At 49.8% G+C, this 72089-nt stretch overlaps 1 pseudogene; it reads right to left on the reverse strand.

Moving 5' to 3' along the window:
- Nucleotides 1–1511: 1511 nt before the first annotated feature.
- LOC138806172 (t-SNARE domain-containing protein 1-like) lies at nt 1512–53708 on the reverse strand (annotated as a pseudogene).
- Nucleotides 53709–72089: the final 18381 nt, after the last annotated feature.

Raw genomic sequence — 72089 nt, forward strand, 5'->3', positions numbered from 1 at the left:
CTGCAGGGGCCCTGGCCTAGAGAGGAGAGGGCACAAAGGGACTGAGGGCAGGCAGAGCCAGGCTGGTTGTTGTCTGCAAGCAGAGAGCTCTGCTCCCCAGCCAGAGCAGACACAGTAGCCTGTCCTCCCCAGCCCTTCCTCTCTTTCCCTGCTCAGGACTCCAGTAGCGCTTCCCTCACCCGACTGCAAGCTCCAGACTGCAGCTAGCACCTCTGCCACAATCTCTTCAGGAGTTGTCCACTATCCTCATGCCTGCAACCTCCATGTGGGCCCCAGCTCTGCTGATTCCTGGTCACTGAAGTATGGGCATCTGATTTAACTCAACTGAACTGAGTAGACATGACCTTCCTCATTTTCTTCCTGGCCTCTTGTGACCTGGTATGTAGGTGTGATGATGATAGTCCTATAGCCACCCTGGACCACAAGACCACAGAGCAGAGATGTGAGCCTACAGCCACACTGGACAAGAACCACAGAGAAGAGAGCGGAAGCCACGTGACTCTCAGCCTGCATGTTTCCTTCACATAAGAGCTAGAACTCAGCCTATCTTCTCCTAGACAAACTAGGCTGTTCTTTCAAATGCAGCTATGTGGAGTTTGGACTGTTTTTTTTTTTTTTCTGCGTATGTGGTGCTGAGGAATCGAACCCAGGGCCTCATACATGCAAGGCAAGCGCTCTACCACTGAGCCACCTTCCCAGCCCAGCTATGTGGAGTTTGAAGAGTAACCTTTGCCAGCATGCTTAGCATGTCCTGTAACACTGAGCTCTGGGGGGCCTCTTGTCTGCTGTTGTCACGTCTGTATCCTACACGCCAGTACAGGGCTTAGCCCAGAGGAGGCGCCCAACATACCACAGGATCAACCAGGACCAGGGCTTAGTGTGTGATTAGGATCAGGGCTAAGTCTGTGACCATGATTAAGGCTCAGTCTGTAGTTAGGACCAGGGCTGGATGTGTGACCAGGGTTGAAGTTCAGTGTGGGACCACAGTTGGGTTTTACTAGTAAGTATCAGGCTTAAGTTTGTAACCAGGATCAAGACTAAGTATATATCTGAGATGAGGGCTCAGTGTGGGACCATGGATGGAGCTTAGTGGGGAGCCAGGGTTGGGAATCCATGACCAGGATCACGGCTCTGTGTGGGGCCAGGCTTGGGGTTCAGCCTGGAACTGGAGTAAGGCTAGGTCCAGACAGTTCCCATAATATAGAAAGTGCTCCCTGCCAGAGACAAACACCAACCACAAGGGGCATCTGTAGTGGACAAGAGCTCCAACTGGAGATTCACTAGGTCTTCCTGGAGGTGGTGGTGTTAAGCCGGTCCTGAGTTGTTCAGGACAGAGGCTGGTCTTCCCAAGGGTAGCAGGGAAGCACAAATCAGGGGCTGTGGGCCATCTGTTCCAGGGTGATGAGGCTAGAAGGCAAGCCCTCTGCAGAGGGCAGATGCAGCCTGACTATTAACATACCCAGGGTCTTTCCCAACCCAGACCTCTGGTGCTGCTTGTCCCAGGTGAAAAGGTCAAATAAGGAAAGCCCCTCTGACTTGCCTATGGGACTGTGGCCCTGGTCCCCACTGAGCTGGAGCCCTGCAGCTGCAGGAACTGGCATGCTACCCACTCAGGCCAGCACTTCAAACCCAGGGCTAGCCAAGGCCTCCAGCAGCCAGGCCTGGGCTCCCAAAGGAGGCACTCTTGTGTGGCTCCAGACTGTGCTGCCCAACAGGGGCAGGAGATGCGAGGGGCAGCCAGACCTGGCAGAGTCAAAGCAGGCGGCAGAAGGAAGAATCTGAAGCCAGGGAAGCCGATGACTCCCTGCTGGAGGTGAAGGCAGAGGCGGCCCACCGGAACAGGGAACATCCAGCTCATTTACTGTCATCGTCCTGAGCAGCACGGCTGCTTTCCTGTCACTTTGTGCTCATGTAAGAAAATGTCATTTGCAAGAAAAATCAATAGGTACAAAACAACATCCCACCCCCATACAGTGCTGAGTAATATATATACATAAATATATATGCATCTATTTACAACAGATATGAAATAGGAAAGAGATGGCTCCAGGCCCACAGACAGTTCCTTTGGGTCATAGTGAAGCACGTAGCCCAGGTCCTCTGGGTCTGTACACCCACACAGAGGACAGGGCTTTCAAGATAGCTATTCCATACTCTTCTTGGCAGCTGGCCAAGCAGTCGCTTCCAGGATCCAAGGCCAGGGGGGCCCCAGTGTCTCCCCCTCCCCCAGCCAGCCTGCCTGTAGGGCTCTGGCCCCAGCGCCCAGCGGGCTGTGGCAGCTGCGGTGGGCTCCCTGTGACTGCCCCTCAGCCCCTTCACGTCCCTGGGTAAGCCAGGGCCCCACGGGCTGGTGCTCCAAGGCACCCACCTGCAGGGTGCCATAGCCACACACAGGCCAGAGAGGGAGGAGCTCCCCACCACTAGGTGTGCCATCCTCAGCCTCCCGGCTCCTGGAGGCCCAGACTCCCCTCTTCTCCCCCAAGAGGGGTTGGAGCTCTTATCGCCATCCTCTGCTCTACCCCATCAGTACCCCAAGGTCAGCCCTACACCTCTTCTTCTACCTTCAGGATCATTCCTGAGAAGACTTCCAGGCCTGGGGGGAGATGCCGCAGAGCCTCTGGTGGATCTGTGGGCCACACAGACAGCAGAGGTGCTGTCTGGGGCTGAGCATGAAGCTTCCTGAGCTGAGGGCCCTGTCACCAGCCGCCCCAGGGTTTGGTTGAGAGCCTCGAGGCCACCGGCCAGCCTCTGGCTCTGCCCAGCCAGCTGCTGCAGCAGCTGGTTCTGCTTGGCCATCAGCGTGCTCTGCTGTGACCAGGAAGCCAACAGGGTACCCCACTGCCCATGCGCGTCCAGCAGCCATTGCTCGAAAGCCGATGCCTCCGGTGGTGTCACAGGGGTCCTCCCAGAGGGTGAGGGCCCGAAGGTCCCCAAGAGCGTGGCCACAGGGGCTGCCGTGGCTGGAGAGGAGGCAGGCGGGGAGGGTGAGGAGGCAGGCACATGGGTGACTCCGTGGAAGTCCAGGCTATCAGGTTCGGGTGGGCGGGGCCCATCCAGGGTTCGCAGAGGTAGCCACAAGCAGGTGGGGGCCTCATCCTCCTGGTCAGCTGGCAGGAAGACAGGAAGCTGTCAGACCGAGCAGGCCAGGGACAGGGACTGGGGGGGGTCTCAGCACTGAAGCTGGTCAGGGCACGGTCTGCAGTGAGAGTGGTGCACACCTGGCAGGTGAGGCAGCTACATTCCATAATGCAAAGCAGTGCTCTCCAGCAATGCCAGAACAGCAGCGTCCCAGACTCACCTACCCATCTTCTAGGGGCCTGTGCAGCCCTCCTCTTGTCCACTCATCTTCCTGTGTCCACCCATCCACTTCTGTGTTCCCCCTCTTTGTGTCTCCCTTCTCCCCATGTGTCTCCCCACCTGTTCACCAATGGTCCAGATCACTTTGATGTACCCATCTTCCTTCTGTCCAGCCATCTACCCACTGTCCATCTATTTAGCCATTTATGCATGCCCATGGTCCACCACCTGAATCTGTTCTTCTGTCCCCTTCTAGTCACTTATGCATTCATCCACCCACCCATCCCACTGCCCGTCATCTGTCCGTGTGTCCCAAGAGACGGCTCAGGAGGAGCAGGGGCCAGCTTCTTTAGGGAAGCAGGAAAAGTCCCACTGAAGAAACCCTGAGAACACAGGCTCTCTGATCAGCTCTTGGTCTCCACAGCTATGTGGCCCCAGGTAAAGCCCTTTTCTCCTCAACCCTCTAATTCCTAATCTACAAACAAAAGGCTGGGCCACAGCTTCCTAAGTGTGGGGTTTCTCTGGGTGTGACAAGTCCTGACCGACCCAGGAAAGGTCAGACTGGGGGGAACACGACACAGGGGTGACCTTTGGAGGTTTGCTCTTGCTCTGGCTAGTGTATGGCTTGAGGACCCAACACATTAGTCTCACTGGTAGCCTCCATTTTCCACTCCAGAGGCATAGGCCAATTTTGGGGAAAGGCCTGGCTGCCACCCCCATAATCAGAAGGAGCCCTGTGTGGGTTTCAGCTTGCCTCTGCCCCACCCCGTCAATGAGTCCTTGGACTGGTCTGGAATCCACCAGCTGTCATGACAGGCTATTGATGGCAACCCTGACCTTGAGTCTGTCACTGACAGAAAAGGTACAAACATCAGTGCTCTCAGCCTCCACTGCTCATGCCCTCACACACGTTCTTGGTGAAAGCCAGCCTGGGTCTGTGGCCACCCACCCCAACATGAGATCCACCTTGTCTAGGCCTGAGCTTTTTCCGATTGGTCTACTCTGCTCTCAGGCCAGCTCTTTTCCCTTGCTTCCCAGGGCAACCTAGGGACCCCTCCAAGCACGATGGCTACTCCTGTCTTCTAGGCACAGCTCAACACAGACGTCCACACGCTAGGCCCAGCTGGCTTCTGTATCCTCACCTTGCCCCCAGTAGAGTGCATACTCTTGTGGGCAAGCCCTCCCTGCCCTGGCTGGCCCAGGGCATCTTCTAGCCCCCATTAGCCTCACTCAGCACACTGGATGTTCACTCTGCCTGACTTCTAGGACATACAGACTGAGTCAGGGCCAGGTCAAAGCAAAGGGTCACGATGAATCAGACCTCTTCACACCAGGCCAATGTCCTAAACTGGCACAGGCAAAGTCAAGCCTTTCATGGCGGCCACAGGTCAACAGGAGGTTAGCAGATGACTCTCAAGACTACTGAGTCCAATACAGCCTAAAAGCCAACCTCCTACCCCAACTGCACTCCAAGTGCAGTTCCTGCACAGCCTCCGGCCCAGGTGAACACACTAGCCCCTGCAAGCAGCAGGTGAAACGGGAGAGACTGGCATACCCAGCAGACCTCCAGAGACACAGACACAGGACACCCCAGGGGTATCCTGGGGTGGCACAGCCAGTGAGGGCCACATGCTCAAGTCTCAGGAAGCCCAGCCATGCAGGGAGACCGATCCCCAGACTCTGCTAGTCCACCTCCACCGTGCAACTGCTTCACGGGCCCAGAAGTTAGGAACCAAAGGGAGGGGACAGCCAAGTACAGATAGAGAGCACCTGGCACCAGCCACATGGGCACCCCAGATCATGTTGCAGGCTCCTCTCCAACCACCTGCAGGGCTTGAGGGACAAAGGGACATGAGGTAGCTGGCAGAGCATGCACATACTATCTTGCTTGGTGCTGGCAGTCCATTCAGGGAGCAGCCTTGGTGCTGTCGAAGATCCCAGCCCACAGAAGATGGCCACATAGTAGACCAGCTATTCTGGCCCTAATGATATCACCAAAGTTGGTCCCAATGCATCTGGTGGGTTTTGTATTTATATCAATGGGGTCCCTGAAGACTCTCCTAAGCCTCAGCCCAGGGTCCACACAGCGGTCTCCTGGGACTCTAATACTTCCAGAGTCCCACTTGGGGAGCAGGCACTGGCAGTGGCCAGCACAGTCCACCTAGGGATGGGCTGGGGGGGGAGCCCACTTACTTTGCAGGGTTTCTACAGCCTGGCCCTCGCCTTGGGGTGCTGGTGCTGAAAAGGTCTCGGCCACTGTGTGTGAGGACGAGGTCAGGGGCTGGGCTCTTGACAGCTTCCTGCACACAGCCCCTCGCAGGTCTCGCACTTGTGCTTGAGGTCACTCAGATCCCGGTGACAGTAGCCCAGCGCGTTCACGGCCTGCGGGATCCTGCTCCACACTCGGTGCATGTCCTGCAGCGCCCCACACAGCAGCGGACAGTGACAGGCCACCCTCTGCACCAGCACCTCGGTCTCCTTGCGCGTCTTGGTGCGGGAGTGGGAACCTGGCAGCAGGCCTGCCTCAGCCATCGCAGAGCTGGAGCTTGGCCTGCTTGGGGCCTTCTTGCTGTTGGACCCTGGAAAGGCACCAGAAGCAGAGCAGTGGGCAAAGCTGTGGGAACACGCCAAGACCCTCACAACAGCCCATGCTGACTGGAGCCACACCATTCTCCAAGCTCTGCCTGCCTGGTCTCCAGCGGCTTGCCTGAGTATTCCTGTGGCAGGTCAGCCCTAATTAGTCCCTCTTCCCACTGGGAGGCAGTCCGTCACGGGGACATCTGGGGTGGACAAGCCATTGTGCATGCTGCACATTCCATCTGTCAGGCAGTCTCAAGTGGCAAAGGCATCAGCCGCTACCTTGAGAATCAACAGCAAGTGAGGGGCAGGATGAGGACAAGGTAAGTTTTAGGGAGGGAGGGCTGTCACATGGAACCGGCCTTGGTGGAAGCCTGTTTCTGGAGGGGAAGTGGGGACGGGCTAGCCTTGGGCTATTTGGAAGCACCCCCTCAGGAGCCTGGCTCAAGCCCCACCACCTAGGGGAGCAGCGAAATGGGGGAGAATGCTCAGGATACTCAGCTCCCAGCTAGAGGCAGAGGCTGGTCCCACACATAGGCACAGATAAGGCACAGGCGTGGCTGGGCAGCTGAGACCAGGATCCCAGTCGGAAAGTGGCCAGCTCAGGCTTGTACCCTGGGCAATGGCAGCAAGGAACAAGCCAGGCTGAGTAGGCTGGCACCTTTGGGACAAGGGGATGTGCCTGTGCGCCTAGGCTCCTCCAAGGCCCACTGCCACAGGAGGGGGGCAGTGGCACGGCAGGAGAGAGGACACCACTAGTATCATTGCAGTGCCTGGCTAAGTAAGAAGATACGACACGTGATGTCCAAGCCAGACTTGCCCTCAAAGGAAATAGTCAGCGTTCGGAGACCCTCACTTTGTTTGCCTATTACCCTACACCTAACTTGCTAGGTGGGTTATCAAGACTGGGTTAAAACCATCCTATCTCCTCATTGTACCAATACTGGTGGTCAGCTCATGGCCAACCCTACGTGGTGAAGTAGGGGAGGTCGCAGGAGATACACAGAGAGGTAGAGGCAGGCTGGATCCACCTCTTCTCCCCAAAGCCAGCCGTGGGTACCAAGGTAAGCCAAGTAGGCAGGCCAAGGAAGGGGCAGGTCTGAGCAGTGACACCTGGCTGCTCTGGCCTGTGTTCCCTCTTCCAGGAAAGGCCTATCTCTGCAGTGAGTGAGGATGGTGTCACTTGGGCCTTCAGTCTCTCCTGCTTCCTACTATCCAAGGCAAGGCAACCCAGCGCCCTAGCGGAACCAAGTAGGTTTCCTTGAGCTACAAACCTGCGGCCCCTGTTCTACTCACACCAGGGCCACAAGGGCTCTTCATGTCACAGGGCCCACCCTGGGGAAGGGACTGATCCTGCCTCCCACGTCCCCAGGACTTTCAAGGCTGTTCAGGGAGGGGAAGGAGTTTTCAAGACACCCTTCCTTGGACAGGCTTTGGCTCCCCAACCACCATCCCCACTTACCTGCCTACATGGGCACACGCATTCCCTAGGGCCAAAGAGACCCAGAACCACCATGACAGCACCAGACTCCCAGCGGCCCAGGCTCTATCAGCTTACATCCCCAGGGCGATAGCTGCAGTCACACCCCTTCCCTAACTAGGGCAGCAGGCCCTCACTGTGGAGTGGGGTCTCTGGGCATAGCAAGGCCCAGAGTGGACCATGTGGTGACTGCAGGACTGGAAGGTGGAGAGTGGGCACGAGGCCCCACCCTGCCCATGTCCAGGTGGCTCCACCAGGCACCTCCCAATGGCCGGTGGCCAGAGTCAAGCAGGTACTCACCAATGGCATCTCCTTGCTCTGGCACCATGGAGCCCAAGTCCCCAATGACTTGCTTCACGTCCAGCAAGCCACTCTGCAGAAACAGGACAAGCCATGTTAGGAGCAGGGGCATGTGCAAAGGGAAGCCCAGAGCCTGATGTCCCTTAGAGTCTACCTGGTCTGCCCCTTCCTGTCATAGGAGCAAGCTGGGCCCAGAACAGGAAGGCAGGCAAGGAAGAAGATCTCATCAAAGGCAGAGCAAGATCTTAGTGCTCGGCACCTCCCCCAGGCCAAGCCCAAGACACTCAGCATGCAGGGACCACAGGCCCTTCCATGAGTGCAGAGGCGGCGGGAAGGGCAGCCCCATCTAGGACACGACGTCCTCGACACTGGTGGGCCCAGCAGGGAAGCCAGAGCTCATCCAGAGAGGAACAGTCTGCCCGCACCATCTGCATGCCGCCACGATGGCGCGTCATGCTGCTCTCTCACCTCTTCCAACCCCACCTGTCCAACTTTATTCTAACTCCTTTTTCCAGCAAAGTGGCCAAGATGGTCGTGAAAACCACGTGCTAGGGCTGTGCCAAGGGCCAGGCACATACTGTCACCTTCACACCTGAGGAGAGGTTGAGGCACCCATGGGACAGAAGAGGACAAAGGAGGGATCAGGCCTTAGAGGTCCTGTGACCTCCCTGGCCTCTGGACACCTGGATCCTCCTGAGCACCACCGCAGATGTGCGCTCTTCTTCCTGCCTGCCATGAGATGCTGGGTGAGGCAGTGTCCTGAAGCCAGGTCTGCTCACTTAACCATCCACAGGTACCAACCTTGCCAAGTCTTACTGAGTTCAAGCCCAGGCTGGGGTAGCTCTTCATGTCTGCTGAGTCGGGCCGCTGCCCCAGCACACCCGCCCTCTTGGAGCTCATCATGGAGCTGAGATTGATTTCCGCAAGGGTCATTTCACCCCACTGCAAAATATTACAGGGAAATTCATTTTCATTTTAGGAGTGTTCTGGGAAATGAAGCAATTAGCATGATCTTAAACCGACATGTTCTATCAATTGCAATTCAATTACTGGGCTTAAATATGGTGAGTCGTGATGGCTCAGGGAGTAGCTGTGGCCAGGAAGGAGGTGTGTGGGGCTGGGGGCTCAGCTCAGCTCCAGTCTACCTAGCATAGCACAATGGGGCAACAGAGAGAATGACTGGCACTAGCCTGGGCAGTTTCTAGGCTCCTGTTTCCTCCACCTGTGCTAAGAGTGAGGTCCCTGGCTCATGATCCACCCAAAGATGGACATATCAAGGTCACAAGCCAAAAGCTTCTGGCTCAGTTCAGTCTCAGACCCATTGGCCCCAACTCCACAGACTTCCAGGTTACCGATCCGAACCTATCAGAGGAGATATTTCTATCCTCTGGCTTTTTTTTTTCTTCTGGTATTGGGGTTTGAACTCAGAGCCTTTTGGGCAGGCACTCAACCACTTGAGCCATTCTAGCAGCCTTTGTTTTCTTCATTATTTCTCAGATAGTCTGGTACGTTCTTGTCAAGGACAGCTTTGGACCCTGACCTTCCTACCTCTGCCTCCTGAGTACAGGCTCATAGAGGCATGCCATCACATCCAGTTTCTGGCTGAGATGTATCTCACTAAACTTTTTTTCTTGGCTGGCCTCTAACTGATCCTCCCTATCTCCACCTCTCAGGATGATTCTTGGAACTTAACTGCAGCTCTGGCGTGGAGACTTCCGTCCTTCTCGTTGGGATGCCACTCTCATACCACTGACTGTAGCACTGCTCGGGTGAGCCAGCTGTGGGTACTAGCGCAACGCCAGCCCCTGACCTCCAGCTCTCTGTGTGGGCTTCCCACACACAGACCCAGGATCCCCTGGCAAGATCATGGATCGATGCACATAAGCCATCTTGGACAAAGGGGAGTCGCAGTTGGAAAGAAAGAACACCCTGACCTTTTTAGGGGAGTGGAGAGGGGAAGTGGCCTTACTGCAGAGAACTTCCCTCCCCACAGACCCTGAGCAGGGTCAGTCTGGCCCCTCTCCTAGCTCACTGGGGCTGTGGGCAGGGTATGGACAGCCTGAGCTGTAGATGTCTCACGTCCAACTGACGCCCTTGCCTCTCCTATGGTTGTGCGGCCTCCAAGAGAGCTCCCAGCACTGCTGAACCACAGGCACCCCAGCCATACCAGCCATGTCTCAGTAGTGTCACAGCTGGGAGGTCAGAGAGAGCTCCTCCTGGGCTCCCATGACCTTGGGCGGCATGGGACAGGCTGGCCCTACCAACCACCCGGATGCATTCTACTGGAGCCAAGAATGGACCCTTTTTACACCATCACTCATGCTCCAGGGTTTCCTAGGGTTGTCCCATTCACCCTCGCCCCTAGAGCAGAGGGAGGATGAGGAGTGGCATGGGACCCTAAGTAGCATCAGCAGAACATCTGGGCAGGTGTCACAGGCCTGGGTCCTGGCCCTGGGCCTGTCACTGACAGTGGGAGGCAGACCCTGCCACAGCATGGGGATGTGGGGCTGGTCCACATAGTCACTGGACGCCTGGGTAGACCTCAGTTGCTGGTGGGTGCTAAGTCCCAGATACAGCAGATCCCATCTGGAGCCAGGGTGTCAGGTAGAGCAAGGCCAGCTTGCAGGCCCCAAGGCTCCCCTGGAGGAGCCCTCTGGACCAAGCACGCTGGCCACCACCCTTGAGACACAGGTGCTGCAGCTATGTGCCCTGGCGTGGGCAGAGAGGGAGCGAGGGAGACAGAAACATCTGAACTTAGTAAATGTTTAAATCATGCAATTATTTTCTGATTGCTTCTAAAACTAGAACTCATTAAATGCTCTCACAGAATCTTCTTTTCATAGAACTTTCTCCTATAAGACACAATAAAAGCTCAGTGTGAGTGTGTGCATGTGGTGTTCCCTCTTCACTTTAAGGAGGAAGAGAAAATATCACCACTACATTTTTCTCTATCACACAATCTCTTTTTATAATTAAGCTCTTGGCAACCATTACCTACAAAGGAACTGTTCCAGTTAGTGAACAGCTGACTTGTATATTCATTCATTCATTTGTTTGATTCTCCCTTTACCTGTGGTTAGCATGGGCCACATCAACCTCACCCTGAGTGGGGCTGGACACACCCACTGCCAAGTGGTTAGCGCAGCAGGGCCTCCAGGCCAGACCTTCCCAGACTTCCCCTTCCGAGAATCTCTACATCCAGTCCTGGGCCTTCCTGGGCCTGCCACGTAGCCATGGCAACAGAACAGTTAGTGTGTAGAAAGCCTGCACCTGGGTCAGGTGATAGACCTGCTGGGGAGCTCCCGCGAGTAAGATGGGCTTGGCGTGGGAGCCAGGTGCACACGACAGGCTGGCAGAGCAGCAACACAGTTCCAGCTCGGATAGCTGGATGGTACCCTGTGGGCCTGCCACACACAATGGCCGGGGCCCAGGGCCACGCCCACCTCCCCCACTGCCCAGGGGCAGGTGAGGGCTCCACCCACCACCGGAGTGCTATACCTCGTCAAGGCTAAGTGGCTGGATGCCTAGGCTGAGCTGTTTGTGCTATGAGTCTAGGGTAACCTTGGCTACATAAGCCTCACCTGATGTAGGGGCTGACTGAGAAGCAGCTATGAGAATATCACTGTTGGGGCAGCCCAATTCTAACCTCAGGCTGCCTGTGCTCATCCCCACCCGGCACACATGTGCTGTGTGACACTGGGTCTCGTCGCATCTTTGATAAAACCAGAACACGGGAGCACGCACTGGGCATGCCTCCACAAGGGGCTGGGAAAATGTGTATGAATAGCAGCAGCAGAGCCATTATTAAAATGGCCACTCCATGAGCCCACCTCTCCCTCCACCCTCTACCCACCCTGTTGCTCACCCACTCAACAGATACCCACAGCTACAAGAGACACATCACTACCTCCACAGGCTTCCATTCTAGGGGAGGGTTACCAAGCCGTGGGTGTGTAATAAGCCTCCAGTGGAGGAGGATCAAGGCTCCAGGTGAAGGGACAACTGCAGAAGTTGTCATGGCCTCTTGAGGAGGCCAGCAGCGGTAGAGGAAGGAGCACAGCCAGCTGCATCTCCCAGAGAGCCATACCAGTCCACCACATGCTCTTCCTGCAGAGCTATGGGACACACCTGGGACACACCTCCCCACGCACCCTCTCCTGGGCCTAGCCTGGCTTTGCCTCTGAGTAGACTGCAGTTTCCTCAGATACCTGAGCAGCAATCTAAGAAGTCTGAGCACATACAGCAGCCATGCTGTGGGGAAGCCCATGCTACAGGATGTGAACTGGTGGAGACAATCCAATAGACAGACCCTACTGGGTTCTTGTAGACCAGGCATCAGATGCAGAATAAGTAAGTGTCAGGGAGCTTCCAACCTCTAGTTGTCCAAGTCACCCTCAACTCAAGTCTTCCCACCTCAGGCCCCAGAAACTACAAAGTAGACACAAGCCAGCCCATGGAGTTGCCTTACAACTCCTAATCAGCACTCCTGACAAATGGCCCACCCAAGCATAAAGTGTGCAGGTCAGAGCAGGAGAATGCTCCAAGGGATACACCTGCACTCAAGTTGGAAAAAGACCCATGGGAGCCAACAATGTCAAGACCAAGCCCATCATGGAGGCTGGCCCGAGGGTCCTCAGATCAGCTTGGAGCCCCAACCTACAGCTTCTCACTCAGCAATTAATTGGACCTGATCCCGGCAAGCCAAGATCTACCCCACTGTTTCTGGACCACTGACCCCTTACAAGCCAAGATGCCCTCCAAGAGCCTTTTTTCTTTTTTTTTGTCGGTCATGGGGCCTGAACTCTGGGCCTGGGTGCTATCCCTCAGCTCTTCAGCTCAAGGCTAGCGCTCTACCACTTGAGCGTGCCTCTTCTGGATTTTTCTGCTTATGTGGTGCTGATGAATTGAACCCAGGGCCTCATGCATGCAAGGCAAACATTCTACCACTGAGCCACCTTCCCGGCCCCCCTCCAATAGCCTTTTTTTGGGGGGGTCCGGTTGTGGACCTGAACTCTGGGCCTGGGCGCTGTCCCTCAGCTCTTCGGCTCAAGGCTAGCACTCTACCACTTGAGCCACAGCGCCACTTCCAGCTTTTTTCTTTTTGCTTATGTGGTGTTGAGGAATTGAACCCAGGGCCTCATGAATGCAAGGCAAGCACTCTTCCACTGAGCCATCTTCCCAGCCCCCCTCCAATAGCCTTTTGAGGATCCATTACATTGGCTGACTGACACATGAGCTGTCTAGGCTGGTAGGCCTTGAAGAAAGCATCATAGATCAGCCTACTTCACAGATGGAATGACTGAGGCAAGAAGCAATCTATGGGCAGCCTGCTACTTTACACAGAACTAGGATCTAAAGCCAGTCACTGCATCTCAAGCCTAGCCATTTGTCCCACAAAGATTCTGGGGAGGTGGAGACATTTGACTCACTGATTGACCACCCACTCTAAACCCTCCCACATCTGAGAGCTTTGGAATTTACATTCAGGAGCCACCAAGATTAGATCACTTTGTGGTCTGCCTCCAGGAGATACTCAGCTTGCAGAAAGGAAAAATGGCTGAAAGCCATGGGGCACACTTGGTCTATGTCAGTTACAACCCACCGGGGGCCCCTTTCCCTATCTGTCCACCCCACATCCCACATGTCCATCGATGCGTCCTCTCTGTTCTGGCAGGAAATATGAGCAATCTGGACCAACAAGGAACCAACCACATGGATACTCATGGTGGTCACTTCCACTCTCATGGCTGGGCTTGCTGGGCCCTCCCTCCATCTTCCATCTCCAGAGCTGCTGTCACCAAGACCTGCTGCACACTGGGGGAGGGTTCTGAAAGGCTAATAACAATTTGTGCCCTGTTTTTCCCATTTTCAAAGACCAAAGGGAGTGAATGATACAGGGAGAGGAGCATTTGTGGCAAATGCCTTCGCAGGCTCCCACTCCATTGCTTCTTCCAGAGCTGGCTGCACACTGGCATGAGGGAGGATCCATGTCTTCTGCACAGCCCCCACAGCGGAGGAGGAAGCCAAGGCTGTAAAGGCAGGACTGCTCATGTCTACCCAAGGCCCCAGCCAAGCCCAGTACAGATGGGCTAAGAGAGAACTGTGTTGAGACAAGCCCAGGCCTGGATTGAGGATCCTGTGGGCTGTACACAGACTGAGACCCTCAAGTGAATTCGGTATGGCCCTGCATTGGCCTCAGGCTGGCTCCATCCTGCACTGGACAACTGTAACAGCCTTTGCCTGGGCCCCCTTAGCCCTGGGAAAGCCATTGGCTCTGTTCACATTCACCAAGCAGAACCAGAGAGCACTGCCCAGGGCCCCAGGCTGCCATGTAGGAGTCCTACTGAAGAAAGGGGTAGCAGTGGAGACCACCTAGGCCTCTGCTCTGTGGAACTTCATCCTGGGACCACTGCAGTGCAGCTCATGTGCTCACAAGGTGTCTGCCTGACACTATCCATCCTGAGTATTTCAGGAGACTGAAAGTGACCCCGGGTGGTCGGTTCCATCCTGGGAACACTCACAGGCTCAGGATGAGGGACTCCCTTCCCCAAAGAACAGTAGGGAACCCTATGACCAGCCTACTGTCCCTGCTGAGCCATCGTGAGTCCAGAAGTGAACAGTCACAGTGCTGGATTCACCCTGGCCTGCATGCTGCCTCCCCTGGCCACTGGCCCCCATAATCAAGTGTCACAAGAGCGGTCTCTGTGGCGGCACATGCTCCTATTCCCATTACCTTCCTGCAGCCCTGCTGTGAGCCTCTTCCAGCCCCCAGGGACAGGTCAAGCCTGTGCTCTCCAGGACTGTCCTTGGAGGCTGGATTTGAGAGCTCCAGGGGGGTAGACTTGTGGCCTCTCCTGGGTCTCCCAGGGTCCTAGCCACACATTTGCTCCCCTGGGGAGACCCTACTGTGCCAACAGAGGACCTAACACCTGTGTGTGCTGAGCTGTTCTCTGAAACAACCATCCAGCCAGACACAGCTCCCAGCAGTCTCCCACCAGGATGCTGGGACCCACGTGGCATCCCTTTCAGCAGCTTAAGGACAGGACAGCTCCTGGAGGCAGGCAGTACTGGGAAGCAGTCCTGAGAAATAAGCACCCCTCCACCAGACAGAGGTGGGAAGACAGCAATCAGGCTGGGGTGAGGGATAGGGGCTTGATTTCAATTCTCAGTGGTACATACCTCCTTCCAGGCCTGCTGGCTGATCATTTGGGAAGTATGGGATGTCTTCGCTTTCTGTAAGGGTCCACTCTAAGGGCCATTTGCACTAGAAGCCCAGCTTCTGGGTGACTGAGGGCAGGCAGGCCCAGCACCTTTTAAATAAGGAGGCCCAGAGGGAAGGAAAGGCACACTTTTGGTCATATACACTCAGGTCCTACAGCCAGCAGAGCCATGTCCTGCCAACAAACTGTGTTCTGCGCACTGCACGGCACTCACTTTCATATGTGCACCCCTCACCCACATTCTGTAGCTGCACAGCTCTCAGCTAGCAGTATGACAGACCTGCGAGTCTTGAGAAGCCACAAGCAAGGTACATGCAGTCCCCACACCCACGACTGGCTCCAACAGCTCATCCCGACACCTGCTGTAAACAGTACTAAATTGCAGGTTCAGCCATGTGCAGTTTGCTCAACGACCAGAAAACCATCCGCTGGCTCCAAGACTCCAGGCTCTCCCCAAAGACACCTGACAGCCAGACAGGGCAGTTCAGTCAGCCCAGGCCAGGGCTGAGTGCACTACAGCAGGCTGACTCTCCGGGTCCCACAGTCCCCAGCCAGCACCCCCCACTCACTGCGTCCACCCACACAGCCTCATCTCCACCTGAAGGATGGCTTCCAGGTTCTCCTCTGTGATGTCTGGAGGCAGCTCTTACTCCTGGCCCTGCTACCTGCTATGACCTCCACTGGAGGTCTTCTCATTGTTGGCCAGCTCCACAAAAGTAGCCTGGAGGCTCTGCTGAGGATGCAAACAGGACATTACTACCCACACCCTTGGATCATCCTGGACCCCAGGCCTGGTCTGTCTTCTTCCCTAGCCCCAGCAGGCCACCTCTGCCCACAGCTCAGGGTGAGCAGGTGAGGCTCAGGGCACACCTGACCTGGGCACCAGGTGGTAAGGCCTGGGAGCTGGTGTGCCCAAGCTCTCATCCACAGTGCTGCAGGGAAGAGACTGGATCACAAGGCTGCTATTTGCACTGATAGAGATGTGGATGCTGGATCCCTGCCCTAAGGCCCATATCTCCATCCCAGGCCTGGCTAAAGGAAGAACCCAGCAGGCTTCAATGGTCATGCCCTCAAGCCAGGACTGCCATGTCCTGGGCTAACTTGGAGCCCAGGGACACAGCCCCAAGCTCAGGTACACACATCCCACATTCCCAGCCCCTGAGGAGCACAGCTTTTGTGAGCCCCCAGGACCATGTCATAGGCACAGAAGTCCACCTTCATATTTGGAGGCTGTGGACCCACCACAGGCCCGGATAAGGAGCTGGGCACAGACCCAGCTGCAGCTACTGGCAAAGGCTCAGAAGTAAGCCTGGAATCATGTAGCAGGGCAGGTACCACTGGGGAGGGGCTTCAGGGAGTTTTCAACTTGCTTTTATTCTTTCACTGAGCTCTTAAACTCACATTTTTTAATTCAATAAAAGTGTGCACTTTCTCTCCTGAACCCCATTTGCTCTCTAGTGGGACAACCTGGCATAGTTTTGTGACTCTTCAAGGAGTAAGCAGGAAGAACAGCTAAACATCAATCTGGTCCTGTGCACTGGACAAATGCGTAAGGATTCTCTGCCAGCCTCCTAAGTTCATCCCAAGTGTAGAGGCCATGTCTGGGTCTCTGACCTTCCCTTCACTTGGACCCCACCAACCCTAGCTAGGAATTAGCCCTGCCCTGCCAAAGACAGCTCCCTGACATGGGTGCTGGACAGTCAGAGGGGTATAGCTACTAGCCAGCTCATGCACCCCAGGCCCTCAGCTATTACTGGCCCCCAATGTAGGTGACTGGAAATGGAAGCTGAAAGACAAAACTAGAATTCCACCCAGAACTGGCCTCTGACACACCCCCTCTCCTTTTACCTCCCTCTCCCCCAGTCTGCTGATGGCTGGGACCTATCCCAGACACCTGCAAGGGGACTGGAGAAACTGTAGCCTGATTATATTCTGCCTTTTTCTCATTACAGGAAGATTCTGTGTATGCCTAAACAAAGGCCACCTTGCACCCCAGGGCAGCTCATGTTGGCTGTGTGCGAAGTGCTGGCCAATCCTACGCCGGAGGAAGTGTCTACAGGCAACCATGTCTTTTGTGCTGCAATCAAGTCCCACCTGGCCTTCCCATGCCCCTGCACCGAGGACGGTGCATTAACAGTCGGGGCCCAGGAGGCTCAGTTAGGAAGACAAAGTCCGCTTCAGCACTCATAGGAGGCCCTTCTGTCAGCAGAGCAGTGAAGGGCAAGACTCTGGAATGCAAGTGGAAAGACGGAGCTTTAGCGGCCTGCCTCCCTCACCTTCCTTTCTGGCACACTTAGGGGGAACTCAGGGTGCTCTGTGGCGGCAGTGGGAGGCTAGGTGGGAACCCAAGTGCTCCTGGACCCAAGCTGAGCCCTGCTTCTCCTGTCCTGGGGAGAAACCACATTGAGGGGCACATGGGGCTGTGCAGCTGCAGCCTCCTGCGAATGAGTCCCCACGGCCTGCCTGAGGATCTGATGGTGGAGCCGCAGAAAGACTGGCACATCAGCCACTCCACACATTCCCCAGGACCCACAGGTGAGGTGGCCACTCTCACCTAGACAGGAACGGTGGAGCTGCCCTCACCATTTCCTTTCCCACGCACCCGGTGAACATGGGGAAGTCACAGAGGCCTTCACATAAATAAATACGTGGATAGATGAATATAAAAGATCTAAGAAATCTGTTGACAAGCTCTTCTTGTCCAAGTCAGTAATTATCGCCTCCATTCCCTTTCCTGTGGGTGGAGGAAGTGTGCAGGGCCCTGCAGGTGGGGGAGGAAGGCGCTGGCCCTGGGCCAGGCCCCACTCCACAGTGCCTCCTGCATTGCACTCTTCCTGAGCTTTCTGGGCATCTAGAAAGACCTGCCCAGCTGGGGAGGTCAGGAGGAGGCGGGGGGGGGGGGGAAGGGGGGCGGTGGCATGAGAGGGAGGGTGGCACAGGAAGGGAAGGTCCTGCCTCAGCACAGGCTCCTGTTCTGAGATCTGACCTTGATGACATGTGACCTCTTCCTTCACATGGGAAGAGGTTCTCTCTGACACTCGAGGTCTGTGACTGGCAATCACCACACACCACACCACGCACCATGCTGCCTGACCTTTCTTGTCTGCCAAGCTCCACAGGAACCTGATCTTACACGTACCAGCCTCTCATCTAAGATGTGACCTCCTAGCCATGCGATCGAGCTGAGCCACCATACCCACTTCGGCCACACCGAACTGCCACCATCATGTAAGAGAGAGACCTCAATGAAAGGCTGAGATACAGTAGAGAAGGGGGGAGCCCAGTGAAGGCACGAGACCCTGACTGCCACCCCAGCACTGGCGGTGCTCCGCTCTCAGCAGTAGGCCTACCACAGTCCAACTGAAGCCTGTCAACCTCCCAGTCCTGGCCTGGGACACACCTGGGCCAGCTTCTGAAACAGTCCAGGTGAATGCAATCAGACCACCTGGAAGCCTCTTCTCTACTGTTAGGAGGTCAGGAGAGCTGGAAGAATGGGGGTGCATTCCTACCACCACTATGCTAGGTGAAGATGGGTTATAGGATGACCTGTGTGACGTCACCATGAGCTAAACAGAAGGTGCTGGCCACTCATGCTGATTACAAGGGACCAGAGCCATCAGCACCACTGATGAGAAGCTGGGAGGAGAGGAAGGAGAGGCTACAAGTGGATGAAGCCAGTCTTCAGGGCAAGGAAACATGAGCTGGGGTCAGCCTCACTTGCACAGCCCCTCCCTCCCTGCAGCACTCGACGACAGAAAGTTTCACAGTGGAGGATCTCCCAGCCCTCTTGTGAGGCTGACAAAGCCCTCCTTTATTCTGCCCACAAAGGCCCAGTTTGGGTCTTGAGCTCTGAAGCCCGGATTGAGGATTTGCTGGCCAGGTGCTGGGGCAGAGCTTGGGCCTGTGATGGCTTTCCAGCAAGAGCCCGACAAAGGCGGCTTTCTCCTCCAGGGCAGAATCTGGGTCCTGTGTAGTAGGAAGCAATGTGTCCTACAGTGTGACCACTGGGAAGGAGCTGCACACGTCTGGTTTCCCGTGAGAAGACACAAGGCTGGGGTGGGCGTTTGCTTGCATGTAGGGATAATGATGCTCACCCTCTGCCCAGGGGAAGCAGGGAGACACACAGCTAGGGAGCATCTAGGGCTCTGGGAAATGGGGCACTTTCTCATGCACTCTGACCCCGGAGGAGAGAGTAAAGCCAAGGTGCCAGCCACTCCCTTGCTTGGGAACATCAGTTGGCCATCAATTCCTCCAAGTGACACCCGACTGTTTATTAGAGACGGAAGTTTCTGTCAAAGCTATTGCAATCCTTCCCCAAGAACCACAGTAAATAAGAGGGAGCAGGAGGCCTAGGAACAAGGCACAACTCTTTTCTGTCTCCCAGACATGAAGCCATGACAAGGGGCTTCCAGCCAGCCTGTGGTGATGAGCACATGTAACCGCCATGGCCTGGGGACAATGAAGCTCTGGCAGGAATCAGTGCCAAGTTAACCAACAGTGGCACAAAACCAGACCCATGACCTGCTGCTGTGCTTTGTTCCCAACCCAGCCACTGCTCTGCCTGAGACAGTGAGCAGCATCGGCTGCTGCTCACTAGCTAAGGTGGCCAGGGTTTGAGGCTGACCTCATAGGCAGCGTCTCACCATGGCCAAGGTTTCCAACTCTACCCAGCCTGTGCCGCTCATACCCACTCCCAACTCTCAGCTCAGGGAGAGCAGGGGTTGACAGGTGCCCTTCCCTCTATTCTACGGCAAGACTAATCTGGCAGCAAGCCTTTTGTTGAGCAAGGCCAAGTATCAATCACAGTTTCTGAAATTCCTGGAAATAAACTAACCTTTTATAATTTCAGGAGCACCTCTGATGGTCTCCTTCCTGTGAAAATACCCCACACCTATGGGTCAGCAAGTAGCTGCTGAGTGTCAGCCTGTGTTGTACAATAGACATTTCTAGTATATCACCTTAACAATAAAAGTATGTACATATATGTGGGGTTTATATATTAATGCATTACAATGTATCCTATAAATGTAAGCAATTCCTATTTGTCAACTGAAAGTGAAAGCATTTTTTTTAAGATTAAAAACAAAATAAGAAGGTACTTCCAGACCAGCCACAGCAAGCCATACAGAGGTCTCCCTCAGCCCTGATCCTGACCTAGCCCCTGGCTTCCAAGGCTCCCCACCTGGCCTGACCTTGACTTCTACAGAATGGAATCTCAGGTATAGTCAGATTGGTTCCTCCTTTCTTGACTCAGGCACGCTACCCTGGCAAACCCCAACAGCCACAGTTCATTTTTTGGTGGCTGCCATCTCTTACAGTATCAATTCAGCATGAGTGTTTTCTCCACTCTGTGATAGGCTGGCGGTGTACCCAGGTTTGGGTACCACATGTGCTATGAGTACTCTCACATGTGACCTATGGTGGACACACACGTGCTTTTCTTTGGGTATAAATCCAAAAGCAAAGCAAGAAAATGCTAGGCCTGGGCCTCTTGCATTCCAAATCAGGGGTACCTTGTACACACTGACCAGCAGTGCCTGAGAACCTGAACATCTTCGGACACTTCTAGTCAGGCTCATGTAGTTAATTTTGGGTATGAGACTGTGTGGTGATGTCTCATCATGGGCACACTTTCCCTTTTTCTAACAGCTAGGGTGATTGAGAACAAGTTCACATACTCAATAGTCACTTGGGAATCATTCTGGGGAATAGAGATCTTTATGTGTTGTAGACCTAAGTCTTTTTCAGATACATGTTGTCTAGCCATTCTCTTGCTCTGTGGGTTGCCTTTTAGCTCTTAAACTTATGCTGCCCATCTATCTTACTCTCTGAAGTCGGTACTTCCTTGTCTGTACAAGAAAAGCAGATGCCCAGGTGCTTCCTTTGGTGGGCTCCCGGAGAACCTTCCACATGAGGGCTGTGATCCTCAGGAAATGGTTCTGTGCACAGGTGGGTTCCATTTCATTAAGGATCTCTTTCTTCAGTTCAACTATGCAAGTGGCCTAACATCAAGCCCTGGATAAAGTAAGTGGTTTCCACTGCATCCAGACTCCATACCACACCCTGTGACCCCTCCACACCAATTTCACACCTTGTAGTGTCTGAAGGTATGATGTCTCCACTTCTGGTCTTCAAAATCACCGCTGCTATTCTGGGTCTTCTGTATTTCCACACACATGTTAACATTACCTAGGCATGCAGTGACACCGCAAAGCCTCCACCCTGCCCAACAGGATCTGTGCACCAGCAGTTGAGAACTGAGCACTCTTTAAACTTGGTGTCCCCTCCATTCTTTAGTTCTTCCCTGTCTCTCAGAAAGGATTTGTCATTCTCCATGCAGAGGCCTTAAGCAGCCACTCACCAAGTTCTTACTTATGATGCTACTAAAATAGTGTCACTTTAAGAAAATGGAAAACAGTCTCTAGCTGTGTTGCCCAGGACAGTCTCAACTTCTGAGCTCAAGTGATCACCTCTGTCTGCTTCCCAAGTAGCTAGGACTGCACACACTTCACCACAGCTGGCTAGAATGGCAGTACTTCCAAGCAGACACTGTTTTCCTTCCTGTGGGCACTTAGAAGTTCTAACATCCTCACAGATCCACTCGGTGCTAGGGCACAGCTGCCCTGTCCAACACCCATTGCTCCCTGTTGGGTCTTTGCCCTGGGTCTCCTCTTCCTACCTACTGCATTGCAAAACCCTGCATAATGGTAATGGATGAGACAGAACTCCACTTCCACGTTGTCTTTGATCCCAGAAGACTTGCTTTTTCCTCAGCACATGTGCTGTCTGCTGCAGGCTTCTGAAGTCACCTCCGATGAGGTCGGAGCATCCTGTGGAGTCCCATTTTGCTGGATGAGCTATCCTGAGTGGTACTAAATTTTACCATGCTTGTCTCTGAATCTGCTGGGATGACCTGATAGGCTGTTACCCATTCTGTTAATGACTGGATCATACCAGCCTTGCATTCCTGCAGCAAACCCACTTTACAACAATGGGCTATCCTCAGGCATTGCTAGATTTAATTGGTGGACCTTTGCTCATCTTCATTAAAACTTACATGGGGCTTTGCTGCTTGTCACATTCTCATCAGAAGCTGAAGTTCCTGCAATGGGCAACGAGCTCGGGGGCTGCCAGTTCTCCTATCCATTCCAGTATTGTTTCTGTGAGTTATTTACTCCTTGGATATTTGGAGGAATTCACTCAAAGTTATCTAGGCCTGACAGTTATATTACAGCCATACTTTCTTTAGGAACTGTTGAACATTCCAGATTCTCTGCATATCCTGAACAGTTAGTTTCTGTGCACAGGTGGGTTATAAATATAAAATATAAGTATGTACATAAAAGCAAATTTATGTTATATATTTTTTGTTTATAAAGGCTAAGCTGTCAAGTGTGTGGGCATAAAGCTGTTTGTAATACTTCTACAGAACTTGTTTTGAACTTGTACGATATCCCCTGTAAGGACCCACTTTCTTTCCGGATGCCAGGGGCTGGGGTGTTCTGATCTGGACTCATCCTGTGACAGTGCAGAATTTCATTAATCCTCTACAGAACCAGGTCTTCTGACTTTGCTCTGTCTGTCCACTGTGGGTGCCATCTCCTCTGCTGGTTTTTCTTCTAGTAGCAAGCCCATGTCCGCACATATGGAAAGGGCCCATACTACCACCCCCAGCGCTGTCTTCCAAGGTGGTTCCTTCACTTGTGAAATCTGTTTCTCAAAATCAGTTTTCTTCATTTTACCTTCTGGGAGGGAAGGACAGGCATGGGGCCTCCTCCTATAGGCCTGAGAGGCCACCTTTTGTTTCCAGATTCACAGAGCCCCTCGGTTTCCATGTAAAATTCTTATAAATGAGCTGGCTTTGTTTTCCAGACTGGTGAGATGCATGCTACAGAGTGGACACCCTTTGAGGGAGCTGCCTGGCTCTGGCTACCTGGAGAGCCCAGAGTTCTCACACTCTTCTTCTCAGCCAAGAAGGATACAGCACTGTGCTATAAAAGAATGTGCCTGACCTCCAAATCACTCTCTAGCATTCTCTCATCTTACAAGTACTCTGCTACCACCAGAGGCAAATAGATGGGACTGTGTGACCTTGAACTTTCAGCCTCTGAAACGATGAGCTCAGTAAACATTTTTCTTTATAAAGACTCTAGCATTTTGTTATAGTTACAGAATGCTGACTAAGATTGCCTGGATATCAATGAGTCCTTCTCAGCACCCAAAACTCTCAGGGTCATTATTTTGGACCTTCACCCATATTAAGCACTGGGCCAAATCCTAAAGGGCTAACACCAGTTTTTAAAGTTGTTCATCAAAAGCAGCCCCTTGCTCTCCCTTAGATCCCTGCCTGCACCATTCCTGCTCTTCCTCACAGCACAGATGGCAGTAGACTCCACTTCTCTAACACCTTGACCACATTTGGCACCCACCTGCTGGCTGCCCCTCCGAGCCATGGGAAGCAGTGCTCTGGACTTTTCTGCAATTTTATGTTGGGAAGATAAGAACAAAAATGGTAGGGATGAGAAAAGAGGTGGTCAGAAAAACAGCAGGCCCCAGTGATCCAGCACATATTGCTGCCCATTCCCTGAGATAGCAGGCTGCCCTGGGCCTGAGAAAACTCACCCTAAGCCAGCCTCTGCAGGAACTTCGTGGACACATGTGTGCTTGCTGGGCCTCAGTTTCCCCAGCTATCAAAATGGGGTGAGACTTGTTCTTCCTCTCAAGAGGTAAAACTCTACAACACTCACTCATCATCCTGAGGACATGCTACCAGATACTGGCCATCTAAGCAATGTCTCCAAGAAGGGCCCTTTTACCTACTCTGGGAATAGCCAGACCAGGACAACACAGGGTGAGGTAGCGAGCGTGGAATGCTGAGGGATCAAGCCCCTCCCTCAGATGCTACCCAGGTGCCTCACCTTTTGTACCATTCCATAGTGCTGGATGGCTTCTAAGAACTGAGTTTTCAGTCAGTCCAGCTTCAGGTGCTCCTGCTACAAAGAGAGGGCAACTTACAGGGCCTGGTCTCCTAAAGTTCCTTATACTGTAGGGACCTGCCCTGAGCCTTGTCTCCTAGAGCTCCTTGTCCTGTAGGGACTAGCCCTGGCCTCAATTCTCAGAACTCCATGTCCTATAGGGACCAGCTCTGGGCCTCATCTCTCAGAACTCCTAGTCCTGTAAGGACCAGCCCTGGGGCCTCACCTCTTAGAGTCTGCAACCTCTAAGGACCACCTTGTGACTTCCATGCCCAGAGCTAATCATATCCCTCCACTCCAGAAGAGCCACACCCCGATCTTCTCCAGGCATTTTCATGCCCTCCATCCTGAGCACTGGGCTCATTGCCATCCATGGCCTCCCACCATTCCTAGAGACAGGCTCTCTGTCATGTGCTCATGTCCTTGTGCATATTGGCTACCTCCTTTACAGTGGTCCTGAGGAGCTGCTTTAGCACTGGCCGTTGGTCCATGCATGAGCCCAGGACAGAGTGAGGACCCCAGTCCATCACACTGTGTGCAAGGGTGGAGACCTGAATGGCTGCCGAACCGTGGAAGCTGGGCCACTGGGCCATTGCCTCACCACCACCTGTATTGATGACCAACTCCAACCAGGCTCACTAGGGAAGAGAAAGGGGTCTGACCATGGTGCCTGGGTTCAGCCTCCAGAGTGCCGAGGAGAGGGCGCTCTACACTGGCCACGTGATGAAGTGGTGAGTACTGAGCAGAAGCTCAGCCAGGGAAGACTGCACAGTATACTGCATATACCATGCCATTCACATAGGGACATATAAAATCTGAGGATTTCAGTATCCAGACATAGTTCCCTGTGGACACTAAGGGACAACTGTTGAATGCCCCCTTGCTCTGGGGCTCAGGCTCCACGCTATGGTCCTGACAGCAAACATCGAGACAAGGGATGATTCAGAAAGACCAGAGCTCACATCCAGCCATCTAGCTGCACACTGGGATAGGACCGTCTTCCCTGCAGGGGAGGGAGAAGCCAGCCAGTACCATCAGTGAGGAGGACAGTGGCAGCCTCAGCATGGGACTTCCCGGGACCTGGAGTGTGAGAGCATCACAGCATTGGCCTGTTGCTTATCTGACCACAAATGTGGGATGCCCCATGAACCTGAGGATTCAGTAGGTGCTGGTTAAGTGTGGACTCAGGCCAAATGTCCTTGGCCTCACCAGGAAGCAGGTGGCTCAGACTCACAAAGTAGTGCCTTTTGGGACCTAGCACATGCATTACGTAAGAGGCACCCAGGTAGGATTTTTACAAAGGAATAGATGAACCAACAGAGGAAGGCATTCAAAGGCACAGAATACAGAACAGTGCTACACGTGGAAAGGCCAGGCATGGAAGGCAACATGACAAAGCCACAGGAAATGTTGGTCGTCACACTTCTGGTTTCCCCTCTGAGGATGATGTCCTGCCAGACTCGGAACCAGAGGAGCACTGGTCTCTCCTGGGAAGATTGTGGGTGTGACTGTAAGATCACACACAGAACGAAGGCTATATGCTCTGACTCTGTTCATCCTATCATTGGGTAACTGGCCACTGCCAGTTGTCTTTTTTTTTTTGTCGATTGTGGGGCTTGAACTCTGGGCCTGGGCACTGTCCCTGAGCTCTTCAGCTCAAGGCTAGTGCTCTACCACTTGAGCCACAATGCCATTTCTGGTTTTCTGGCGGCTAATTGGAGATAAGAGTCTCATGGACTTTCCTGCCCAGACTGGCTTTGAACCTCAGATCGCAGCCTCCTGAGTAACTAGGATTACAGGTGTGAGCCACTGGCACCCGGCATCGTCTTTTTAGTATAACAAAACTTTGGGGACTAAGCTATTTGTTTTTAGGAAAAGCTTTACAAAGGTCTAACTCAGACACCACAAAATGTACCCATTTTATGTGTCAGTTCAGTACTGTGTAGCTGCACAATCATCCCCAGAGCCCAGTCACCCCAAGACCCACCAGTCCACATCTGTCTGCACAGAGCTGTATACCTCCCTAATGCTGCATACCTCCCTAATGCTGCACACCTCCCTAACACTGTACACCTAACACTGCACACCTCCCTAACACTACACACCTCCTTAACGCTGCACACCTAATGTTGTGCACCTCCCTAACGCTGCACACCTAATGCTGTGCACCTCCCTAACACTGCACACATAATGCTATACACCTCCCTAATACTGTGCACCTCCCTAACGCTGCACACCTAATGCTGTGCACCTCCCTAATACTGCGCATGTAATGCTGTATGCCTTCCTAATGCTGTGCACCTCCCTAACACTGCACACCTCCTTAATGCTGTACACTGTGTGCAGCACACCTGGCTTCTTCCGTTTGCCTGCCATGTGAGCCATACCCACTCTGGCTCCAGAGCCCCTCCCTTTCACTGCGCCAATAGTGTCTCCTGGCAGAGATGAGAACCACACATGGCTCTGACACCAAAGGGTAGCAGACTCTTCTGTCAAAGGCCAGCTGTGTGCTATCTTAGGCTCTGCAGGCAGTCTGTCACGACAACCAAGTCCACTGTGGCAGGAAAGCAGCCATGGACAGAGCACAGGATTAGTGAGGCTGGGCTTCTGCTCTACAGTGTAGGGCTAGTAGCAGTGCTTCCTTTGTGATGAGCTCGCTGCAATCTCCAGGGCATGAATAACATCGAGTGTGCTGGCCCAGTGTGGGGGGTACAGCTGGGCAGCATGGCTGGGATAGTGGCATGGGAGTGCACATGGATGGCAAGAAGCAGGACAATGACATGTAACATGGAAGGTGCACTTGAAGGTAAACCAAGAATATGGGAAAAAGTAGATGGGCAGAGGCAGGAGGAAGGGCAGAAGGGGAACACATGGGTAGCAGAGGGCCAAGAGCAGTGCAGCTGATGTTAGGTCATCATCTTCATTCAGAGGACCAGAGCACCCTTATCTCCATTATAAGGTAGTTTCCAGAAGAGCTGCCCAAGCACTGGGGTCCTGGAAATGTAGCCACATCTGCACAAATTCATCTCCCACACCCCACCCTGCCACATCCCCACCCTGCCACAGGTTCCCAAGGAAACATACCGGGGTAGGGGCCTGTAGGAGCTCCAATAGCTGCTTCGTGGCACTGGCACTGGCCGTAATGGTTTTGTTAGTCTTCTGCTGCACTGAGTGCCTGGTCAAAAAAAGAGTCAAAGATAGAGAAAGGACAGGTAGAGAGTAACGTAAGGGGACAGAAAAGTAGGAACAAGCAGAACCAGGCTAGAATAGACTCGGGCAGACAGCATGCAGAAACATGGAGATGAAGGAAGCAGGAGAGTTGAGAAGGAGTCATACACGCAGGAGCACAGGGAAGTGAAGAGCAATACAGGGAGGTGAGGTTAGCAAAGACCCCAACCAAAGAAGTCAGGGGAGGTGAGAAGGAAAGGAGGGAGGCCAGGACAGGGGCAAGGAAACAAGAGTAGAATGGGGCAGAAAGGCAGAGCGGGCACAGGGCAAGAAGACAGGGAGAGAAATGACAAGATGAGCTTTAAGTGTTGGGGGAAGGCTAATGGCAGGACCAGCCCCGGAGAGCTACCAATCCACTGCCAGGATAACCCCTGCCTCCCCACAGATGTACACAGCTTAGCTCCCCTGGCCACACTGGGGCAGGACCTGCATTGCTAAGGGATCCAACCATAAACTCACCTTGTAGGGGCCCTCAAGGCTGAGCAGAGTGGGGGGGCCTCTGCTGGTCACCAGGTCAGCCCATTCCCACTCCAACCCTGCAATACAAGCAATGGGCCGGGTCCCTCCAATGCCACACACAGCTGCAATTCAAAGACAGCTCCCAAAGATGACTGAAAAGACCAGCCATTTGCTACTTGGGGCAGATGCCCTTAGCCCACTCTGCAGGATGATAACTGGGGCAACCCTTCCTTCAGCCCAGTTCACAGCACACATAACCCAAGGGAAGGAGGGGCACTGGCCTGAAAGCAAGGAGCCCTCCTGACTGAAACGTGACTCAAATGCCTTCCTCACGCAGGGAGTCAGCACTCTAGTCCCCACAGGCCTCTACAGCAACAGCCAAGGTGAGCACCATACACAGGCTATAAACAAGTATGCAAAACACAGCAGACTCCTGAACTGTAGCAACAACTGAGGAAGGAAATTTAAACACTTATGCCCTTTGCAAAGTATAAAATCCAGGAAATCACTAAGACAAATTGGATAGAATGAGTAAAAATGTAACCAGATGTGTACACTGAACACTATCAGGCTGAAAGAAATAAAAAAACAAAAGGTAGGATGACTGTATTTATGGGTCAGACATTCATTATTAAGATGTCTTGCTTTGAGAGTATTGTTCTTTGGGCTTGGGTTTGTTTATTGTGGTACAGGAAATACTCAGAACCTCCCATGAGCCATGCCCCCACCCTTTCACTTTGAATCTATTCTTCAGATTAAGTCTTTGCACTCACAACAAGCCTCAGAGCCATCTTTCTTCCTCTCTCGCCCAAGTGCAGAATCCACGAGGATGCACCATCACATGCGGCCTACAAGATATCAATTTTTTTTTTGCCAATCCTGTGCCTTGAACTTTGGGCCTGGGAACTGTCCCTAGGCATCTCTTGCTCCTACAACTTGGGCTATTTAGTACCACTTCCGGCTTTTTCTGTGATTAATTGGAGGTAAGAGTCTCACAGACTTTCCCGGCTGGGTAAGCTTCTAATTGTGATCTCAGATCTCAGCCTCTTAATTAGGTAGGATTACAGGCCACCCACACCCAACTGAGATGTCAATTCTTAAAAGTCTATAGATTCCACACCACTGTAGTCAGAATTCTAACAGGTTTTTTAAAATTAGAAATCATCAAGCTGATTCTTGAGACTTATATTGAAACACAAAGGGTCTGGTATCCAAAATAATTTTTAAAAGAACAGGCTGAATGAATGCTCCCACTCCCAGCTTCAAGACACACAGCAAGGCCTCAGCAAAGGACAGCTCAGCACAGACCCATGGAGACCAGCAGGATGGGATAAGCCAGCCTGCAACATAGCAGTGCTTGAGTAACGTCTCAAAAACCTACCAATATCCTCAACAAAGGCTGCTGGAACAACTGGATACACAGGTTTTGTAAAGAAGAGGGAGGGGAGGTATGGAAGGGGGAGAGATATGTACCTCAACCCTTTCCTCATAGCATGTTCAAGAAATAAATCCCAAGTGTAATAGTCCTCAATATGAGGGCTAAAACAAAGAAAAGTAAAAGTACAACAAGCATGTTAGTGTATACCACCATGAAATCCCCGGGGTGGGCTACCTCACAAGGAAAGGGACTTAGCTAGCTCATGACATGGACAGCAAGCCACAGTCTTCCTGGCACAGGACCTCATGGCAGAAGTACACATGTATCTTGGTCTATGTGCTCTATCTCTTCACAATTCTAATCTAAGCACCTCCCAAAGGCCTCCTAAGCACCACCTAATCTTAATCCCATTAATGTGAGACTGAAGGGGGATATATTAAATTCCCCCATGAGTTCCGGGGACAGTAATAAATAAAAATGAATAAAAACAAACAACTAATATTAAAAACTTCAGCTCTTTAAAAGTTGTCAGAAATGAAACAGCAGCCACCACACAAGAGAAATGCTCTCCCTCAGATATGTCATAGAGAAAGGACTTGCCTGAGAACATAGAAAGACTTTATAATACCATATTCCAACAAATAGGAGGTATGGATCTGATCAGCCTTAACAAAGGAAGAGACCTACATGGCCAGTGTGCACATCAAAGACGCCTGCAGCATTAATCATTACAGCAACGTGCACTGAAAGTAAGATCCAGGGCACTCACTGCTCACCTGCCAAGACAGCACACATAGGTGACAACGTCCAGTACTGAAAAGGACCACAAGCTAGCAGCACAGTCCCATCCTTGGCAGGAATGTAAATGGCACAGTCATTTTGCAAAGCCAATTGGCAGCTTCACCTGGAGTTAAGCTCACATTCATTATTCAACTCCATAATTCTACATCCAGAGATTTACCAGGGAAGGAAAACACACCTAGTTTTCCCCACAGCTCCCACCAACCCTCTGTCTTTTGAGAGGTACTGGGTGGACAGAATGCCATATGCATACAATAGAGTACTACTCACTAATACAATGGACTAACTCACATCACTCATCAATATGGATGAATTCACAAATATACCAAATAGAAAACAAGATCATACCTAAGAGGCTTTGTCCTCTGTTAATATATTCGTATGACATTGAGAACAGCCCCTAGGTAGTGGATGAGGGGGTCTTGGTGTGGGAAGGGGCCCAGAGCTAGCTTCTGAAGCAAGGGGAAGGTATACACTGTGTGCTTGTTGGGTGTGACTACAGGGTACACACAGGTGTCAAACTTACTGCAGGTATATATATCTCAGCACTCATAGGTCTGCTTTGGTGAGGCTGATTAAAAACTGTACACACACACACACACACGCGCACACATGCGCGCATGCGTGCACGCGCGCACACGCACACACACGCACACACGCACACACACACACACACACACACACACACACACACACACACGAGACCAAGCCTGCAGAGCCCCACTGCCACTATCCTGAGACGGGTCAAGACAGGCAGGGCCCATATCCTGAGGAAGGGGCGACACAAGCCCTTGAAGAACTTTGCCTGGGTCACAAGCCCTACATGGGGAGATCTGAACTAGTGGCTTACAGACACCTTCCTCAAAGCCAAGGCCATCTGGTCCTGGAGCTAGAGCTACAGCCAGAGCCCCTGCTGCCACCTCTCAGCTCATACTGTACTCTGAATATTGCAAACTGCTGAGATAGTCTTTTCAGATGGAGAAACTGAGCACTAGAGAGGGAGGAGCTGCCCACTAGAGGCAACAAGGCCACCAGCACTGGTGCCCAAAGCGCACACGTGCAGCAGCTACTGTGCCTCCATCATGGAAGGGAGCAGGTGGGCTTGACCAACCTGCCCAGGAGTCTGCTGGTCAGTGGAGAAAGCTGTGACCAAGAGGCCAACATATAATTTTCCTGAGGGGCATGACCATGAAGCAAGCAAACAGCAGATGACCAGAGGATCCTACAGTCCCTGCCATGGCCAACCTTGAACTCATCTCTATGAGGCGATGACAACATGGCTAGGAGAATTTGGCCAAGCACCAACTTGCCCAACATCCCCAGGGTCCTGTAGAAAACCTCATACCAGAGATATGGGCACCAAGGCTGGGCACCTTGGAGGAAAAACATGATGCAAGATTCTCTTGGTTTCACAAGCAGCTGGGCAGAATGACAGGTTTCCCCTCTGGTCACAAACAGCTAATCCTAGACACAATCAGAGGTGATGGAGTCGTGGCAAGCAGAGGCACTACACTGGGAGTTCCACAGCAGCCCGACTATAGGTTGGGGAGCATTTGGATTGTGGGATGAGAAGCTATGTGGACTGGACTCTGTCCCCTCCTCCACACCCACTCTCTCAAGCTAAATTCATAACCTAATGTGGTGGATTTGGAGCTGGGCCTTTGGCAGGTGACTAGGCTGGGTGACCATGAGATCGGGTAGCCTCAGGTCAGCCTGACATCCTTACAAGACACATAGAGAGCCACTTACCGGGACTACCCCAGCTTCTGTTCTCACACACACACTCGCCCTCTCAGATGAAGAAAGAGGGAGAAGGCACCGTCCACAGCTAGGAAACAGCCTTCAGCAGACCAGGACTCCAACCTCCAGACCTGTGTGGCAAATCCACTGTTTAAGACATAGTGTGGTGTGGGGATGATCTTTAATGGCAGCTTGAGCCCACCAAGAAGGAGCAAAGCATGGTGGCCTTGCTGAGTGGAGGAGGCGGAGGCCAGAGCTCAAAGGCCGGAGTTACCACGACCTGACAGGCAGAGGCCCAGAGAAGTAAAGAGATGAACCCCAAACCTGCACAGGTGCTGAGGCCTGCAGAGCATGCAGCTGTGTGCACATGTGCAATGAAGCTGCATGGGGCCAATGAAGGCCAAAAGGTCATACAACTGACCAACAGCTGTGGCCACAGAGAAGGGAGAGGTATGTGAACATCTTCCAGCCAGAGATCAGCTGTGCTCGAAAGCCAGTGTGTGATGTGAAGACCCAGAGGGATTAAGCCATAACCACAGGCCATGCTGGCAGTTAAGCTGGCAAAGAGCCTGCCCTCAGAATCTGAAAGAACCGGGCTGACCCACAGACACTTCCGGAACAAAACCTAGACACAACTCCTTGAAGGAAGACAGCCAAACCCAGTCAATCAACACTATTCCACAATGTCCATCAGCCAAAGTTAATAGTGTAGTCAATAAGAAGAAAACTGGTCAACAGAGACTGGTCCATAACTGACCATAAAGATGATGGATTTGCAAAGACTTCACAATAACTATCCTAAATACAGCTAATATGCTTAAGTATTAATGTGAGCCATGAAAAATGGATGAGGTACAAAACAACCAAATGAAAAGATGAAAAATAAAATAAATTTATATAACTTTCCCTGGAGTGAAAGAGGGTGTGAGGTTGATTGGAATACATTATAGACATGTCCAGTGGATAAAAATGTAAAAATGTCACAATTAACACTCCCACTTGTACAACAAATATATGCTAATAAAAATAACAACTTTCCCTACAAGGGCTTATCAGGAGACTAGACAATGCAAGAGAAAAGATCAGTGAACCTGAAAATATGACAAAAAGTACTCCAACAGACAGAGAGAAGAGGAGAGGGGAGCCAAGCTCCACAGTCTGTGAAATGATATCCAGCTAACTGCAGTGTAATTAGCAAAGGGGAAAGTGTATATTTGAAGTAATAATAGCCAAAGTTTCCCCAAATTTGGCACAAAGTATAAACTCATAGGACCAAGAGATTCGGCAAAAAACAAAGTAGGATAAACACAAAGGAAATCATATGAGTACATTAAAACTGCTGAAAATCAGTGACTTTTAAAGAGAAACTAAATCAGGGGCCGGGAAGGTGGCTCAGTGGTAAAGCGCTTGCCTTGCATGCCTGAGGCCCTGGGTTCGATTCCTCAGCACCACATAAGCAAAAAGAAAAAAGCCAGAAGTGGTGCTGTGGCTCAAGTGGTAGAGCGCTAGCCTTGAGCTGAAGAGCTGAGGGACAGTGCCCAGGCCCAGAGTTCAGGCCCCACGACTGGACCCAAAAAATAAAAATTAAAAAAAAAAGAGAAACTAAATCAATCAAGTTAGAAAATGGGAAACAAAAAGTGATGCCCCAACACTATAGGACAGTAGCAAATGGTCTAGGATATTCCCAGCTCCGGCAGGGAGGGAGGAAAGAGAAGAGAGCAAAGAAAGAAGGAAGAAAGAGGAAGGAAATCTGAGGAGAAACGAATGGCTTCGAACCACAAAATCACAAATCTCAAAGAGATCTCAAGAATTTCCCACAAATAAAGAGTATACATATACTATGTATACCATGTTAAAATGGTTCAAAATCAAAGATTTAAAAAAATGTTGATAACAAGGGAAGATGATCCAGACTAGTCACAGCTAATATCCCTAGCTCTCTCTGATCAGAGATTTGGATCCTAGCACACACTTACCTCAACAGAATGACAAGGAAAATATAAACAGATAGGAATCACAAGAATGATGAAGCATTTATACTCATGCACACAAGGACAGAAAACTGCCAAGTGCTCTCCCCCCACCCACAGCATGGTTAACCTGCGACCTTGGTCATACTGTGATTCTGACCAGCACAGACAGCAACACACCTGAAGGTCCAGAGTTACAGAAGAGGAACAGGAGACCACCACATCCAGATGCTGAAAACTTTCACCACAATGCTGCTGATCTGCTCAGAACCAACTCCAGGAACCGTGAGTACCCTGTCAGGGACCCCTCCCAAAAGACCAGCCCTGGTGGTAACCCAGAGTGCTTGGTCAGGACCCCCTAACTCTCACCTGAGAAGGGATGCCATACTGGAAGAGGGTAAAGAAGCTGGAGCCCTTTCTCCCACCCCTTCTGCAATTACCCGCAAAAGATCACCAGGACACAACCCCGTTCCTGAGCCAGAGAACCACAAGGTCTAGCAGACACTAGGCCCAAATCTGGGTCCAGATACTAGAACACTAACTGATCAAAAGTAAGATGGGAGATCCTCCCCACACCACACTGTAGGAACCAGCACTGCCCTCATCCCAAACCAGATCTAGACACTTAGAATGCTGCTTCCCACCTGGTCAGAACACTGGTCAAGATGATCTCCCCACTCCAACCTGCGGGAACAGGTCTCCACGAGGTCTAAACTCTCAGGGTCTGGACCATAGAACACTGCACCCCACCCTGTGGAAGCAACAGACTTGCCAGAACTCAGGCCAAGGGGCCTTCTCAAGGAATCCACCTTCTCCAGGATGGATTTGGGCTAGGACTCCTAGACCATCATGCCCTATATTGTGGGAACCTGCCACCAGAGCTAAACCCAGGCAGGCGGGATGCCAGACCACCCTGCCTCACCATGTGGGAACACATCCCTAACATCTGGCCAGGACCTAACTGTTCGTGCCACCCTGGGCAGAAAGCTGCTAAACATAGTCTGACAGATCCATCCAGTAAACTACGCCCTACCACCATTGAAGTTAATGCATAATCTGAACAAGCCCTACAGTCCCTAAACCCAAAGGCATAAATCATACTGAAAGATCACAAAATCATGAGCAATCAAGATAACATGCCAATATCAAAAGCCAACAGCAATCCAAGGAAGGACTCTAGCGAGAATGAAGAAGAGATGGAGAACAAAAGAATTATTAAAGCCATTGGCTGATGAAATGAAGGGCAGATCCAAAATCAAATAGAAGAATATAACAAGGAAATGACTAAGAATATACAGGAAGTCCAAGAAGGCATGGAGAGGAACATAGAAACACTACACACATCATTAAAAGATAAAATTAACACCCTGAGAACTGACATCAACAAACAGCTTGGAACCATGAAAGGCTCTATCTCCCTATTGCAAAGCATAGTTGAAAGCATAGGCACTAGAATAAATGAAGTAGAAAATAGGGTATCAGAAATTGAGGGTAAAACAGAGGAACTAGAACAGAAAGTCAAAGGCATAGAGAAAGCACTCAGAACATACCAAATGCAAGCTCAAGAATTGGCAGATTCATGGCTGGGAAGGTGGCTCAGTGGTAGAGCGCTTGCCTTGCATGCATGAGGCCCTGGGTTCGATTCCTCAGCACCACATAAGCAAAAAGCCAAAAGTGGCGCTGTGGCTCAAGTGGTAGAGTCTAGCCTTGAGTAGAAGAGCTGAGGGACAGCGCCCAGGCCCAGAGTTCAGGCCCCACGATCGGATCAAGAAAAAAAAAATTGGCAGATTCAGCCAAAAGATCAAATCTATACATAGTCAGGATAGACTAGGGAGAATTCAAAACCAAAGGCATTAAAAACCTATTTAACAATGGTTAGTATTTACGCATCAATGATATTTGGTTGATCTGTCCCTAGCTAAGAGTGGAGTGTTAAAGACTCACGCTATTATTGTATTGAGGTCTATCATGTTCTGTAAGTCCAAGAGTACTTATTGGCAGGCATCCAAAGATGTACCTGGGTTTCAGGAAGGGGTAAGAAGGGTGCACTTGTGTCATAGAGAGGTAAGCCAAGGGGCTGAGCACCCAATCTCAGGTTCCAAACTTAGGCCAGGTGCATGGGTGCATGTGTAAATACACCAGATGTGTGGGTGCGTACATGGCAACCCACACAGGTGCAGAGACACAGTGCCCACACACTCACAGGCTGTCCCAGAGCTCCTGTGTGTCATTCGGTGTTCCCAGAGACTGTAAGCTCTCTTCCAAGGAGGTCACTGCCAGAGAAGAGAGGAAACAGGCAGCAGCAGGATCATCTGCCACTGTCAGACCCTCATGTTTGGTCATGGTGGCAGAGGCAGGACATGGAGGCCGAGAACTATGGCCAGCACAATGCAAACCACCTACATGACCTGGACATGATGTTTCCCACCCCTCCCAACAAAGGTCGGCCCAGGCAAGACCTTCTACTCTGCAATCCTAGGACAGGCCCAGGCCCAAATAGACCACAAAGAGCTCTTGGTAGCCACCTCTAATGGGCCTCACCTATCCCTAGGTCATGTCCCCTTCCCCAGCTTCAAGGACCTGCTCTGCCAGCAGCAGGACATGCTCCTCCTCTGCAGGGCCTTGTCCAGGCACACGTGCCAGAGAAGCCTGAAGGCCCAGCTGTGAACAGGCTGCTGCAGGGGAGCAGGGTGATCACAGAACAGCATCCAGGATTAGCTCACTCTGCCCACACTAGAAGACAGCACGGCCTACGAACACAGGACTGGACTATAAGACAGTATGGCAGAGCAAGACCAGCACTAGCATGGTTCTCAGTATCATCTCAGTGGACAAGTCCTGCAAGGGGTAAAGAAGAGCAGGCCCAGGTCAAAGCTTGTCATCGGAGTTGATTCGAAAGATGCTGGCCTGACATAGCTCCTAGACAGGATGGGGATCACTTGGAGCAGCTAAAGGAAGGCAGAACAAGGGTGGACACATGCTGGTAGATGCTGCCAGACAGACCAGGATCATCAACCACTCAGGCCATTCCCAGCAGCAGGGCTCCAGGAGCATTTTACCCCACACCTCACCCCTTGCCTTCCAGCTCAGGCTCCTTGGATTCAGGCACTGGGTCAGGGACAGAGGAGGAGGGCAGCTCCTCACATCATGCCCTGCCATCCCACTCCTGGGGACAGAAGCACTGAGGACTTGCACTCACACAGAACCTACAGGGCACTCAATGGGGCTCTGTTCCTGAGGGAGAAGATGTAAACCACCACACACCTGGCAACCAGTGAGCAGTGTGAAATACAGGGCTGGGCCCCTGGTAGAACACCAGTCAGCAGGAAGAGGAAGAAGTGCCTTCACATGCCGTAATGCAGAGGAGCCCAAATGCACGCCACTCCGTGACAAACCAGGACTTGTCATTTACAAGACACCCAGACTTAAGTCCACAAAGACAGCAAGACAGGGCCTCCTGTCTTTGGGTGGGACCCAGTCATTGCACAGAGCTAGAAGGTAGTGGTGGCTGTACAATCAGCAAAACACACTGATGACTAGCATGCTTCAGTCAAGATAGCTAAGCTGGTAGCTTTCACATTAGGCAAGTTGTATCACAGTTTACTAATGCCACAGAGAACGCTGTGGTGACTCCCCAACCCTGACGAGGACACACTGATCAGGACACTCACATTGCTGGGGAGGAGCAGATGTGACGAGGCCATGGCACACCATCCCACACCCCAGCCAGCATCTGAGTGCATGCACAGAGAAGCAAAATGGTCCACAAGAAACTTGTGCAAGATCACTTAGAATCAATAGCTTTGTTCCTAAGATCAAAACCTGCAATGCCTGCAGTAGTAGGGATGCAGGAACATGGACAGACACACGTGCTGGCAGCTGGGGCACACGAGAGGGTGAAGAGGCATGTACACCCCCCACACAGCAGAGCTCCTCAGGCAACTTGGCCAACCTCAGACTTATGCCACCAGACACTACAGCTCACAACCCCAGGGCTTCCAACTGTCACTAGCGATCTGTGATGCCTCTGAGCTGGGTTGGATAGGGCAGGCTGGACTCAGGGCCAGTGCCATGCTTGTGCCTGGACAGGGCTGGGTGACACAGATGCAAACATTTGTCAAAATGCCCAGAGCAAGATCTGGGCAGCTCACTGTAAGTGTGACCTCAGAAGGGAAAGGAAAGTCAGGGAGCAGTGTATGGAGGAAGTATGCAGGGGATTCAGCAGATGGTGAGGCCCAGCCGGAGGCAGCCAGATGTGGGATGTGAAAAGGCAGTGAAAGGGCAGGACAGAATCCAGGCGTACGTGCATGGCTAGTCACCAGGCAATGCATTCAGCTTTTTTTTTTTTTTTTTTTTTGTCGGCTGCGGGGCTTGAACTCTGGGCCTGGGCGCTGTCCCTCAGCTCTTCAGCTCAAGGCGAGCGCTCTACCACTTGAGCTACAGCGCCACTTCCGGTTTTCTGGTGGTTTATTGGAGATAGGAGTCTCACGGTCTCTCCTGCCCGGGCTGGCTTTGAACCGCGATCCTCAGATCTCAGCCTCCTGAGTAGCTAGGATTACAGGCGTGAGCCACCAGCGCCCGGCTGCATTCGGCTTTTTCTGTTTATAATTTTCCATAATAAAACATGCAAATAAAAGAACATGGTATGAAATCCCGAGGGGCCTTGGCAGGAGATACACTAGGGTGCTGGCTGGTCCCTCTGAATGCTCATGCTCTCTGAACTGGCCTGGGGTAGCCAATAGTAGAGCAAAGTGCCACTGCTTCAATCTGGCATCTGGTTCTTGCCAAGCAACGGGCCTCAAACCAGCTCCACTTGGTGTCACAGGGCTGTCTGGACAAGGCCAGAGCTGATCCCAACCTTGTCTGGGAGCAGACAAACCTTTCCCACTGATGCTGGGGCTTCTGAGCTCATGAATTCACAGGTACCCTGTGCTCCTATCCTAGGAGCAGACTACACATTTCCTGGGACACTTGTGATATGTCCATGGGGCTTCACCCTTACCCTCACTCTGCCCCAAATCAATGCCAATGAGCCCATCTTCCAAGGCTGATCTGTCTTCTAGTGGTCAAGACTGAAGCCTCACACCTACAGCCAATCTCCAAGGAGACAAGTGGAGCAGGACCTTCTGTGGAAGGACAAAGGGCCTTTCACGTGTTAGTTCCAATGGGCCAGTCCTCACAATGGGCCAGACTAGGTCCCTCTGCTCCCTGCACTGATGGCATACCCCTATCCCCAAGACCACCTGCCCACTTCCCCCTCACAAATGCTGCTCCTACCTCCCCTCCAGAAACCCACTGGTGACTGCCCGCCCACCCCCACCCTTACTCCTTGTCCTGGGCTAGGAGGCTGTGGAGCAAGACACTACTACTTCAACAATACCCTTGAAGAACAAGGAACCACAGCTGGAGGGAACCAGGGTCCCAGAATGGCCCTATGGAGCAGAGCTGGCCATGAGGCCTAGGAAATGAGTATTCTGTCTTTCTGTGGGTCTCTACAAACAGTGTAAGCATGCTGGCACTTGCTAGCACTAGAAACACAGTGCCCTGATCACCACCAGGTCACTTAGCACCAGTGGTCACCCACTGACATGGCAAGGTGAACAGCAACACAGGTACCTCACAGGTCCTATCTGAGCCTCAGAGGTCAGGACTGAGGGCCGAAGTGGGAAGGCATCTAGCTTGAGGTCAGGGGGAAGTTGAGGTTGTTCACCATGTCAGGGGATGAAGAAAGAAGACAGCCATGGAGGGAGGGAGTCACCTCAGGTCAGCAGCTGCGGCTGCCATAAGGAGCCATAGGGTCCAGAATTACCCTCCTAAATCAACTAAAACTGGATGAAGTGCTGGAAGCTACTTTGAATGGTCATCATTCAGTGAGGTATTATAATTCTAAGAAAATGAGAGGCAAATGAGCTACACCCTAAAATGACTCCTTTGCTCGACAAGAACAGAAGAGGACTGAGCCCAGCTGCATCCTGCGGTTAGGAGGCTGACCAAGCCTGGAGTGTGGCACAGCACCACCTACAAGTGATAACAGCTACCAGGGATGAGGAGTGAGGCAGACCTGTGCCATGGATCAAGAAGAAAACGTGCTCTCAGAGCCAGACACTCCTAAGTTTACCCTGTGAGAAAGGAAGAGATATCCCTGAACTCCTGGAGCAGTCTGGGTCACTGCTGATGCTGAAGGATCATACTTCAGAGACAGGGCTTAACCTAGTGCCAGGCTAAAAGGTTATTGGAGGGAGATTCTGAAGAATTTTAATACAATCCTTGAAAAGATCAGAGTGACCTGCAAGTAACTTAATTACTCCCTGCCCAAGGTCAATCATCTCCACAGGAAAATAACTGAATCCAGCACAAATGGACACAAAGCCACAGTTCAAAACTTGTAGATAAATGAAGAAGTAGGCTAAGGTGAGCCCTGACCATGGGAACATGAGCAGCAGGAGCAGGTCCCAAGGTGACAGAAGTGGCAGAGTCAGCAGAGGTCACCAAGCAGCTATGTGACACACTGACACAGCAGTTACAATGTGCTCAAGGCTGGAGAGGAAAACTCATGAGGTAAGCAGGGAATGGGGGTGCAGTAGGGAGACAAAGGAAACGCTGAGTCTGATGTTTGTCATCTCAGCTACTCAGGAGGCTGAGGCAGGAGGATCTCAAGTTTCAAAGTAAAAAAAAATAAGAGGGGAATGTGGCTCAATAGCAGAGAGATTGCCTAGCATGTGCAAGGATAACTTCAAACCTCAGGACCACAAAATTTTTTTTTAAAAAAGGAAGAATGTCACACTCATTGCACCACTTGAGATGATAGCAGTGTACATACAATGAAGAGCCAATGAACTTGAACACAAACAGAAGAAACAGGAAACAGAGACCAGTGAATGAATGCCCAAGGGCGTAGGCCATAGCTAATAGGGAAGCACCCATGCAAACCATCAGTCAAAAAGAATCTGGAGAAACAATGATCAAAATCACTCCAATTTTAATAAACTACAAACTAAGAATTTCACTGAGAAGAATTCTAAAAACAAACAAAACCCAAGGCACAATGTAGTCCAATTGCAGAAAACCATGAAAAAGAAGAAATCTTCACCACGGAGAGGAAGATCTGTACAAGCCAGTGCTGTGGGGGCTCAAAGTCCCATCAGGAACCAGAGGCTGGAGGACAAAGTAGCCACACCTGTTAGCACTGAAGGATTAAAAAGCTTCCAATTGGACCCCTATTCCTAGTGAAAATACATTTCAAAAATAGAGTAAAGATTTATTTTCTACAAATAAAAGCTGAGTCTGTTCCAACCAGATGTGTGCTGCAAGATGTGCTGGAATAAGTTATTCAGGTTAGAAGTACCAGTAAATGGAGACCTAAAAAAAGAGCTGAAGAAAGCTGGAACAGTGTTAAAAAAAAAAAAGGTAAAAATAAAAGCATATCTTTTAAGCTAAGGATATGGCCCAAGCAGAATAACAGAATGCCTGTCTAGCAAGTACCAGGCCCTGGGTTCAAACCACAATACCACCAAAACAAAAAACAATTAAAAAAAACCACCTTCCTTCTATATATTTGTGTTTAAAAGACAATTGATGATTAAAGAAAAAATCCAAACAATGAGTGGTTATTAACAATGTGTGTGCTGCCTACAGGAGAGGTGATGAACCGGGAAGACAATGACAGAGGCAGGACGGGCAGACAGGACACTTGTGCCAGAAGTATACTATAACCTCTAACGTGACCACTACAAACTAAACATAATTGCTAGGAAGCCAAAAATGAAGGCAAAATGGAATATTCAACACACTCAGTTACTCCAAAAAAGGAAGATAAAAAGAAAAAGCAAATATCAAGAAGGCAGATTTCAGCAGACAGATAAACATGAGCTGGTCAATCTAGGAGCCACTAGCTCCTAGTTTAGCAATCTAAACAATCTAAAGGTATAAGCTGTAAGAACTGTACATTCATTTCTTCAGCTGTAATAGCCACATCTCCAGTACAATTTAGCCACTTCTGGAAAGTGGCTGATGTACTGGAGTACGTGTGACATGGAACTTCCCACTGTTACCAAAGTTCCTATGAGAGAGCACAGTTTCAACCATTCCAATCAGAAAGCAGAGACTGTCCAATCAGGTCTATTTTAAAAAAGCCACCACACAGAAAGGAACCTTACTTCATTGTTGGTGGGAATGTAAACTTGTTCAACCACTTTGGAAAGCAGTATGGAGGTTCCTCAAAAGACTTCACATAGATCTCCCCTATGATCCAGCAATCGCACTTTTGGGCATTTACCCAAATGTATACAAACAAGACCACACTAAAGCTACCAGCACAACTATGTTTATTGCAGCATTATTTACCATAGCTAAGATATGGAACCAACCCAGATGCCCCTCAGTAGATGAATGGATCAAGAAAATGTGGTATATATACACAATGGAATTCTATGCCTCCATCAGAAAGAATGACATCTCCCCATTTGTTAGGAAATGGAAAGGCTTGAAAAAAATTATATTAAGTGAAGTAAGCCAGGCCCAAAGAAACATAGGTCCCATGGTTTCCCTTATTTGCAATATCTAGTATAGGTATGAGTCAAGCGGAAAAGATCAGATAATGTGATGTTAGGAAAACGAACCCTTAAATATGTATTTTAATGTTTTCATTTCTTTCATGCATGTGTTTCTAACGCATTTATAAGATTATTTCTTTGTTGCTTTGTATGTCCCTCCCCCACAGTGTAACCCCCGCTTTCACTTTATTTGATGTCAGTATAACATGTGGAGGAGAGGGGGACAAACAAGTCGTTTAAGGATTCAGGTGGACCTGTTGTAACAAGGAGAATTACAAAATGTCATGTCAAAGCAAGCTTTACAATGTCGGAGTGGGGGGGGAGGGGGGTATGATTGGGTGGGGGGGAGGGGGGAGGCTGGGAAGGGAGGTGAAGGGTAAACAAAGGAGGAGGCTGCAATGCTTGGTAAGAAATGTATGCATTATCCTGCCAATGTAATTGTAACCCCTCTGTACAGTATGTTCTCAAATAAAATTAAATTAAAAATAAAAATAAAAATAAAAAAGCCACCACTGACTAGGCACAGTGGCTCACACCTGTAATCCCAACTACTTGGGAGGTTAACACAGAGATCACTATTTGAAGTCAGCTGGGGCAAAAAGTTAGCAAGACATGATCTCAAAGAACAAGCAGGAATGGTGGTTTACTCTCATAATTCCAGCTACAAGTAAAGCAGAGGTAGGTAAGGTCTACAGTCAACCAAAAAATACAATTAAAAAATATGAGAACCTAATTACAAAACAACTAAAGCTAAAAGGGCTAGGCTGCAAAAAAGGCTAGACAACCTTAGGACATTTTATAATGGTAAATAGCTAACAGAGCAAAACAAAACAATTCTAATCGTGTATTTTCTAATAAAACACGAAGGTGAAATCACAAACCTATGATGAGAGTCAGAGACACAGACACTCTGCTCTAACATGTGAGAGAACACAGGACAGAATCTGTGTGGAACCACAAATAACAACACTTTTTCACTGGCGGCATAGAGCTTTGGTCGAGGGCTGAGCTTGCTTCCCCATCCATACACCAAGAAGCTCTGCACTTCAGGCCATAAAACAAGTCTCCACATAGTCATGACAGCTGACATTATACAGAATTTGTTCCCTGAACACAACAGAATTAAACTGAAGATCAATAACACAAAAGTATCTGTGAATATATAGCATTACTTGAAGCTAAACAGCACACTTCTAAATAACCATAAGTGGAATAAGACATCACAAGGGAAATTAGAAAGTATGTTTAACTGAAATGAAATGAAAACACAATATTTAAATCTGTGTAAGTAAACCAATGCATAGAGGGAAATTTATAGCAATAAACACTTCCACTAGAAAAGAAGAATGGTCCCAAATCAATGATGTAGCAAAAGCAAATTAAACCCAAAATAAGCAGAAGGAAGAAAGTAGAAAGCAATAAAGATGAGCAAAAATCAAACTGATTTTAAATAGAGAAAAAAAATCAATGAAATCCAAATCTAGTTCTTTGAACAATCAATAAAATCAATAAGTTACATTAATTACATGAATTCTAATTGTGTCTAGGAAATAGATAAATACTAAAACCACAAAATTAAACCTGGCTAGTGAGGAACAAAGGAGCAATCCAGAGTCGCAGCACCAGAATGAAAGAAGAGTCAGCACTGCAGACCCTACAGGCACAAAGGACATCAGAAACACCAGGAGAAACTTCAAGCCCTTCATTTGAGAACTCAAAGGAAATGAATGAGTTTCCTGAGAACCCAAGAACTATACAACTCACTTGAGAAGAAACAGATATTGCCAACAGCATTGTGACCTGAAAAATAATGAACTTGTAATCTCCCACAATGAAAGTTCTAAGCTCAGGAGGCATGACATGGCATATTTACAGGAAGGGTAATACTAGTTCTGCATAAATTCTTTCAGAAAACAAGGGGAAATACTGCCCAACTCATTTCCAGCACAGTAGGTTGTCAGTTAAATGACACTGGCCTTTGCATGTCTCAAATTCTCTCAGTGTACCAGTCCTTTCAGTCCCACATGCTGGCCCTGGGGCCTGAGCACCTACCCACACTTTTTCAAGGAACAGCCAGTATTGCCACTATGGAGCAGATATGAACAGGCATTTGGAGGACAGCTTAACTTATCTGCACCTGCCAGGGCCCTGGAACCACTTATACCTGGGTCATTCCTGCTCCCCAGTATGTGACTAGGCTCCACACTTACAGCTTCCTGGACCAGGTACCATGCCTATGCTAACTTCCATTGGCCTCCTCAAACCATCAGATACCAAAAGAGCTGCTCTTTCTGGGGAAATGGGTCTGTCTAAACCCAGGGTGCTCCATTCAAGGCCCAGAGTAGGCCTGGGCTAACCCAACCTTGTAGATCTGCCCTCACTGGCACAGCAGGGCAGGACCCCCTGGATGGAGCTTTCTGCTGAGAATAAAACCACTTTCAGGACCAGGTGCAGTGGTCCACACCCATAGTCCCAGCTCCCTAGTTGGTGGAGGTAGGAAGACCATCTGATGCCAGGAGTTAAGATTAGAATACCAAGACTCCCATCTCTTAGAGAAAAAAAAAAAAGTAAAATCAATCTGAAAACAGTATGCTTTATGCTGGTCATAAAAACATAAAAACAGCCAGGCGCCGGTGCTCATGCCTGTAATCCTAGCTACTCACGAGGCTGAGATCTGAGAATCACGGTTCAAAGCCAGCCCGGGCAGGAAAGTCTGTGAGACTCTTATCTCCCGTTTAAAAAAAAAAAAAAAACACTAAAAACTGGAAGTGGCGCTGTGGCTCAAGTCGTAGAGCGCTCGCCTTGAGCTGAAGAACCCAGGGACAGCGCCCAAGCCCATAGTTCAAGCCCCACAACCAACAAAAATAAATAAATAAAAACAGTGTGCTCTATACTGGTCATAAAACCAACTCAGCAAGTCTCAATGAGCAGGACAGGCAGGGGAAGGAAGGGCAAGAAGACAACAGCACTGGGGTTGTTGCAAGTGTGAGCAAGAGGCCTAAAGTGCCCATACCTCAGCTGTGTGCCTACACTGGGCTGACATTGCGCTTCAAAACCACAGAAATGGTGTGGTCGGAGAGCCTGTGCAACTGTAAGAAGGGAGCCGTATCCCCAGCTCAGCTCAGCTCTGGGGCAGTGTGAGAGGGGTGTGAGCTCACTTCAAAAGGGTCTGTAAAAATGTTTGCACGTGTGAACAGATGGGCAGCCAAGTGAATGAGTGGAGCATAGACTGATGGAGCAAGAACATTCAGATGGTGATGGATGAGGAGGGTGAGGAACCGAGGAGAGAAGCCACTGGGGGCAGGGAGGGGGTGGGGTAGCCCAGGCTGCCTGACGGAGGCAGCCATCTTCCTGGCACAACAGTAACAGCCTAGTGGGAAAGGAACTTACCTCTGGGCAGCTGGAGGCCATGGCCCTCAGGGGGCAGGGCCTGGCAGGAGAAGGTCTTGGCACTGCCTGCTCCACAGGTATGAGGGTCAGGGCCTGCAGCTTGTTGGAGGCAGGGCCGGAGCTAGGGGCAGACTTGAGGAGGTCGCCCAGCTTGCGCCGCACAACTGCACGCAGGTCCCGCCATTTATGCTTCAGGTCCACCACATCTCGGTGGCAGTAGCCCAGGGCATTTACTGACTGCAGGATGCGACTCCACATACAGTACCTGCAAGTAGGCTCAGCCTTCAGCAGCCCTGTGCCAAACAACAGCTGGTGGTGCTTACTGACCTTGGATAATAGCACCTCTGTCTCCTGTGGGCAGAAGTTGGGCTTCCTCTTCTTAGCCCAGGTAGTACTGGATCCTGACTTCCGGCCAGTGCCAGTGGCAGGCAATGAGGTGGGCTCCTGACTATCTTCAGGAGAAACTCCAGGCCCTGGAAAGGAACCAAAAGGCAAGTGTTTAGGCCTAGAGTCCAGGAAGCCCCACAGTTGCCAACTCCCAGCCATCACACTTCCTTCATGTGTTTGCAGAGACCCAGACCCAAGACCCCAGTTCAAACCTTGCTCACACCCACCAAGGCCCTGTATTCTGAGGCACAGTGCCCCACCACCAGAGGCCCATCTGCCTTTCACCGTCCCCTGAGGACAGCTCCCATCACAGCCCTTGGCTGGGGACAGCCCTGCCAGCCAACAGGCCATAGCACCACGTACACCTGCCTGCCAACTGCACAGCCTCTCAAACCCGGGGGGAGCTGGCCTTGGCTTCCTCAGCTGTGCATATGCAGAGAGCAGGCAGTGCTTCCATGACCTTCCAGCTCACAAGTACTTTGGTGTGAGCCCCCAAACATCACTAGGATCACCCTTCTCTCATGAGCTTTGTCCCAACTAGACTTGGCTTCTGTTGGCAGGAGCCAGGTCTGCTGCCAGGATATGGCTCTGTAGGGCGGAAGATGAGGGTTTCTCGGTCGGGGATAGAGCCCCAACACTAGATGACACCCTAGGGACAGCAGAGGAATGTCTAGGCCCACTGGGGAGCAGCAGCCCTGCTCTCCTACTCCAGCTTCCTTGGAACTCCAGAGAGGCCTCTCTGGCAGTAGAGATGCTACCCTGGGCATTGCAGCTATGCCTCCCAATCACACAACAGGGACCTGAATTCCCTCTCAACCTGCTGCCCAGGGATAATTCTGACTCTGGGGCAGGCAGCAGGACCACATCTGCCAGAACAGACCTCCAGGCATGAACTGTCCTCAGTTGGTCCTGGTAGGCAGAGCCTCACCCCCATGAACCTCCAGGGTTCTGATGGCAAGGATCATCACAGGTTTCCCATTCAGCCCTGCTGCTGTGGCTGCAAACTCTGCCCTGGCCTCCTTCCTCACAGCTAATGCTACACCATGCCCTGACCCCTTTGGCAGGGCAGTCACTCCCTCCTCCATGCTCAGAATCTCTGAGGGTCCTTCCCAGGTAACTAAGACCCAGCATCCAAGTGGAGGTACCTCGCTTCCTGGCCCTTGGGCTTCTGACGGTGCCAACCGGCCCCAGATCACCTTTCTCCTCCTTCCCCACTCAGACCTCCTGTGGACCGCTCTCTGGTGGTGGGCAGGGGAAGCAGATTCCATATTCGGTCCAACATCTACAGCAAGGGACAGTTACAATTACTCCCAATCTGTCTGAGCAGCTAGGGGCACACTACTGAGAGTGTCAGGTCCCACATAAGGGTACCCTGGGCCCATCTTCTCCAGGAAAGTGCTCCCTGCCTGCTATACCTCCCAAATGCCTCCTTCTGTTGAACACCAGAATCAAGTCCAGAACTCTAGATATTCTGAATCTTTTCTGGAGTACAGTTCTTCTGAAAGGTAACCACAAACCAAGACAAGTGCCTAGACCAGGGCCCTCAAGTATGTCCTCAGACAAGGCCCTCAACAGTGGCTCCAGTCTACAAGGAAGAACACAAAAGGGAAGGCTCAGCCTCCCCATCACACAACATTACTACAGCACTCCATCAGGATCAGTCCGTGTAATCAATAAAACATGTTTCCATGGCATGGAGGAGAAAGATGAGGGCTGAGAAGTGCCTGTGTGTAGAAGCCTGCATCTCCTGCCATCACCACCCAGTAACACAGCACACCCAAGTACAAGCTGGGACCAACAGGGACTATGTCTTAATTTGCTCTGATCATTTTCTGTTGCTCAAAAGACATGGCTGGACACCTTCACTGAAATTTGTAGAACCTAGAATGCATCTTATAAAACAGTTGCCACCTCTAGCATCAAGATGTGTCTTTCAGTCCAGCGGAGACAATGGTGGGCAAGGTAAGCCAGGCCACTGAATGGAGTCCCCATCTGCCTGCCGACATCCTGCTCTGTGGGGACATGCTATACACTTCCTGAGGAGCAATGCCCAAATATCTATCACCTAGACAATGGTGCTGCTGGATTAGAAGCCCTTTCTGACCTTATCAGTGGGTTTCTGAAACTTCCAAGATGGTGTAGCCACACTGGCCATCTCCATGCTGAGCTCTAGGAGAAGCAGTTCTTGGGGAAAGCTCTTGTGCAGACCCCAAGCCCTTGTCTCCCAAGAAACGGAGAGTGGGAGGACCCTGTGGTTATTAGTCTCTAATTAGAGAGACTAATGTAGAGCTGGTGAAGATCTTCTCCCATTCTGCAGCCGTCTCTTCAGCCTGGTGACTACATCCTTTGTGCAGAAGCTTTTCATTTTGATGGGATCCCATTTGTCAATCCTCCCTCCTCCAGTGGTTGAGGTTCTATTTAGGAATACTGTCTATGCTAGTAAGTTCTAGTGTTTTCCTTGTTCTTTCTTGCAGTAGCTTCAAGTTTTACACTAAGATCCTTAGTCTACCTTGAATTATATTAATACACGATGAGAGATAGGGATCTAGTTTCAGTCTTCTACATGTGGATATCCAGTTTGCTTAGCACCATTTGTTAAAGAAGCCAACTTTGTTCCAAAGACAGATAAATAGATTGATTTTGGGGGCTTCTTTGTCAAAAATCAGATGGCTGTAGGTACATGCATTCATTTCTGTGTCTCCGAATGTGTCCTTTGATCTTTGTGTCTGTTTCTCTGCTGGTACTAAGCTGTTGTTGTTACCATAGCTCTATAATTTGAAGCCAAGTATTTGGATACCACCAGCATTGCTCTTTTTTTGCTCAAGATTGGTTATTTAAAGCCTTTTGTGCTTCATATGAATTTTAGGATTGATTTTTTTTCTATTTCTGTGAAGAACACCTTTGGGATTTTGATGGGTACTGTACTGAATTTGTAGATTACTTTGGACAGTATGGTCATTTTCATGATATTAATTCTGGGTAGTCTGTTTTAATAGTGATAAGGAGCATTCCCTTCTGTTTTGAGTTTTTCCAGTGATAACAATTTGCCAGTTGGCTTTTTTACAGCCATTATCTATAGGACATTCAAATAAAGAGAGGGCCCTAAGGTGCTGCATTATTATCTGTGGGCTGGCAGGAATTTGGTACCTGGCAGGGACTGAGAAAACTCAACTGCTCTTACTCCTGAGGGCATCCAGTCCTCCCTGTTGTCCTGCTGGAAGGTCTTTCCCAACCCCTATAGCCTCAGGTCCATGCCCACAGTAACCTGCACTCCAAAGATCAGCCTGAGGCAGAGGGAACATAAAGAAGGTTGATAGGATCCCAGGCAGGATCCTTGAAAAAGCCCTGCTTGAAACTCCCTAACCACTCTGGACACCAACCTACTCCTGGCAGAAATGCAATTACTTACTCTAGAAAACATTTTAAAAAGACAATACATGTTTGGAAATGATGAAATCCACTTTTAAAGAAAATAATTCCTTAGCCAAAGAAATCATAAGGGAAATTAGGCAACATTTAGTACTGAACAAAAATTTAAAAATAGTACATGTTTTAAAATCTATACTTAACTAAAGCAGTGATTCTTTGAAAATGTATTATTTTAAATGCTTTTACTAGAAAATGAAAAACAAATATTGAATATGAATGAGCTAAGTCTCTGATCTAAGAGATCAGAAATAATCAGATCTAAGAGTCAGAAATAATAAAAAGGCATCATGTGCAGAGGAAAATACTAAAAATACAAGCAGAAACAAACCAAAGTTTAAAATAAACATATACCAGGAAGATTAAGAGAGACAGAAGCTAGAGACTTGTAAAATTGCCACATCATGTCATACAGATTATCATGACAAAAATAGGAAGGTGTAAGTACCCAGGAGGAAGAGGAAAGGGGACAAGATTCTGCTGCCACCACATTAATAAAACAACCCTGCTGACCACTCACCCTCCAGGAGCCCTAGCTACCTCAGCAGACTGGTAGCTTCCCATTCAACAATTCACTCAGCCTCCATGTCCCAGCTAGGGTGTGAGTCCATGTGCTCCCACCTACCAGGAGGATTCTGCAGTTGCTTACAGCATGTGGGGTCAGAACAGGATGACTCTGCATCTACACGCAATGATGCCTAACAAAGCAAGGCATGGAGGCACTATGTGTGTGACTTTACTTCAATAAACTGCAATGTCTGAAATAGACATATTTCCAGAAAAATGCCATTTTATAAAACTGACCCAAGGAGAAAAAACTTGAATAGCTTTTTACACATAAGGAAATTAAAGTCAGAAATCTCTCTGTAAACAAAACCAGTGAAAGTCAGAAATCTCTCTGTAAACAAAACCAGTTTCGTAGCAAAACTCACAAAGAGAAGAGGACTACAGAAGCCCATCCCAATTTATTTAAGATTTTCAGCAAAGCAGTGAGAAAACGATAGAAGGAAAGGAAACCATACTTGTGATTTGGGACTGTGCTCTCTCCAGGCCTGCCCACAAGCAGTAGAACCCTCCAATGTAACATTGGACAGTTACTAGTCCACGGGAAGAAGGAGTCCATATCACAGAGTCTCTGGGACCTCTGCAAGTAAGATGACCTAATGTCACCACAGAAGGAGAGCAGTAGAGTACAGAAGAGACACAGCTGGCCACACACAGAGAGCAGCAACAGATGACGTAGGACATAGGGATATATTGGGGGTCACTATATTACCCTGTTTTTTTTCAAGCATAGGTTTTTAAGTTTCTATATTTATAAAGTTAAAAAATAAAATATATTAAGATTAAATCTCTATAGAGTTCACTTTTCAAAAAAAAACCAACTGTGTGCACAGCAACAAGAATTGGAAACACTGTAATGTGGAGAATGGAAACACGCATGCTAACAGCAAAGTAGGTTTTTACTCTGTCAAAACAAACTTAAGAAAAGGTGAATAGATCTTTATGGAGAAAAGTGTAAGACTTTATTGGAAGACATGAAAGAAGAGCCAGGAAGTACAAAGACATAACATGTTCATGGTCTGGAAGACAGAAAGATAAAGACACTAATTCTTCCCACAGTAATCCAGAGGACACAAAAGAATTCCAATCAAAACTTCAATGGTTTGACAAGGCAGTTCTAAACTTTACATGCAATCACAAGGAGCCAAAAATACTTAAGAGACTGCTGTAGAAAAACAAGGCGGTGGAGGGCAGGCAACTATCCCTGAAAACACTGAGACTTGCAATAAGGTTATGAATTTAGGTACAGACTGTTACATCAGGACCCATGGAACTTTGCTCCTATGAGTGTGTTTCTCCCCCCACCCTTGCTCACACAGAGCCACACTTGTAGGTCTACAGGACAGAACAGACAGTCCTGACAATGGCTATCAGTTCAGAAAGATGACAGTAGAGTTCCCACCACCATCACACCATCTACAGAAATCAATCTCAGGTGATTACAGACTTATGGAAAACTACTCAGAGAGAAAAGCAAAGGATACTATCATTGTCCTCTTGTGATAAGACTTATTAGCCTAAGCAAGAAAGAACCAGCCTTACTGGAACTCCTAGATAGACACAGAGCACCTGGAATGGCCTTCTGCTCGCTAGCAGGCCCTGAGATGACAAGGACCCAGCCAGGCTTCCCGCCCCAGAGCACAGAGGAGACTCTTGCAGCAAAACTAAACCCAAGGGAAAACAGCAATCTAAACATCAACCAACAGGGAAGACCCAAATGCCCAAGTGACTTGTGAAAAGATAATCCCACTGTCACCAGAGCAATACAGATGTAAGCCAGAGACTGGATCATACCCCCAAGCAGTTCTTGACTTTGTCAGGACAGCAGTCTGACATCATTTGATACAACATTTGATACAACATATGATAAAAAATGGAAGAGTAAAAGAGGAGGGGTATAGAGGAGGAAGACAAGTTTGGAGGTGGAAGGAGAGGTGTTAAAGGAAAGGAGAAAGAAGAAGGGGACGAGTGGAGGAGGAGAAAGAAGAAGGAAGAAGAAAAGGAGGAGGAGTCTGGAATAGGAAAGAGAGAAGGAAAAGGGAAGAGGGAGAGGAGACAGAAGGATGAAAAGGGGGGAAAGGCAAGCAGAGAGGCCATGGTGTGCCCACTGAGCTATGGGCCACGCCCATCCTCTCAGAAACAAATGCATAGCACAGTGGCAGGTCACAGAACAATACAATAGCTTGATCAGTGACATAAAGTCAAAAACCATGCCAGACTCAACAAGGTACCATTTTAGGATATAAACTCACTAAAGTAAAACTAAGACAAGCAGAATTGATTGATACACTATTCAAGGCCAATAAAGAAGGAAACAATCTGGGAAAAGGTGAATAACAAGGCATCAGTGTCCCCCATCTTTAAACCATGACATAGGAATGTGTCATGTACAGCCTATGTACAGCACAGGCACAGCTTTGTAGCCACTCAACATTGTAGAGAACATACTACAGCCTAATGTCAACAAAGCAGCTTGCCCTGTGTCTGCTTCAGCCTCATAGGCTGCCTAGTCATGGAGAAGGAGCCATGTGACAAGATGCTGGCCCTGTTACCTGTCTACCAGCTATATCCATGGTTGTCCCCTCTCAGGCCCTGCTTATCTTCTCCTGCACTAGCCTCCTTCCCACCAGCCAGTTCAGACTGCCTCCTCCTGTGGTTCCAGTGCATGTTGTGAGCCAATCTCAGACATCTCAGAAACAGGGCCCATAAGGCACAGGCTCACCTGCTTCCTCCCAATGACATACCATGATTCACCTAGAATGCCTTGTATTCAGCAGATGCCAGCAGGAGATGAGGCAGTGAAGATGGGAGGAGCCCAAGCGGCTGGCATTCTTGTAGGAAGGAAAAGTCTGGGGTAGACAGTGTCTAGACTAAGCTCTGGGCTTGGGCCTGGGGAGGCCCTACTGGATAGCAGCACTGTGAGGAGGAGGCAAGTGATGACATTTTCACGATCACATAGCCCCATGACCACCTTGCTGATCATGTGCCAGCACATGATGAGGTAAACAGATGCCAGCCATGCTTTGCTAGACAGGAGCAGGGCAGAGGTAGATTGTAAGCCTAGGTGCAGCCCTTTCCCAGCCCCACCCTCTGAACAGGGAGCCTAGGGAACTGGGCACTTGCCAAGAGCACAGGGGACCTGCAAGGTGTAGGCCCAGCCCCAGAAGTACTCAAGCCTGGAGCCCTGAGCTCACTGAAACCAGGCTCAACACACAGGCAGGCCACTGGCCAGCAACAGCTGCTAGACTTGAGACCAAGGCCAGCCCAGGGAAGGGAGATATAGAGAGCCGATGGAGGTTAAATTCAATTTCTTTCCTACTCTTGGAGCTCACAGAGCCTACCCTGAACAAAGGCCAGGCCAGAGGAAACTGCAGCCAAAATGTGGCCTTGCATGTGCCTGCAGGAGCAGGTGTCCTTCCAGACCAGGCCCACAGCCCAAGGTGATTGCTCAGGGAAGCTAGGGGGTAAAAGTCATGAGGCCCAAAGAAGATCCAGCCTTTGGTGGAAAGGGCACAGAGGACAATGAAGTATAGCACAGAAACATCTAGAAGAGGATCCCAGCTCTGCACTGCTACATGCCCTGGGGAGCTGAAGGATGCAGCTCCTCCTCTGTATACTATGCAAAGCACCACCTGTTGCACAGCATTGTCAGGAAGACCAGTCAAGACCATCCATCATTCAGCCATGCCCCAAATGCCCCAGCACCACCCCTTCTTTCCTAGTGCCTGAATCATTCCCAACTCAGGCTCAGCAGCCAGCCACTGTGGTGCTAGTCACAGGCAACACTCCTCTGAGGAGCATGAAACTCAGAGGCTGCCCAATGCCATCCACCAACTCCTGCCAGGAGCCAGCTGAAACAAACGAGCTATACCATTACCAAGGGGCTGACAGCCTTCTCTTGAAGGAGTCCCAAAAGGGTCATGGCTCCCAAGCCACCTCCACTGGCAACAGATCCATAAGACATCTTATTAGGGTGGGCAGTCTCCTCATGGAGCTGGAAGAAACATGAAAACTGGGATGGAGAGAAGAGGAAGATAAAGCTCAGATTCAGGATGCACAGGGCCTGGGCCCACCCCCGCCCCAAGTGCATGGCTCTACTGTACCATTCCTAAGGCCACCCCAGGTTTCTCAGTAGCCTCAAGACAGTGACCACTCTCAAGATCTTTCCAGGTAATCCCTTCTTCTACCTGACCCTGTTTAGAGACAGGGACAAGTGCCTATGAGGTGCCCTAATCTTCCCTACAGGAACCCAAGGAGAGGGCACCTGGATGTCTCTTAAAGGCCACAGAAGTCCCATAGAGACAGCCCTTGCACTCCAGGCTCTCCATAGATATCCACTATACAGCATGTTATACCAGGAGCTTTCACTGCCTGTCAAATCCCAGCCTGGATTTGTCTTCTAGAACCATGCCTGCTGGCAGCAGGGCTGGGGCCAGGCTGCTTGAGGGAGTCCACGAGGTGTCACCTTTCTATATTTTTTTTCTGGTCTGTAATAGGCTTGAACTCTGGGCCTAGGCACTGTCCCTGAGCACTCTAGCTCAAGGCTAGCACTCAACCACTTTGAGCCACAGCGCCATTTCCAGTTTTTGAGTGGTTAATTGGAGATAAGAGTCTCATGGACTTTCCTGCCCGGGCTGGCTTTGAACCAAATCCTCAGATCTAGGCCTTCTAAGTAGCTACAATTACAGGTGTGAGCCACTGGCGCCTTTTCTTTTTTATAGGTATGAGACCTAACTCAGTACCTGACACTTTCACTTATTGGTTATCACTGTACCAATTGAGCCACACCTCCAATCCCCACCCCCATGTGTTACACAGGCAGCTTGCATGAGCTACTGGATATACTTATGTCTCACCTTTCAGATAAGGACAAAAGAAAAGGAACCACCTACCTCTTAGGTCAGTAATAAGGAATAAAATGACATATGTTAGGCATTCAGAACGAGGCTGACAGTAAACACTCACCAAGCCACAGTGCAGAGGGCAGCATTCAGCCCTCCCCAAACTTCTCTCACCAAGCCACGGGGGAAGGGGAAGACATAGCATCCTGCCCTCCCAAGCCTGTTCTTCCTGGGAAGCAATTTATGGACCTGGAGGGCAAGCAGGTCTCCAGCCCAGACATTTCCAAGGCCACACCCAAAAGCTTAGTCCCCTGGCACTGCTGTCCTATGCATCCCATGGGCCATCTACAACTCACACCAGTCCCCAGTGTCATGGCTCACAGGGCCTGCCATCCAGGCTAGCCTCAATTCTGAAGACCCTACAGCAATGACTCAACAGCCTCTCGGCACAGAGTCCCAGCAGGAAGGTAGAATGGGCTGTAGAGGGAGCTGCAGAGAGGAATAAGCCCAAATGGCAAGGGACCCTGCATGTCTATGCATGTCTGTGATAGTGGCCCACAGAGCAAAGTAGCAGTGGGGGGCTCCAAACTTTGGTTTCAGGCCCCCAAGACACTGCTGAGTATCAGAAGCCCCGGAGAGCTTTAGTTGATGTGGATTATATCTACAGTATTTACTCCAGTAGAAATTATGAGCAGAGATTCGTTTTCAACTGTTTGTTTATTCAAAGTAACAATGATAAACCTATTACTGTTAACAAAGAGAGCATTTGTATAGGAAATGACTACGTTTTCCAAAACAAAACCCCTCAGTGAGAACTGGAGCTTTCCTGTGCTTGGTTAAAAACCCCTGGCAGGAAACAGCAGTTACACACAACTATGTGCAAGCACTCACAAGAATTTACCTCCAGTCATAGCTTCATGCCCTGTGGATGGGCAGGGAGAGTTCCCTTGACTTGGCAGGGGTAAAAACAGGAAGAGAGGTAGGATGACTTACCTATAGTCACACAGCTTGACCAACAGACTCCAAAGCCCAGCCCCATTGTGTAACCCCAGAGGAATGAGCCCACATAACAAGACTCTTCAGCCCACAGATGCCCAAAGTCGTGTTCCATCAAGTTCACAATCATTTAAGGAAGTTGGCTTAGACTGACTGAACCCAAAGAAAAGGCAAGGGGAGCCAGGGCAAAAGGTGGACCTGGGCAAAGTAGGCATAGTGAGCACTTGCCAATTAGGAGAGACTTCTTTAGGAGGACAAAATGTTTCACTAGCATAAAGGAGCCTGAGACAGCATGGAAAAGGGATTCAGGTGAAGTCCCTGAGGAATATACAATGCAAAGCACAGGAGGGTCATCATGAAGTCCAGAGAAAGCAAGTTGTAAGCAGATGGGAATGATATGTGTGTGCACAATGCATGCACACACGAATGAGCCTATGTTATGTGTTTCAAATGTGTGTATACATTATGTTCTGCATGTGTAGACATGCCTGTGTGTTGCATATGTGTGCCTATGAGAGAACACACACTCATATGGGGAAACTTTGAACCTCATCTTACAAGTCAGTAAATGATACTTAAAAATAAGTAGCAAGGCTGGGAAGGTGGCTCAGTGGTAGAGTGCTTGCCTCGCATGCATGAGGCCCTGGGTTCTGATTCCTCAGCACCACATAAGCAGAAAAAAAAGCCAGAAGTAGCACTGTGGCTCAAGTGGTAGAGTGCTAGCCTTGAGCTAAAGAGCTGAGGGACAGTGCCCAGGCCCAGAGTTCAGCCCCCATGACCAACAACAACAACAAAAAAGTAGCAATACAACATTACTTAGGAAAAGATAGTATCAAAAGAATTATATGAATTAGAAGTAGCTGGCTCTGGAGAAGACAGAAGAGAGGCTTTAGGGATTACTGTTTTTCTTAATCTTGTAGAACTCATTTACTCTCTAAAAGATACATGTGTGTATTGAAGCTTAATTTGTAAGATTACAATGAAACATTGCCTAGACAGATCTGTGTGGAAAGAAATGGGGGGAAGGGTGCCCTCAGCAGAGAAGAGCCAGATGGAAGTCACCTCCAATCTTTGGGAAGTGACTAGAGTCACACAGACCAATTTCAGGCTTGTGCTGGGGACCCACCATGCATCAGTCACTGTAGCAATACACCCAAGGCAGACTTTCCCTGCCTTAGGCACAGATGTCCAGGAAAGTCAGTGTGGATTATTGTGAGCAGGAGCTCTGCCAGTGAACTTACATAGAACTTGGCAGAGGCTGGAACCACAGACAAGAGGGTCTAGCAGATCTCCAGAGTGCAGCTTAAGGGGAAATCTAACACTAGGTACCTCTCACCTCTCACCAGACCAGGCATTTGGGCACTACTAGAACTAATAGGGATGCACTGATAGTGGCCAGCAAGCAAAAGGCATAAATGCTTATGTTTGGGCAATCGATCCCCTCAGCTATTACTCTAGGAAATGACTATTGTGGGACACATCTGAGGGCTGCTGCACAAGCTGGCCAGTGAGGTACTCCTCACTGGCCATGGAAGCCCAAGAAGGGCTAACAAAACCAAAGGAGAGTAGCTGGCAGGAGAATAGAAGTTAACTCTCAGACTCTAGCTTGGAAACCAGGTGGGTAGTATTAAGACTGCCCCAAGGAAGAGAAGGAAAAGCAGCCATGTTCACAGGAAGACACCCTGAGGAGTTCCACAGGAGAAGCCAAGGGTGGTCTGCAGTGTGGGAGTCCTCTCTGTAGGAACAGAGATCACCCGGGAGAGAAGCTACCATAGAGAAAAAAAAAAACAACAGCCCAGCAGTGTGAGCACAAGAGAACCAGACCAACATAGAGAAGGGAGTAAGAGACCAGTCCATGGCAGAGAGAGAAGTTACCATCAGTCCCTGCAAGGACAGAGAGGTCTCTCTCGGTTTTCTGAAGGGAGAGACAACAAGAAACTATGGGGGAGGGGAGGGTGTCCATGAAAGATGGGTAGCCTCTTACAGGGAAGTTGGTTAGACCTGAGATGAACACCAAGTGGATGGCTGGAAAGGAACTGAGCAAGTTCCAGGATCTGGGAGAAGCAACAGCAGAGGAAGGTAGGCAGGAGTCAATGCATAGCCACCACTACAACAGGCAGGAGGGAGGACTCCAGATCCAGCCACTGAATAAGATTTGCATGGTAATGGAACAGGAAGGCCCTCCATGTTTGCTCAGCAGACTGAGATGGAGGCTGGCTGCTGGCAAGAACACAGGGTTCAGGTGGAGGCTGGTCTGAAAGTAGAAAATGGCAGCTTATGTCCTCTGCCTGTGGCCAGCCACAAGTGGCCCTAGATAGAACCCAGAATCCAGAAGGAGTGTGACTGCCTCAACAACCCAAAACCCTAGGTGTCCCAAGTTCCTTGATCCATCTACTGCCTGCCATCCTCCTCGGGGCCCACAAGGTGACCCAGGACTACATACTGAACTGGCTCAGAGCCTGGCACCCCTCACTGCTTAAGTCAGCAGTACCAATAGACCCTCACTGGCCTGCTCCAGCCTCAGCTCTTGCTGTGCCCCCTACTCTGCTTTCTGGAGATCCTGCTGCTGGCATTCAAGCTGCCTTCCACCTCCATGCCTGCGCTCAGGCTATGCCTTGTTTCCACCTGTTGTCTCTGACAGTGCCTCTCAAATTCTTAACCAACCTCCCACCAGGCTGACCAGTGCTCCTGCCCCGTACCTCCTGCCCCACCTGGGTACAGAACTCCAGGCTCAGCCCTCACCAGGCCAGAGCATCTCTGGGCTCTACAAAGTGCACATCCTGCTGCTAGGGGAGACTCTGCCCATCATGCTCTCTGCAAGAAGCTGGTCACCTTGACCTTCTAGAGTTGCCTTTCTCAGGGCAAGTCCAGTGCCTTATCCACTTGTACTGTCATGCCACCAACCTACAGGCCAAAAGACCAGGGCTTACCTCCTATCCCAAATCGTGGACACCTCTATCCACCCTGAGTCATCCTTCTCTCTTTGCTGAGGGGGAGGACAGAGAACAGGATGACCAGCCCTCACCAAGGACAGAGCAGTGGTTGTCCTGAGGGCTGGGTACAGCTCATGTCACCAAGCACCCCCTATGAGGCCATTTATGGAGGAACGCAGACAGCCTGATAATGCCATGCTTCACCCTGGGTCTCACAGGTAGAAGGCAGAAAGCCAACCCAGAGGCCTCCTGTCTCATCAGCCCAAGCAACTTGTGAGCAACAGTGTGAGCAACTTGAATCCTTACACTCCTGACAGCATGAATCACAGCCCCATTTAAAGAAGAGGAAAAAAATAAGACTCAATTTGCCCAAGGTCAGCTGACCGTGGAACATGTCAGAGGTGATCAGTCTTACTGCAGCATGCAACTTCTGTCCCAGCAAGAGCATGCTGCCCACCAGAGCCACTACAGCAATCTGGAAGATGGTTCAGTGCCCCCACATAACCAAGCGAAAATGGAACTGAACTGCATGCTGGGAGTCGCTGTGGCACAAGCATAAGGAGGGCAATGACTGGGCACAATGGAGTAGTATGGGGAAGGGCGCCTCGTCTGGGAGCTGGTACTGGGCCAGCCCTCTGCCCCATCCCTCATCCTAAAGTGCTATGATCTGTTCACCAGCTCAAGTGGCAAGGAGTTCTGGACCCTGCCATGGAGGCTCCCAGGGAGGGCAGGACAGGGATAACACACACAGGCACAAGCTTGAGTTCTCAGGGGCCCAACAGGAGCCAGTCAGAGGAAGCAGGGGCTAAGCAACAAGAAGGGCCAGGAGGGGATGGGTAGGGCACAGAGAGGGCATAGTAGGCAATGGTGAGCCAGATGAGAGGGAGAAAGAGCTGGACAAAGGCTGCAGAAGCCATTCGCAGTCCAGTCTGGCGGAAGCTGGCATCAAGACTAGGCAGGAGGGGTGGGCGGAAGCTGCCAAGCTGTTATGCCCAAGAATGGCCCAAGCCCCGGGACTGCCTTGATGAGGCTATAGACAAGCCACAGAGACAATGCTCACTTGCTCCCACGGGAGCCTCCTACCATGCAGCTTCCGTGACAGCCGCCAAGTCCAGCCACCAGCCCTCAGACCTTATGCCCTTCAGGCTGGCGCCGGCTCTTCCTGGGGACCCTAACCCTCCTACCAGCCTGAAGGGAGCCATCTGTCCTTGTACTGCCCAGATCCTGTTTACAGGGTGCCAGAGGAAGTGGGGGTGCCAAGAAACGCCTACCTCAGGCCTGCTGCCGCCCCGGCAGCACAGGACAAAGGGACCCAGGGGCAGGAGGACAACAGCCAGCAAACCACGCCTGGACTGCCTGCCAGCACTCCCAGCCACAGCACGAAACCAACACCTGAACCCCCAGCTCTTCAGTCAGGCTCCAGAGATAGCCTTCCAGTCAAGACCCTGACCTCTGGCTGTGGCTTTCTTCATCCATTTGGGTACTGCCAGGCTAAGGCAAGGCCCCACTCAGGCAGGGATCCCCCGCTGATACCACCCACTGAGCACCAGACAAGGACATGTACTCCCTAGAATGAAAGTTCCCTAAACAGTCCCCACCAAGCTGAGGAGGCTCACTGTATGGGGAGGAGGTGCTTTGTGGGGGCTGGGCACAAAAGGCGATATCACATCTCCAGGATAGGTTTTCTCACCTATCAAATGGGCAGCAGTCCTCCCCTTTTCAACCTAAGGGAGGAACCAAATCAATTCATCTGCAGGCTCCTATTCCTAGTACCCTAGCCTCAGCTAGGGTGGAGATACAGCAGGGCCAGACAGGCCTGATCTGCCTTTAGAAGAACCTCAGCGTCGGAGGACAGATAGAGAAACAGCATGAAACTTGCTGCACAGGCTAGGAAATATGAGTGCCAGGGAGGACACACAACCCTGAAACCTCAATCTAGGGCCCCAGATGACCCTAGGGCTACACCACTAGCCAGCGCAGAGCAGTGCTGCCTCCCTGGGGCAAAGGACAAACAGACCCCATACCACTGTGCATCAGGCCCTGGAAGGTGTGATTACTGGGCTTCCCCAAGCAGTGAGGCCTAGACTGATGGCCAAGCCAATATCCACCCCGACAGCAGACAGCCTGGAACCTCCGCCTTGCCTCACACTACAGGAGAGATACACTGAACCAGGGCCATGCAAACTCTGGCTCCCAAATTTGGCCTGCCCTGTTGGGAAACCTGTTTTCTAGGCAAAACAAAACAACTAAGTTAACACAGTTCATAGGAGCCAGAGAGCCTTCAGCTGAAGGGCATGGCTAGGCAGGGCCCCACCCACCTCACACAGTACAACAATGTCCTATGACTCACAGTCCCGGCAGCTGAAACAGACACCCTCAAGGTGAGGAGCAGAGAGGGGTGTTCCCTTCGGAGCAGCAAAAGAACCATTTGGACTGAGGACCCTGGTTGTTCACAGGGCTATAGAAGGAAACCCAGGGGTCTCCTACTTCCTTACTTGGCCACCACACAATTTGAATGGTAATTAGGACACTGTCCTTGGAGTCAACATAGATGTGCATTTAAGATATCCTCTAAAACCAAGAGATACCTCCCCATAAACAACTCTTGAAGGAAAAGGAAAAAATGCAAGCTGAAATGAGAGTTCTTTTGAAGATAATAACAATGAGAATATGGTATGCAGACATCAGTAAGTTACATATAAAGCAGGAATCAGAAGAAATTTCTAAAATTTCTAAAACTATTTTTATTTTTTAAAAAAGTGAAAATATTCCTCCCCCACGGTATAACCCCTGTTTTCACTGTATTTGATGTTGGTATAATTTGTGGAGGGGAAGGGAAAAAACAAATTGTTTAAATAGGGATACCAGTGGACCCATTGCAACAGGAGATGTACAAGCCGTTATGTGGAAAAACAAACTTTACAACTTTGAGGGGGGGGGCAATGTAGGGGGAGAGGCGCCTGGGGTGGGGGGGCAGGGAGATAGGAAGGGATGGGAAGGGGAAATAAAGGAGGCGGCAACAATGCTTGATAAGAAATGTACTCATTACCTTGCCCATGCAATTGTAACCCCTCTGTATGGTATTTTCACAATAATAAAAAAAAATGTGAAAACAGGGGCTGGGGAGGTGACTCAAAGGTAGAGTGCTTGCCTTGCATGCATGAGGCCCTAGGTTCCATTCCTCAGCACCATATAAGCAGAAAAGTCCGGAAGTGTGGTGCTGTGGCTCAAGAAGTAGAGTGCTAGCCTTGCGCTGAAGAGCTGAGGGACAGCGCCCAGACCCAGAATTCAGGCCCCACAACCAACAACAACAACAAAAAAAAAGTGAAAATAAATGAAATCCTTATCTCAGAAGGTTAGAAAAAGAACAACAAAATAATTCAAAAACAGCTCCAAGGAAGGAAATAATATAAATAAAAGCAAAAATCAATGAGGTAGAAAATAGAAAAACATTAGACCTAATTAATAAATCAAAATGCTATTTTCCAGAAAAAAAATTAACAGAAACACAACCAATGAGCAACTTAATGAAGAGAAATGGAAGAAGCACAGACATGTAGAACAAGAAGCTACAAGGGAGGAAAAACACTGATGTAGAACATAAGGAACCAGAAACCTTGACTCATTCATGGGTCCCTAAGGCAAGGAGGAAACCTAGAGAAGGGTGTCTCTGACAGGTGACAGTCTGGTAAAATGACCTACTGAAAACAGCCACAACCAGACAAGCTTCTGCAGAAGGGACAGGACAAGTTAGGAAGATATACCCCAGTTGAGGAGCTCAGAAACTAGATGGCTTTACTGAGAAATGAGGCCAAGCATTTTCAATGCTCAAAGGCCTTAGGTCTCTGCAAATGAAAGTTCCTGATTCCTTTCTATCACATATGTGTTTACACTGATGCAAAAACCTAATATGTTTAGTCCAAAGACAAAAAAAAAGTGCAAACCAATGCTATAAACATCAATGTAAAATACTAAATAAAATGCTAAGAAATAGGGTTCCAAGCCCCATCTGTTCGTTTTCATCAAGAATGCAAGGCTGGCTCCACACTAGGAAATCCATTAAATGGGCTTTACTGATGGACCTAGGGAAAAACGCTCATGAGGCCATCCATGGACCTTATAAACAGCACCCAACATTCATTCTTTGTGAAGCAGTCTTGCAGTGCTAAATGCCTCATCCTAAAATGAGCGGCTCATTGAATAAACACCAGAAGCTGTTCCCAAAGAGCAAAAAGAGGAGTCATCATCTCTAGCAGGATTCAGCAAAATCTCCTCCTTGCTCATGCTGATAGAGATCAGCAAGAAATGGGAGGGTAAAGCAAGGAGACACAGCATCTCTGCAGATCAGACCACAGTATCTGCAGAACACTAAACACAATGTAAGAAACAACAACACAAAACTCCAGATGCAGAAACTAGCAGCCCTTCCACAGAAATAACCACCCACAGAAATATCCAGAGCACAGTATGGTAGAGGAAACTCTACTTACTGTATATAGGAATACAGGTTCATTTCTCAGCCAGGTAAAGAATTAAGAAGCAGAAAGTAGTAAAGCAGCAAGTTTATTGAAAGCAAAAGTAGAATAGACTCTCCCTAGAGAGGGGCTATGGAACTGAAAGTCCGTGTCAGTCTTCTTAAAGGACACCTATTACAGTATAGGGTCTCCGATACTAGGTGGCCTTCCTTTTGTAGGCTTTGCACTGATTGCATGGTGGCTTATATACATGCCTCCCAGCTCTTTTGGTTGGTTCTCCATTTCAGGACACAAGCACTATAATAAATCCAATTGGTCATGCCTAATCATTCACAAGGTATTACCTCACTACTGACATCTGATTTTAAGCAGGAACTTACAACATTATGGGAAGAAAAGCACCATTTGAGCAGGAGCCCAAGGCATTATGGGAATAAGACGTACCATGATGGGCTACGTATTCTCTGTCACATGTACTGTCCACCATTTCCTAACCCTATTTTCCTATCAGTTCCCCTCTCTTTCTCTTATTATGAGAGTAACAAAGACTTCAACTGACCTAACAGAAAGTATCACATGAAAATGGAAAAATATTGAAGTGGGAGCTTAAAATACTTGATCAGGTAAAAAGGCACCCTTGATGATAGATATAACAACTTTATTTCACTTCTCTCACTTCATTTTACTTTATAACACTTCTCTCCCCAACCAAAAATACCATTTTCATAGAGATAGACAACTTGATGAAGACGCTCATGCAGGAAAACACATACATAAAAACACAGTGGGAAACATCCCACTGTAGAACTAGCAGATTTGCAGAGATCCTGGAGAATGAAGAGTGGACATGCTACAACATGGATGGACCTTGAAAGCAATCAGAGTAAAAGAAGCCAGGCACAAACAGCTATAGGTTGCATGCTTTCATTTACATGAAATGTCCAAAATGCAAATCTAAGAATCGGCCAGAAGTGAGATAGTTGCTAGGGCTGGAGCAAGGAGTAAAGCAGAACTGTTAAAAGTCAACCAGAATGTTCTGGACTTTGACAGTGGTGATGGGTGTAAAACCACCTACTGTATACTTGGAAGGGGTGAACTTCAGGTATCGGGTAACATCACAATAGAATTGGTATTAAAAATTCTAGAAAGCCTCCACACTTAAAACGCTGTGCATGAAAACACAAATAGACTGAGGGAATAGGATGAGAATAAAAATAGGTCCCTGCAACTATGGAAATGTAGCTGGTGTGTGATAAATGAGACAGCACAGATCAAAGAACAGCTTCTCATAAGTGGTACTGAGACATGGGTCAACCATGTGGAAAAAATAAAAACCAGTCTACGCTCACATAATAAAAATATATATTTCAAGTGGTTCATGGCTCTCAGTGTAAAAGAAAACAATGAACTATAAGCAAAAATAGAATCTCTATGCGTGGGGAAGTTTCCAAGGAAAGATGTGTTATCAGGAAACTACCAGAGAGAAGACAAGGCAAAAAGACTGGAGAAGTAAACTGCAAGTGTGCCTGGTCAACACCACCACTAGGGAAGAAGCAAGGGAAAGCTGGGAGAAAATACTTGCAACGTACAGCACCAATAAAAAAAATGTGTCCCTGATAAATCAAGGGCTCACAAAACTGCAACAAAATAGGAAGATTTTTTTTGGGGGGGGGTCGGTCGTGGGGCCTGAACTCTGGCCCTCAGCTCTTCAGCACAAGGCTAACACTCTACCACTTGAGCCACAGCACCACTTTCGGCTTTTTCTGCTTATGTGGTGCTGAGGAATCGAACCCAGGGCCTCATGCATACAAGGCAAGCATTCTACCACTAAGCCACATTCCCAGCCCAGAAGAATTTTTTTTTAATGGGCACACTTGAAGTAAAAAAAAATCAATTAAATCAATACAAAGTATGAGACATACAAGAACACAAGGGAAAGTAACAAAACAGTCGGAAGACCCAGCTTCCTTGTGAGAACTAAGACTCTGGGGGAACTTAGAATGACTGACAAGTCACAGAACTCAGTGGAAAAAGATGAATCATCAGACTGTGTGAGGAGTTGCGGGCTTTAACAGCAAAATGGACACTATCAGAGTTGGGCAAAAGGGTTGGAAATAAGAAGTTAGCAGGAAAGAAAAGCACCTTGGAGGAGCTTATCAGGAAATCTACATAGTCAGAGAATTCAAAGAGCACAGGGGAGCTGCTGGCTCCCCAAACTGAAGCACTGGAGAGAAGTGATCAGGAAAAGACAGGCCAGTTCCAAGAGCTCTCAGGCATCAGTTGCCTCATCAAAGCCCACCCGGAACACTAGAGGTAAGGAGAAAGAGGCAAGCAAGAGACAAGACGGCAGAGAGCCTTCTGCATGCAATGGAATCCGAGGTGGACCAGATACTCATGCATGAGACTAGAGCCCTTAGAAAAGCTGCCCCAGAGTGACTTCTCACTCCCTCTCCTACATGAGATGTAGAAGGAAGGTACAGTCTATGAACAAGGGCGTGGGCCTCTGCAAACGTAACTGTTGTACCCTAGTCTTGGGGTTCCAGCCCTCAGGACTGAGAAATCCATTCCCAAGGCTTATAAGCTCCAGTATGTGGTATCGTTACAGTGGTCTAGAAAAACTAAGACAGTACCACCTCACAAATCCAAAAGCACACGACAAACACCAAACAAGAAAAGGAGAAAACCCACATAGAATATTATACTGAGTTGCTGAAAAAGATTTTTAAAACCTTGAAGGCAAAGCACTGGTGGTTCAGGCCTGTAATCCTAGCCACTCAGGAGGCTGAAATATAAGGATCATGGTTTGAAGCCAGCCCAGGCACAAAAGATTGAATAAATGAATAAATAAATAACCTTGAAAGCAAGAGAAAAGGCACAAATCACACACTAAGAGTACAAAGGAAAAGTACAGCAGACTCCTTCAGAGAGCATGCCAGTACCAATAATAGTAATAATAATAATAATAATAAATGAGGAGGAGAAAGAAGGAGGGAAGAGGGAGAAGGAAGAGGGAAGAAGAGGAACATAGAAGTTCCAGGGTCTCTCACTAAACTGGCAGCCTAGATCCTTCAGTCCAAAGCCCTCCACACAGAAGCTTCCCAGGAAACCCATCAAACACTCCAGGAAGAAATAACACCAGCTCTACACAAACACTTCCAAGGAGAATCTATAGGACCAGAAATCAGACCGGGGACCATCATGGGTGAGGAGGGCTTGTAATGACAGATGACAGCAACAGGAGAAAACTTGTAGAGTGAGGAAGATTTTCCACATCTCAGCCACAAGTTAACAAATTCTGTCCACTATATTCCAGTAAGGCTGGCATCACAAAGGCCACCCAAAGCTCATCTTAGATAACACGCTAGCACTGCAGTTTCCTAGCTGATAAGTATTCACTAAGAGGAACACAAGGCACCAACATGGACGAGAGAAGCCAGTATAGCAGTTATGGTAGCTACCAATGAGTGCATCTGTGAAAACTCACACTACCTTCTCAAGTTCTATGACCTCTGCTCAAACCCTCAGAAGGAAACAAGATGCTGAGTCTGAGCCAGGGTAGGGACAGTTCTGCCATAGTTTGGCTGGAGCAAGCCATGGCTCACTCATCCACTCATATGGGCCACTTCCGCACCACATAAGAACAGCACAGGGATGAGTGGAAGCCACAGTGTTGCAAATACAGCCTAAGTGACAGTGGAAGCTGAGGCTCAGGGGAGAGCCCCTACAGAGGAGGAAGACACACCTAACGCTAGGAGGAGGCAGAAGTAGTCTAGCCAAGATGCACTATGTCCTTAAGTGCAGAGATTCAGTGTCAGGCACCAGAGCAGAGGAACCCCTCTCCCACTGTTTATTGAAAGTCCAGGGAGAAGCATTGGATAAGAAGCCGGAGTAAAGTGGAGAGGACAATGGACACACACACACACACACACACACACACACACACACACACACACACACACACACACACACACACACACACACACACACACACACACACACACACACACACACACACACACACACACACACACACACACACACACACACACACACACACACACACACAGAGAGGACAATGGACACACACACACACACACACACACACACACACACACACACACACACACACACACACACACACACACACACACACGAGAGAGAGAGACATCTGGCTTCAGGAAAGTAAGAAGGGAAAGTAGGGTACTGAGCCTTCAAAGATGGACACAGGCAAGGCTGAGTTAAAAGAAGGGTCATCTGACGCACAGCACTCCTATCTTAGCCTGAGGTAGGCCTTAAAGGTATGAATCCTCTTGCAAGTCAACTACTGCCCTAGCATGGTCCCACCCTGTGCTACTCAGTGTCCTCTGCCCTACAGTGGCCTTGGCAGCATTTCCTGTCTCACAGGGCAGCTAGAGATAAAACCGGAGCTCCTTGCAAAGGCCTGGGGTGCTCCCAATGTTCCCTGGAGCTCTCAATCCAGACAGGCCCCTGTTGAACCTTGCCCCTGATCTCGGATCTCAACCTCCTGCTCTTCCTGGGCCAGGCTCCTGGGCTCTATCCTCTCCTTTCCTCTCTTATGTGAGCCTTGCTTTCCTTCTAGATTCTCTCCCCCCACTGCCTCCACACCCCCTTCCACAATTCTCTCTGGGAAGAGAGGGACAGGAAAGCTCCCAGCACTGGACACAGCTCCCCTAGGAAGCAGATAATCTAGTCTTTGAAGGTACTGTAGGGCACAGACGTGGGCTAGGGCATGGGAGCTGGCTCAAGCCCAAGCACCTTCAGAAGAAGGGTAATTTGATCTTCAATACCCTGTGAAGCTATGGTTTGGCACAGCTGGGCCTCCTGCAGGCTGGACGCCTGAGAAATATCCAGTACAGAACAGGAAATAGGGTAATCATGATAACCAGCCCACCCCCTCATATTCAACAGCTCCTATCTTCCCCAAAAGGCCAGGGTGGAGCACCAGGAGTGGCTCACCACCCACTACCCACAACCCTCCTGGTTCCCTCATCCCCTCACCAGGCCATGATCTGGACCAAGGTAGTTCTGGTGGGTATCCTGAGAACAGAAGCCCTCCCAATTAATGCCCCAGCAACTGGCCCCTATAAGACCACTACAAACTGTCCCAACAGCAGCAAAGAACTAGCCTCTGTTCTAAGATGACCATACAACCATACAACCCTCACACTAACTACCAGATCTGGCGTCAGGAAATCCAGCCCAGAACTGTCCAGCCACCTACAAGCCAGGGCTGAAAGGTGGAGTTCTGGCCTAAGAAGGGAACTGGCCTGGCCACACAATGTCAGAGCAGATTAATGACAGACTCTGCCTCTGGGATCCAAGATGGCTGCTGGATCCCTTAAGGAAGTAACCAGGACAGAGAGGAAAGGAGCAGGGGAGGAAAGGAAGGACTTGACACAGCCACAGAAAACATCCCTAGGTTCCAGTAAGTATGTCGTTCTGTGGGACAAGAGAGAAGGTTCCCAAGAGCTGTTAAGTTATAAAATTCGGGGGGGGGGGGGAAATCAAAGACTAAAGTTTATTCTCTAGCAACTTAGCTCCCAAACAAATCCTTTTAGAGTGAAAAATCTGTGCATTATAGGCTCCTGAGAGCTCTCTCAAATCCAGACAGTTTATAGGGACAAAGATAGAAGCCAAGAACTGGCCAGATCCCCCACAGTATAACCCCTGCTTTCACTGTATTTGATGTTGGTATAATTTGTGAAGGGGAAGGGGAAAAACAAATCGTTTAAATAGGGATACAGGTGGACCCATTGCAACAATGAGATGTACAAGTCGTTATGTCGAAAACAAACTTTACAACTTTGGTGCGGGAGGAGGGGGGGAAGCAGGGAAGATTGGGTGAGGGGGCAGGGGGAGGATGGGAAGTGGAAACAAAGGAGGAGGCTACAATGCTTGATAAGAAATGTACTCATTATCTTGCCCATGTAATTGTAACCCCTCTGTACAGTATTTTCACAATTTAAAAAAAAATACATTTAAAAAAATTTTAAAAACACACACACAAAAAAGAAAAAGACAAAGGATATCTGAATAAACTATCCACTTTATTTAAAATACAAAAAAAAAAGAAGAAGAAGAACTGGCCAGAATGGTGCTGAGATAGAGGGCACTCAGCTCTAGGCCTTGGGCATTAGGGCCTCAGTGAGATACCCTGGAAGGCCTCCATGCTTTGCCCCCCAAAACGCACGCACACACACACACACACACACACACACACACACACACACACAAAACTAGATTTACAGATATGGTAACATTTGCAGATATGATGACATTAAAAGAGGAGTCTATAAATCAAAATATAATCAAAGCAAAATTAAAAAGCAAAAGATAAAGTGAAAACATACTTAAAACAATATGACAAAGTACTATCCTTAATATTCTTAATTTTAGCATTGCTAAAACTCAAACATGGTACATACTGAAAGGAGGAAGAGAATACAGAAAAGCCAGTTCTGTGCCCACCAATCTGAGTGCCCACCAATCTGATTATTGCTGTGGGTAGCTGAGACACAGTGAGGGGGTATACACACAGGGGGACATGGTGGAGGGTATGCAGGAGACATGGAGGGGGGAGGATACAGGGAGCAAACAGTACAGATACAAAACAGCACAAGTTCCTGAGAATTATTGTGCAAAAAGAACACACACACACACACACACACACACACACACACACACACACACACACACACACACACACACACACACACACACACACACACACACACACACACACACACACACACACACACACACACACACACACACACACACACACACACACACACACACACACACACACACACACCCCTCTGCTCCAAAGAATCCAATCAACTCATCAGAAGCTCCAATTGCAAAACAAGAAATGAGAGACTAAAGAATCAATAATAAAGTAAGTCCTGCCATACATCTACACAAAATGTAGCAACAGTGTATTTATAGCAACTGCACAGATGCCAATGCTAAAGGCCACATTAAAGCCACAGAATGTGTATCACAGTTCCTCCATGAGCAGCACAAGGACCTGGTATCCAGCCTTGGGATGCACAAGAGAGCTACCATGCCAGAGAACTGCTTGGTAGATTCTGAAAATGATGCACCTACCCTAGCCCAGCCAGCCACCATCAGACAGTAACCAGGAGAGTGGGAAATAGGTAAGTGCTCTCTTACCACAACTACCATCTGAATCAACCATAGAAGGGACAGACTGTGCTGGAACCATGCTGTCACTGCCACATGCAGACTCACGGGCACACTACATCAGCAGAAGGACTAGGCCATGTACAGTCTATGCATTCTATAGACAGAAATTCAGGACCAAACTATGTATGTAAATGGCATGTACTAACTTCAAGTTAGAGGAAATTCCAGGACAAGAATTCCAAATTCTCATGTGATATCATTCTAGGGGCGCAGTGTTCCGGGGTGGCATTTGTGGGGGGCATCACAAGGTGAGTACAGTCATCAAAACTCATCCCATTGAACACGATATCTTTGTGTCTCATTTTTGTACTCATCATATCACCATCCAAACTGCATAGTCCAGAAAGCTAGCTCCAGTGCCAATCTAGTTCTGACAGACACCACTACAGGATGAACCTTAACACACTGAGCTCAGTGGAAGCCGGTCTGCACCAGGCCCAATGTTGTCAGATTCCATTCACAGGAAATGTTCAGAACCAGCAGATTCATAGGCCAGAGAGCAGACTGGCTGCCACGCAGGCCAGAGGAAGGAAGCTGGAGGGAATGCCAATGGGAACAGGGTTTCTCTGGATGATGCAAATGCTCTGGAGTTAGAAGACAGTGATGGTTTCACATCTTAGTGTAATAAAACGCAGTGAACCATACACTACGTACACAATGTGAGGGCTGCCTGGGGTTTAGATGAAATCTCAAAGCTGTGACACCCAGCCAGCAAGGCTGTGTCTGAGGAGCAGATTGAGAGAATGCTCAGCTCCCTGCCCCCATCAGCCAGGCTGTGGAGGGTAGGCTGGGAGAGGACTCAGTGCCCCCTGCCTCCATTACCCCAGGCTATGGGGGGAGGGGGACAGACTGGGAGAGGACTCAGCCCTCTGCCCCTATCACCCCAAGCTGTAGGAGGTAGGTTAGGAGACAACTCAGCCCCTGCCTCTCTCACCTCAGGCTGCAGGAGGATGCTCCTGTGGCATACTCAGAACTCAGAACTCTGCACCCAGGAGGCATAAAGACCCTGCTACTGGATGATTCAAACCTCTGCCAGTCACAATCTACAACCAGGAAAAAACAAATGCTGACCACTCCCTGGATGTGGCTCTGACATTAGCCTCTTGAGGCTGACTAGTGGTGTCTTTTCCAGGGAGGGGTGGCCCCAAAAGCATAGAGACATCCTCTCGCTCCCCACTCCCCACCCCCGTCGTGGTGCCATGGCCAGGAGAGCCTCAAGTCTCATCTGCATTAGCACAGTGCTGCCTGCCTCAGAGAATGGCTGCAGCAGGATAAAGCACCCTTCTGAGCCAGCATCACACCTGGGGGGTATAAATCACCAGGTAGGCAGTCAGGCCCCCATGCCCCACCCTTCTTCAGTGCCAAGGGCAGCATCCTACACGTGTTCATGCCTGAAGCCACTGAGCAGGGTGACAAGTAGCACATGGGTTATTTAGCTAACGTATACACAGCAGAGTTCAGAGAGGCTCCTCTCTAAGAAAAGGGAAAACGGCTTCACAACTTCCAAAATAAACACAGCCAACACAGCTCATACCAGGAGCACTGGGGAAGGTGGCAAGGAGGCCCACTTGTCCTTGTGGCTCAGACCCAAGGGAGTTATGTCCTTCTAATCCTTTGAAAGCCTTCTATCTTCCCTTCAGGGAGGTACCAGCAGGCATCCTGGGCCAGGAGGCCACCTCAGAAAAGGAAGGCCTCAGCCAGGCAGAGAGTCAACACCTCCTAAAGACACAGTCTCCCAAGTCCAACACCCTAGCTCCAGGAGCTGCTAATGCCTGCAAGTCAGCTTCCAAGGCTCCAGCCCCACCACAACTACCAGGAGAGGGAGCCCCTGGCAGGTGCTTCAACCCAAGCAGCTCCCTGAGGTCTCTGA

This window comes from Dipodomys merriami, unplaced genomic scaffold (genome assembly GCF_024711535.1).
Source record: "Dipodomys merriami isolate MVZ:Mamm:240054 unplaced genomic scaffold, mDipMer1.0.p SCAF_4, whole genome shotgun sequence".
Taxonomy (NCBI): domain Eukaryota; kingdom Metazoa; phylum Chordata; class Mammalia; order Rodentia; family Heteromyidae; genus Dipodomys; species Dipodomys merriami.